The sequence below is a fragment of the Monodelphis domestica genome, chromosome 1 (genome assembly GCF_027887165.1).
Source record: "Monodelphis domestica isolate mMonDom1 chromosome 1, mMonDom1.pri, whole genome shotgun sequence".
NCBI classification, from domain to species: domain Eukaryota; kingdom Metazoa; phylum Chordata; class Mammalia; order Didelphimorphia; family Didelphidae; genus Monodelphis; species Monodelphis domestica.
The window spans coordinates 483570392-483642480 of NC_077227.1; the positions used below are offsets into that span (position 1 = coordinate 483570392).

Consider the following 72089-nt stretch of genomic DNA (forward strand, 5'->3'; position numbering starts at 1 on the left):
AATTTTGTGCCAGGAACTATGGCCATTGCTGCTCTTTAGTCATGTCTGATTCTCTGACTCCATTTGGGGTTTTCTTGGCAAAGATAGTTGAAGCTTTTCACTATTTCCTTCTCCAGCTCATTTTGCAATGAGGAAATTGAGGTAAACAAGGCAGTGATTTGCCCAGGGTTAGTGCTATTAAGTACTGGAGGCTGGATTTGAATTTAGGAAGTTTTCCTGCTTCTAAGCCCAGGGTTCTATCCATCCAGTAGGTGCTTAATAGGCATATATTATTACAATAATTACATAAACCCTTGCCTTCTGTCTTTGTAACAACTCTAAGAACAAGGGCTAGGCAAATGTGGTTAAGTGACTTGCCCAGGGTCACATAGGTAGGAAGTGTCTGAGACATTTGGTCCTCCTGACTCAAGAACTGGCACTTTATCCACTGTGCTAACTAGCTACCCAATATGCAAATATTATCATCATCTCTGCCTTTGACTACAGATATCCATCGTCTATTTCAAACACTGAAAGCTAGCATGGTACAGTGAGGGGGAAAAAAAAGTCCCAGATTGGAATAACATTAACTTTGAGTTCAACTTTCTTGTCTCACTTTGTATCTCTAGCACTTAGCTTAGCGCCTGGTCCAGTAAGTGCAGCGGACTAAGAGTTGTATTTTAGGTAGAACACAGAACATAGAACATTTCTGGCCAACAGTTTTCATAAATATTTTGGGACTGAATTAATAATAAGCCTCAAAAGAGATTGCAAGGATAAATGGAAGCAAAGGAATCTGAATTTTTAAAAGATAACAAGGAGCCAATGAAGCATCTTGTACAGTTCAATTTTGTGGGGAAATTGCTCAGGCCAGGAGGAAACTCCTTGAAACAACTATAGGAAGAGAAGAGCAAAAATATCTGGAAAGGATTGATGGGAGATAAAGCAAAGGAAGAACTAAGGAAGAATGGGAAAGCCAAATATGCCCATTGAGTGATGAGTTTCATGTTAGTTGAAGTCTTTGTTCCACTGGGGGAAGCACTGGAAAAGATGAAAAAGTTCCTTATTCCAGTAAGTGCTTGATATGATTTTACATGCATGTTCTTCCTCTTTTCCTACAATTGTATGTTATTTTGATCTTTCCCAGCATTTACAAAGCAACTACCATTGATCATTAGTCAGTGTAGTTAAAGGAAGCAATAACTAATAGTGAAGTAAAAGATTTGGGTTAAAATCCCAACCCAGTCATTATCTACGACCTTGGGCAAATATAATTTTTAAAGGCTTTCGTTTCTTAATCAGCAAAATTTAGAGGGTTTCAGCTCTCAAGTCAACTATTCCTTGGTTTATATTTAATTTTGATCTTCCTATGTCCTCAAAGATTCATGAATTTAGTACATTAAGTAGATAGTTTGTTGAGTAAAATTAATTTTAATACCTAGGATCATTAGAAAAAGAACCTCAGAGATAACTGAATTAAGCCTCATTTTACAAATGAGGAAACTGAGGCTTAGAGGTTAAGTGATTTGCCCAAGATTACAATTATTAAATGTCTGAGGCTGAATTTCAACCCTTTTCCCTGATTGCACACTAGACTGTGTCAGATGAATTTTATTATCTCAAATATGAAAATAAATGCATTTTTATTAAATGTGTTAATTCAGCAATAATAATTTATCAAGTAATTCATATTTATTAACACTATATTGGATGTTTCAAGAGATATACCAATACTTTCTGCCCTATAGGTCTCAGATTCCTTCTATAAAAAATGAAGTTTTATATCATCTTCACTGACCCGTCTCTTATATCTTTGTCATCTAATGTCTACATCTATTATAACAAATAAAAATTTTAAAAGTTTGCAAAGCACTTTCCAAAGATTACTGAATTTTGAAGCCAGGAGACATGGGTTCAAATCCCAGCTCTGCTACCTATTACACCTCTATGACCAGGGATGTCACTTGAATTTCTCTATATCTCAGATCCAACTGTAAAATTAGTTCTAAATATGTGATCTTATGACTCATGTGCTATTATAGGCCTACATGGAAGATTTCAAGGTTAATTACCTACAATTGGCCTTCTAAAATATCTCCCCCAACCCCCTGCCACAAACCAACAAGGCATCACTCACTGATAAGTGCAGAGATCTCAGGAAACATTGGCTGGCAGTCAACACATTTTTATTAAAACACAGTCCATTTTCACAGCCATTAACTTTTAGGAAGAAAAACATCATGAACAAGTTCCAAATATCCATGGGAAAATAATCTCAATTCTATTTTGATAGTCCCCTTTCAAAACAAACAAAACAACTCACAACACCCAGTTTCTGATTCACTGAAATTTCTTTTGTTCAACCAGTCACTGATCTAGGTGAGCAAGATCCCCTGGGGATACTCATCATAGCATCCCAGGTAAGCCCTGGGACAGAAGCAAGGGTCAGGGGCTTCTCTTTCTAGCTGTTATGGGAAATGCCCATTCTTGTTTCTGCAGGTGAGAGACAGAAAAGGAGAGGCCAAAACTTGAAATGAGAGAGTAGGGAGACATATCAAGAAAAAAGAACAGTTTTAGTCAGTTTGGGAAGCCAAAATCCAATGCGTATCAGCTCCCCAATACTGAAAGCCTCATTGCACCAAACAATTAGCAAGAAAGAGAAAATGTAAGTTACATCACAGGCTCTACAGTCCCTAGCCCAACAGCATGATGATGACACTCTTATAATTGCTGTTAGAGGCAAAGAACTCATTGTACCAATGAGCCCTGGGTTTGCATGGCTGGGATGATGAAGGCTCCCAAAGGACCATTCTTTCTTTCTCTTTTCTTCATGACAACCCTGTGAGGTAGGTGAAAAACTACATATAGTTCTAGAGCAACTTGTTGAGTACAGACCTGAGCAGAGACTCTAGCCCTTTGTATGAAATTGGAAGCAAAATCAAGCCAGGTCTCTCAAAATTCCAGATTGGGAAGTGACCACTCCACTCCTTTCCCTTCCCCATCCCATCAAGGAGAGATGTCTTGTTCATTAAAGTACAGGACAGAGAGGAGAAAAGGTATCATAAAGGCTCTCTTATCTATAATAAACCAGGAGAGAGGTGGGAAACCCCCCTGCTCTCTCCACTTCATTGGTTGAGTCCATACTGGTGAGAAGGCTCTACATAATTTACTGGAGGTTGGAGAAGGCAAAGCAATGGATGATGGCACTGATATAAATATTTTCATCTACAAATGGCAAAGGTGGATCTGTAAATGTATATACATGGACAGCTAGATATCAAAAAAAACATGCAGAGTGGTTCAAGTTGTGACAGAAAGTCAAGGGGGTATCCCAGAGTTCCTTAGTGATTTGTCTAAGTCTAAGAAACACAAGTACAAAAGCTAGACAAGGAATCATTGTTACCATGAAGAATTAATTGCAAGGTATAGATGATTCACTCAATCTCTTAATAATAAAATGAAACAAAAGAACCCAAGAAAGAATCCTGAGCCAGAGTGCAGAAATGGAAAAGTGGATGTCTCATAAAATTCCAAGGCCAATAGGGAAGAAATCAAAATGCCAAGTATCTGCATGGGATAGAGCTATAGCTGAAGTTTCACGACTTGCTCTTTTTCCCTTCTCCTCAGATTAAACAGAGTAAAGATTAGAATTCCACCTTGAGAAAGGCAAGTCACTGTGATGGGATGAAATTACTTTTAGTAGGTGAGGGGGGAAAAAAGTTCAATGAAAATCCTTTCATAAGGAGAGGTGCCAGCTATTTATCTAGCTAGGCCTTTTAATCCTCAACAAAAGCTCAAAGCAAGAGTGAATTTTCAGGAAAAAAAAATGTCTTGACATGGGCATTAGAAATTCAGACTTTCCAACCTCTGGATAAAAATGGGATGGGCACACTATTCTTGGATGTGAATTAAAGTGATATAAACACTTTTCCTCTTTTATCAAAATGATTACTTGGATTTCAAAGTCTTAAAGTAAATCTATCTTAGTATTCCTTCTCGAATGGTTCCCATTTTATTTTTCTCTCAGTTTCTCCACAGCTTATCACAAATGTAATCTATCAGGCAAAGAGAAGCAGCCAGTCTTACTCAGGGAAAGCTTAGATAGCAGAACGAACAAAGGAGGAGTTCCATGACATGTCTTCCTCCTACCTTGAACTTTAGACACCATTAAAGCTTAAAAACTTAAAAGTTAAAGAATCTCAACCAATTTGTTCCAAAGATATCTATGGAAAAGGTGCTGAGAACCCCAGAATCTTGCAGAATCCTGCCCCATAGGGTCAGGGTCCTGAATTCCTTCCTTGCCTATTTGTGGTTTGGTGGCTCATTGTTTTTACTCTGAATGAGGTCTTTCCACTGTGGTTTCATCTTCCGCCTTCTGTGGGACTTCTTTATCTGAACATTCAGCACCTGTTGACTCTAGGGGACAAGGTCTCTTGAGTTCAGGATTTATGTCAATATTTCCTTTTTCAATGTGCACATATTCTTGCACTTCTGATTGGTCAGGAGACATGCTGACACTGGCGGGGTCACCTGAGGAATTTCCAGATGAAGTTATAGCTATATCATCTTGTTTTACAATCCCTACTTGTAGGCTTTTGGTTTCCCAACCAATGCTGCTCTTGTCTTCTTTTTCCTTCGCTTTGTGGGAAATACCATTGGGTATTGGGAGGCACGTAGTGGTTTGTTCCCCATTCTCTGTTGTCTCTATATTGTTTTCTTGTGCTTTATTTTCAAGCTTCCTTCTCTTTATCTCATCAGACATTTTAGTGTCCATGGACTCAGGGCTGGATGGCCCCTTCTCCTTTGACAGGTCCAGGTTCCCCATTTCCTCAGATCCACTAGAGGTCCCCATATTGCTCTGGTTAAGGGCACATTCTTCTAGGTTAAGGGCAATCTTCTCCACATCAGAGGTGCCCTGGCTTTGTTCCTCTTCTTGGCTAGACTCAAGTCTTTTTACCTCATATTTCCTTTTCTTACTTTCCTTTGGACTCTGAGGCCTTGGCTCCTGGTCCCCAGCACTCTTGGTTGCAACCTTTTCTTCCTGCTCATCAGATGAATTTGACCTTTCTCCCTGTTTCATCTCACACATCTGCAGCATGGCACTGGGGTCTTTCTTGTCCATCTGATTGACTTCAGAAACCGTATCTTCCCTAACGATCTCTTCCCTCACCTGAGTCCTAACTTGGTCTTTCTCTATTCCAACCTCATTTTGGGATCCAGTTGAACCCTCTTCTTCAAGACAGTCCTGCCGTAGAGAAGAAGGTGGAATCCCACGTTCAAATTTCTGAAGTTTCTCTTGTGGCCCCCATACAAATTTATATTGGGGACTAAAGTTTTTCCAGGCATAATAGACAAGTTTTCTGCGCTCCTTCTTGTTCCGGACTGTGAACATGAAGTAATCCAAGGCACTCTGCTTAACGCTTGGCAAGTCCTGATGAACAAGGGTCTCTTCCAGGAAGAAATGGATCAGGGGTACCTGGTAATGTTCATAGCCCATCTCGCCCAGACACTTTAGGATGCGAGTGATTCGGAGGTTGTTGTGACTGTGCCTGGAAGAGAAGATAAAATTTCCAAAGATTAACAGAAAAGGACAATAGAAATTCTTCCCAAAGCACCAACCACAGCTGCAGACACTGATAGTAAGGTCCATGCTTGAGATGAGGCATGATTTAGGGGATTTGGAATACTCTACATACAACAAGTGTATAATAAATGTTAGCTAATTATTTCAGTTTTATTTCAGTGCTAATACTGCTATATATATCCTGTCCCTGCTGTGTGGCAAGTGTATGATGCTAACCACAAACAAGTCTCTATTCTATTGTCTACCTCTCCACTGTGGAGTCCCAGTTACAAACAGGGACAGTTGAATCAACACACAGAAAGACAAAGGTGGAATGTCTCTGTTTTAAGCCAGTGTCATAGAACCAACGGATTTAGAGCTAAAAGGTATATGAAAGATACATAGTCTAAACCCTTCATCTTGCAGGATACAGAGAAGTGAGTTCCCCAAATTTATACATCCTTAGTGATGAGATTTGAACCCAAAATCTAAGTCCAAATTTGGTGCTCCTTCCATATAACCTGCATGTGTAGCCTAAACACAAATCTATAAACTCGAGTATAGTATAAAGGAAAGAACTCAGGACCATGGAAGGAAAGAACTTGCCTCAAGTCCTAGCTTCACTACTTGGTTATGGAATCTTGGGTAATGCTCTTCCTCATATGTAAACTGAGATAAAAATAATTGTAGTACTCATGTTAGAAAGTTGTCATGCCACATTAGAATATTAGAAAATGTATATAGGGAATTTGTGAACTGCATTGCATTTAATGGCAAGGACAACTTAATTAGAATTAGAGCACACTGTACTGGGTAATTAGAAATTCTGCAGTATGAGAGCCCCACCTTGAGACTAAAAGGAGGAGAGGGATGAGGGACGAGATCTAAATTCCATCAGATCCAAATACTTACAAGTCAAGGTTCTTAAATCTCTCCTGGTAATTGTCAGTCTTTCTTACTTTCCCTGTTTCTCGATCCTCCAGTTCAATTCCATAGAAGTCTAGCATGAGTTCATATGCTTGGACAAATCTTTTCATGACTTCTGCAGATTTTTTAAATTCCTGCAACATATAAAATTCTTATCTTCATAAAGATGAATGGCAACAGCTCCCAGGGATGAACACCTCCATTTTCATTCCTATAATCAGACATTCTCCATTTTCCTTCTATCTTCCATCAAGAAAACATTATCACACATTCATAGATCTAGCTTGAGTTACAAAGGACACAAGCCATTCTCCCATACATAAACTTCCCTTCATTTCTTCCTCTTAGGACCCTAGTTTCCTCAAAGTTCAGCTCTAACACTGCTCTATACATGAGTCTTTTTTATCTCCCTAGCTGTTGGTGCCTCCCCACCAATTAATTACCTTGTATTTATTTTGTTTATACTTAAATGTTTTCCACTGTAAGATTTAAATCAATATCCAATAACTCCATGTATTATATCTTATAAGATTTATTCATAATCAGTTGAAGCAAAAGAAATAAAAGAACAAAAGTAAAAGCCTGAGTAAAAGAAGCTTTCCCAGCCATGTTCACGGGAGAAGAGCGTGAGAGGTGGGGCTTCATAAAAATACACCCTCCCTACGTTAGTACATAACGTGAGAAGGAACATAGGAAGCTGGGATTTAGAGTCCTGGGGAGCAAATCCTAATTACACACCATCTTCTAACCCATAGAATACAATCTCCCAAAGGTAAGAGATGTTTCATTTTTGACACTGTATCCCTAATGCCTGGTACATAGTAAGCACATAACTCCTTCTTGGTCGATTAGCCCAATTACTTATTTTAAATAGGAGGAACTGAGATGCAGAAAGAGAATGGTAATGGGCCCCAAATTACACAGTAGTAAGTGACAAAACCAGGATTTAAACCCAGACACTCAGATTCTAATCCCAGGACTCTTTGCAATAAAGATCAGGAAACACTGCCAAATATAAATCCTGAAGACATCTGTTTTGGAATTTTGATCAACGAGGGCAGCTCAGTTTATGACAAATGTAGTCAAATTTCTTAAATTGGATGATCTTCCTTACTGGTATGAATCAGACTGGATTACTGAAAAGCTGGGCTTGTATACTACTGTTAAATGCATTTTAAAAATTCTACTCAATAACTCAGCTCTGACAAAGTATATCTATTACAGTCTTTCTTTAAAGTAAATTTATGTGTAATTCATCTCCTGGCTATGAGACTAAATAAGTGGCATCATCATCAACAATAACAATGTCTAACATTTCTATAGTGGTCTACATTTACAAAGCAATTATATGTATTATCTCAGTTGATCCTCTTGACAATCTGGGGATACAGGGAACCATTTTATATAGAAAGTAGCTGAGGCCCAGCCAGGAAAAATACCTTGTGTCCTTCCCACAGCTAGTGAGTTGGAGCATCAGGCTCTCATCTTTTGAGTCCAGTACTCTTATTCTGGTGAATAAGGATCATTTATACACTATTTAGACTACCCAGGAGTGGAAGCTTCTAAAATGCTTTTAAAAACCCAACCCATACATTCTGATTTAGAGTCATACAAGTATTGGTTCTAAGGTAGAAGAACAGTAATGGCTAGGCAATGGGGGTTAAGTGACTTGCCCAGGGTCACACAGCTAGGAATGATCTGAGACTAGATCTGAATCGAGATCCTCCCAACTCCAGGCTTGGTGCTCTATGTGCTGTGTTACTTAGCTGCCCCCTAACATGAAATTTCCTCCCTGAAATCCTTAGCAAACCCTCTCCTCACAGGGAGTACATCCATGGGTAAGATTTCAATCTAACCCACCTGAATCCAATTGAGAACCCAGTGTTTCATAATATGCTATAAATCTTTCCTTCTTAGGGCCACAGGATAAGTTCCTAGATGTATTGGTTTGCTTTTCTGTTTAAGAACAATCTTTGATAAAGGTTGATTTCCATCATATCCCCCTGGCTTCACATGGGCTTTTTGGATCTAACTATGCCCAGGGAATTTTCCATACCTCTTTTGGGCAGAGAACTCTGAGTACTCTAAAAACTAGTCTTTTGTCAAATAAGATTATGTTGATTATCAATAGTGCCTCCTTGGCCAACACCTCTCTTACATGAAGTCAGCAAGAGACACTTGTACTGACCGGGGAGTTCTACTGCTCACACAGACACACAGCTTCTCCACCGACCTCTTCCAGAGCTACAGAAACATGAATCATCTCACAGAGATGCCCTACCTGGATTTCTCTGAGGGTCAGGGGCTTCGCGTGCCAATTCACTCCCCTCTCCCGCAAAGGGAACAACCTGAAGGGGAAACAGAACTGCAAAGTCATCCAAAGTCATAGGAGAAGGGGTCAGGGCAGGGAAGGGAGAATCCAAGAGGAGGAATCCCTGAACGGCTCAGCATAGACCACAGGTGAGGAGTGCACAAGAGAGGCCAAGTGGTGGCACAATACATCTGCAACCAGATGGGCACTGGCTTCCATGAGCAGGTTCACACACACTCTTGTCCTATATAGATACACAAACACACACATACTCACAAAACACACACAAATGTGCACACACATTTGACCCTCACAATAATCCTGGGAGGTGACACAGCTAGGAAGTGTCTAAGGCCAGATTTGAACTTAGGTGTTTGTGACCTGAAGCCCGATTTACCACCTAGCTGCCTACTATCATGCCCTGCTCATAAGTAGGTACTTAATAACTTTTAAATGGATTGGACAGATTCCTTACAACAAGATGGAGAGGCAGGTATTTGTTGTTATTCAGTTGGGTTCAATTCTTTGTAACCCCTCCATGGACCATAGCTACCCAGGGAATTCTCTTGGCAAGGATACTAGAGTGGTTTACCATTGTCTTCTCCAGTGGATCTTTTGTCAGGCAATCAGAGGTTAAGGGACTTGCACATGGTCACATAGCTAGGAAGTATCTGAAGCTGGATCTGATCTTAGGTCTTCCTGACTCTAGGCTCAGTGCTCTTAACCACTGAGCCACAGCTGCCCCTGCAGAGGTAGGCAGTCTTAGTGTTATTGTCCAGTCACCTGGACATCACATGGCATTTTTCCTACTATGCCCTTTAATGTATTCGTGTTCTATTTTGAATTATTTTGTGTACCTATTTTATCTTTTCCTCAATCTCCCTTTCTGGATCATCAGGTGTATCATTCCCCCAAACCACGGGTATACCTGAAGGCTTTGTCCTGGGTCTCCTCTCTATATTTTTTTCTCTTGTGAATCCCATCAGATCCCATGGGTTCTATACACCAATGCTCACCACACATAGAAATCTCTCCTGGATATACGGCACTGGGCAAGAAGGTAACTCATGGGTTCTACACACCAGAATTAAAAGCAATCTTGGTCTCTCCTCTGAGCACTGCTCCTACACAACCAGTTAGCTAATGGATTTCAAATCGGATATTCAGCAGACATTTCAAAAGCAACATGTCCTAACCCAATTACCCATACCCTTTTCTCAACCCTCTTTATTAACACCTCCCTATTTCTCTAACCATCCCTCTAGTCACCCAGGTTTGCTGCTCCCCCCTCCCACAGCCAAAGAATTGCTAAGCCTTGCTGTTTCTACCCCTGCAATGTCTCTTACCTTTGTCCCTTTCTCTCCTCTTTAGCTTCTACCCTAGTTCTGGTCCTCATTGCCTTGTTTGGACAATTGCAATCGTTTCTTAACTGATCTCCCTTACTTTGAGTCTCCCACATTTTTAGTCAATCCATATAGCTGCTAAAGGGATCCTTACCATTGATTTCTAATCCTATTATCACCCTGCTCAATGAAAGCCTCTTGACTCTAAGACCAATTACAAATACCTATTTGCATGCTCCAGCCTGCCTTTATTGACTTATTTCCAGTCATATACTCTATGGTTCAGTCAAACTGGGCTTCTTGATACTCCTCACCCAAGATATTTGATCTCCCATCTCTGGGCCACTATGTTATGCTGTCCCATACTGTGCTTACAGAGCTATCCCTTCTTACCTCTGCCTTGTAGACTCCCTCACCTACCTGAAGCTTAGATCCATGGCCACTACCTGAGACCTTTTCTGAGCTTCCTCCCTAGATGCTAGTTGCTCTCCCTGTACCCAAATTAGGTGGCATTTGCTTTGTATATATTTGCATTTACTAATGTGTCCATCTTGTCTTCCAGGCTGAATTAAGTTCCCAGAGGGCAAGGACAATTTTATTTTTGACTTTTGACTTAGCATGATACCTGGCACATAATAGGCACTTAATAAATACTTGCTCATTATACATTTTTGAACCATTCCCAATGCCTAGGAAAGATCTCTACAAATAGCGGCACTTAGTCACTATTTACTGAGTTAAGAGGGCAGAGCAGAGGAAGCACTGGTCTTAGAATAAGAAGATCTGGGTTCTAGGTCTAATTTTAGTATTAACTAGGTAGATGACAATAGGACAAATATTTATACTCTTTCTGAACCTCAGTTTTTTCTTATCTGTAAAATTGAGCTAGTAATACTCATTACTTATCTCACAGAATATAATGGGAAAACTAGAAAACATTTTAGAAATGAGAGATATTATTACTATTAAATAAATTAAAATAGCTATCATCTCCAAATCACCAGGCAAGTATCTGACTGGATGAAAGAAGTGAATAGGTCAGGTAACAATGATTTAACCGAGGGCCTTCATTGCATTGGACTGGTACCCAGGTAATGTCAAAAGACCTTCAGCCAGGTGTGGTGGTAATCTTTGCTACCAGAGGGACTGAAGTTATGGATTTCTTGAGATAAGGAGCTGAGCTGCAGTAATTAAGCCAGCAAGGCACATGCACTAAGTTTGGCATTATTATGGGGAGTTTCCAGGGGGTAGAGTGGGGTAGTTACTAGATTGTCTAATGAGGGATTAACTATCAAAGTCAGAAACAGAGCAGGAGTAGCCCCTGAACTTCTAGCCTAGATGAGATGGGGAGACCCAATCTTAACAAAACCAAACCACCTCCCTCTTCTACCACATGCATAGTGTTATCTCACTCACCACTGTATGTAAGAGTGGTTGTCCTCTAGTCTGTCATAGTCCTTTCTCCATTTCTTCAGGATGTCCTCAATAAAATGGCCTACAGTATACAAACAAATACTAGGAAGTTACATAGCAGAATCCATATCAGCTAGACTCCTAGTAACTTACCATGTTCAGCTATCATACTAGCTAGAGTCAGAAAACAAGTATAATGGCTGGGCTTTTTGGGGTACTTGTGAAAAAAGTTAAAAATTGGAAAAATAATCTTTCTGCTAAATTTTTCCAGGCTCTTATGATTCTTGGTATGTCCAGTTGAGAATTATGCCAGTTTAGTGACTCTGAGGGTAAAGTTCTAAATTGCTGAACCAATCTGTGGCTCCATCAAAAAGTCTGTCTTCCCTTTTTATTCATCTTTTCCAAACTGATTGGCGAGGTAAAGCCTCAGTTGTTTAATTTGTATTTCTCTCATCATTTTATTACACCCTTGATAAATATAATAGATATTGCAAAAACAAAACATATACATAGATATACAATAATCTTCTTTATCTATTGGAATGTTTTTATTTGATGATTAAGTACATAATTTTTAAAAAAGTTATTACTATTCTCTATTCTCATACTATTCTCCTTATGTGTAGAAAAATTTAACAGTAATGGTCACCTACAGTGAGACAGCTAACACAGGTTACTTAAAAAAAGAAAATAAAAAAAGGCAACTCCTATTGGCCTAGGACAAGAAGTAAAGAAATGTCAGCTAGAATAGGAATAGTGAATAAATAATGAATAGGCAAACAAATGTATTACTCTTATTTTTCAATTACTTTTTAGAACCCTTACCTTCTGTTTTAGAATCAATGCTGTGTATTGGTTCTAATAGGTTAGATAAGCGGTAAGGGGCTAGGAAACGAGGGTTAAGTGATTTGCCCAGGGTCACATAGCTAGAAATGTTGGAAACCACATTTGAACCCAGGACCTATAGTCTCTAAGCCTGGCTCTCAATCCACTGAGCCGCTGACCTGCCCCCAAACTTATTACTTTTAAAAACACACAGAATAGGGCAGCAGGTGGCTCAGTGGATTGAGTGCCAGGCCCAGAGATGGGAAGTCCTAGGTTCAAATCTGGCCTTAGACACTTCCTAGTTGGGTGACCCTGGGCAAGTCACTTAATTTGCACTGCCTAGCCTTTCCCACTCTTGGAATCAATACACAGTATTTGATTCTGCGTATTGATTCCAATACAGAAAGTAAGGGTTAAAAAAAACAACAACACACAAAATAAACACACAGTAGATATGTCAACAAAACCATAGCTGGTTGATCCAATGAGACAGGAATGTCAAGAAGGGGGCTCATGTCAATGTAGAGTCATAGGTTGTTGGGAGCTGAGTTAGATACAAACCATTGGGCAAGAAGGCAATTTCATTTTTATAAAACTTCAAATTCATCATTTCATCATTGGACTCTTCATCTGTCAAACCCTACAGAAACAAAAAGGTGTTAAGAGGCTGATGAATCACCACACATTATCCGCTATTCAAACGAGAGGGATCAATTCAACATGTATTTACTATGTCTGGGTGTCTATTTTGTTCTACTGAAGGGAATAGAACCTGTGTATGGAAATAGAATACAAGAACATCTGAGGAAGGAGGAAGTCCTAGCAACGATTTCCTGTCCAGATTGAGAAGGGAGACTCAGGGGGGAGCAAATAAGTCACAGGGACGCTTGGCTGCTTCTAGGGACAATGCCTCACTCTAGGCATCTTTGCTTGTGTTTTAACCTGCTTCTGCTTCCCACAATCTTGACAATCTTATTACAGGAGTTTACACCTCCAAAAGGAAGACACCCCTACTTAACCTTAAGTGGGGGAAAGTCTGCAACCCATGTGCTAAACTGGGTGATAACTTGGAAATATGTGAATCCAAACTGAGTGACAACTCAGAAATGTGTGAATCCTAGGAGGAGAGTTAACACCTTTATAGAGGTGAGAAGTTAATCCCACAGACACTGCAGTGCTGGACAATTTGGAAACTGTTATTGGCCCCTATGAAGAGGGGCAGGGACAGGAAACCACCATAAAAGTCACGAAATCCTTTGGCTGGGGCAGCCTCCTGCAGATGAGTCTCATGGACTGTCTCTTGGATATAGTCTTCTAGGGAGCTTCACTGGAGACTGCATTGAGGATTCTGACTTCAATTTAGACTCGACTCCTGGACTACTTGGTTGGGTGAGTGAAAAGGCTGACTCCCTTCCTAGTTTCTGAAGAGACTAGCTTCCATCTTGGAGAAGGCCATGTGGTTATTCACTACCAGCTCTCCTGTCTGAGAACTAGTATAGGTATTTTCTCTAACCTCTTTCACATTTCTCTGCTTTGTTTCCCCTCTATTTTGGTAAATAAACTTCTGACTTGAGATATAATAATTTTGGTGACCATGTTATTTCATATAATTTAAGTCCAACCATTCAATGTAATGTTTACACATGTGTGTACACACACACACACACACACACACACACACTAAATAGAAAGTACTCTGTGCCAAGATGGTATAAGGATTAGGTTGGATCAAGGGAGGCTTTAGGTAGAATGTGTCCCTTGAGCAGAGGTTTGAAGGAAACAAGGTATTCTATGACACAGAGGGGAGATGAGGACTGCACTCCAGGCATGAGTTGTTTCAGTTGTGTTTAATTCTCATGTCCACATTTGGGTTTTTCTTGGCAAAGATATTAAGAGTAGTTTGCCATTTCCTTCTCCGGCTCATTTTACAGATAAGAAAACAGAGGCAAAAGGGTTAAATGCCTTGCCCAAGATAATGCAGCTAGTGTCTGAGGCCAGACTTGATTTTAGAACTTTCTGCAATAAGCTAGATAACCAGATATGGACGATAGACAGTTAGAAGGCACACAGATAGGAAATGGAGTGTCATGTGTAAGGAAGAGCAAGGGCAGTCTGTAGAAAAAAGAGTAATGTGTGTTTAGAGCTCATAAAGGAGATTAGAGCTAGATACATAGGTGTAAAGGGTTATCTTCAGAGGGCGGGAGGAAGGCTTCCAAGACTTACTGGGTATTGACGTCTGTATCTCTGCATGTCCTGTACTGCTCTCCAGTTTCGGCATCCTATCATCCGATTCTATAAGGTGAAAAGAGAAAATGAAATTCAATAGGAGAAAATTCAGGATTGGTTATTATAACCAATATTTTGCCATCTAATGAGTGTTACTACCAAGAAAGAGCCCTCAGCAGAGGGCTTTTGGTTTAGGGTAAGAATCTATGGAGTGAAGACAGTCCAGTTGAAAGCAAACACTAGCTCGCTGCATAACTAGGCAAGTCACATAACTGCTAAGTTTCCTCATCTGTAAAATGGTAAGAATAACACTTACCTCCCAAAGTTGTTTTTAAGAATAAAATGAGATAATATCCACAAACTTGTTTTCCAAACCCAAAGCATGATATAAAACGCTAGCTATTTATCATTATGACCATAGATTTATGATTACTTCTCATTTCTCTTTATGTTTACATAGCATTTAATATTTCTACTACTACTACTCCTCCTCCTCCTCCTCCTCCTACTACTAGCTAGCTAATATCTATATAGTGCTTTTAAATATGCAAGGCACTTTACATATATTAATTCCTTTCATCATCAAAGCAACCCTATGAGATTTACAGGTGAAGAAATAGCAGCTAAAAAGGTGACTTGTTCAAGGTCACAAAACTTGTAAGTAAGTTTCTAGTATTAAGTATTTTTCAAGGGAGTAAGTACCTCAAAAAGGCCATCTATTAATAGGTGCCACTACTTTTCCTTCTCATTCTCCCTTTTGATTTGGTTTCTGACTTTATAATTCGATTAAAACTGCTCTTTCACAATAATCCCTTAGTTGTCAAAAACAATGGCTTTTTCTCAAACCTCATTTTCCCTGTCCTCTCCATTGATACCTTTAATCACCATCTCTCTTGATTTTCTTCCTACCTATCTGACCACTTTTTCTCAGTCTTCTTTGCAGGCTATTTTATCCAAAAGATACCTTCTAACTGTTTTGGTGTGTCCCTCAGGATTCTCTGCCGAGTCCTCTTCTCTTCAATCTCTCTCTCTCTCTAATACTTCACATGGTGATTTTAACATCTCCCATGGATTTAATTATCGTCTCTAGGCTGATGATTTTCAAATCTACCTACTCTGCCCCAGACTCTCTTCTGACTTCCAATCTCCTATCTTCAATTGCCTTTCAGATGTCTAGAACTGAGTGTCCAGTAAACATTAAACTAATGGAACAAAATGGAACTCTACCTTTCTTCTCCCTACTCTCTCGCTTCTACCTTCCATTACTACTGAGGGCAAAACCATCCTCCCTTTCCCTTGTACCTACCATGGTTCAAAACTTAAAGTCATCCTAGACTCCTTACTACCTCCCCCTCCCCACCCCTGCTTCCCAATATAAAATTGATGATCAAGGTCTGTTGACTTCAGATCTTTGCAACATCTCTCGAATATGCCCCACTTTCTCCTCTGACCTCTTAAATTTCAGGTCCAGACTACTGAAATAACCTGCTAGAGAGTTTGCTGGCCTCAACTCTTTCCCTACTCCAATTCATTCTCCATTCAGCTACCTGCCAAAAGATAGGTCTGACCATGTCATCTCTTTATTCAATAAACTACAGTGGCTCCCTACCATTCCCAAATCAAATACAAAATCATGTTTGGCATTCAAAGTCTTTCATAACCCAAATGCCCAATTATCTTTCCAATCTTCTTACACCTTATTTTGTATCACATACTCTTCAGTCCAGGGAACACTGGCCTCCTTGTGGCTTTCTCAGCATCGGGCATTTTCTCTGGCTGTAACACTGTTCTCTGTAACACTACCCTTCTTCACTTGGCTTCCTTTAAGTATTCACTAAAATGCCATCTTTTACAGGAAGTCTTTCCCGACCCATATTAACTGTAGTGCCTTCTGCCTGTTAATTATTTTCTGTTTAGCATGGTATCTGGCACAACAAAGTAGGTGCTTAAAAATGCTTACTGATTACATGAAGAATCTGAACTAAGGTCTTCCTGACTCCCAAGTCCAACATTTTATCCACTATGCCACAGTAACAACACATCCCAACTTCTGTTTAATTCTTGTTCAGTCATGCCAAGACTGAAGTACACCAAGAGTATCCATGGGGTTTTTCTTTAGCAAAGATATCGGAGTAGTTTGCCATTTGCTTTTCTAGTGGATTAAGGCAAACAGAGGTTAAGTGACTTTCTCAGGGTCACACAGCTAGTGTCTGAAGCCATATTTGAACTCTGGTCTTCCTGATTCCAGGCCTAGTGCCCTATCCACTGAGACACCTAGGTGCCCATGGTTATTATGTGCAAAGCATTGTGCCAAGCACTTGGCAATTATTATCTCATTTTGATTCTAAAAATAACTTTTAAAAAAATCTTACCCTTCTGTCTTAGAATCACTACTAAGTATCTGTTCCAAGGAGGAAGAGAGGTAAGGGCTAGGCAACTGGGGTTAAGTGACTTGTCCAGGGTCATGCAGCTAGGAAGTGTCTAAGGCCAGATTTGAACCGAGGACCTCATATCTAAGCCTAACTCTATCCACCTAACTGCCCCTAAAACAACTCTTGATGAGGAAACTGAGGCAAATGGAAGTCAATTGACTTGCCCAGAATCACAAAGCTAAGTCAGTGTTTGAGGCTGCATTTGAACTCAGGTCTTTCTTTCTTTCCTTAATTTTTAATTAAAAAAAAAAAAACAAACAAAAAACCAAAAAACCAAAACCCCTTACCTTCTGACTTAGAATCGATACTGTTCTAAGGCAGAAGAGCAGTAAGGGCTAGGCAATGAGGGTTAGGTGACTTGCCCAGAGTCCCACAGCTATGAAGTGTCTGAGGAATTTGGGTTTTTCTCACTCCAAGTCTGGAGCTGTATCCACGGTGCCACCCATCTGCATAAACATCAGCGCTTTTAAGGTCAAATCCTGGCCTCTGTTACTCTGGACCTCAATTTCTTTATCTACTAAAAAAAAATTTAAATTAAATTTAAAAAAAATACAGAGGTTGAACTGATTGGATAGATGCCCGAGAGCCGATTCTGGTTCTAAATATAGGATCCTATGAATCCTGTGAGGTCATCAAAGCAGGGATTCGTATCCCAGTTGAAGACACAGTAAACAGTCAGAGGGATCGATCTAATGACTTGTCCAATGTCACAACATATCAGTGTCTGAGTTAAGGATTCACGTCTCTTTACTGAAAGGTCCCACTGACTTTTCCAGAGCTCCCTGCAATGGTTTTTGAGGGTGCCAGAATCACCGTTCACTCCCTCCCTGTCCTGCTGAAGGAATCATCCCTCCGAGGCTCTCCTATGCAGAGGTGGTGCTAAGGATGAAATGCATTCTGTCAGTGTGCCTCCCCACTCTCCAAGCCCCCTGGCTCAGCAGGCTGCCTGAGAGTGGGCGAAAGCCAAGAATAGAGCTGAAAGCTGGGAGCAGCTGAAATGAACAAGCCATCAGAATAATGGCAACGCCTCAGACTTTTCCAACAAGGGATGATGCCTCATTTCTAGCCGCTGAGAGCAGAATGAGCCTCCCTTAAGGCTCTGAGCCCCTCAACCCAGGGTCTCAGTTCTTTCTGGCATCAAGAGGAGATGGCAAATTGAAAAGGCAGATCAAACGGCATTGCTACAAATCCCAGCATGTCTGGTGGTGTCATCAAAGCCAGATTCCTCTAATTCTTGATCTGGAAAGCCCCATAGAGGTTAGTTAGTCTCAGTCATTTTACAGATGAAGAAACTGAGGTCACAGGATGGAAAGTGACTTGCATGTAAGGAGTAAGGTAGAGTCAAAATCTGAACCCAGGTCCTGACTCCAAATTCAGTCCTCGTTCTCTTGTACCACACTGTCCCCTGAAAGATCAAAGATGGAACATAGGAACTCCTACAAGCAAAGCATGTCTTCTACCACTGAGCTACATCCTGAAACCTCAGTCAATGCTCTGGTCATTTCAATCAACTGTTACAAAAGTGCCTATCTAATCTAAGACTTGAGACCCTCTGTACCTTGCTCTGAGGGGATGTGACCCTGTAGTTTGATTGGCCCTAAATGGTTTTCAGCATTTGAAAAGAAAAAAAAATTGGAAGATGACCAACCTTTAGTTGATTAAAAGTCATTTGCAACTGTTGATTGAGATAACCCCAACTCAAGGACAAACTGAACCAAGAAGTCCAAAAGCTGCAGAATTGCCACACATATTGGCAGAATCTGAAAAGAAGAGAGCCCCATCTGGGCTGGAGACAGAGGACAACAGGTTCAGGTTTATGAACAGCAGAATTTGGCATGAGGGGATAAAAACGATGAAAAAATGATAGGAGCAGAGGGACAAGGAAGTGTGGATGAGGCCCAGAATGAGGACACCATGGAGTTAGAGAACCATTTCAATTTTGATTCTTAGACCCTTAGAACAGATTATAGTTTTACAACCTTAGAATCAGACTCATGGAACCTTGGAATCATAAAGGCATTCCAGTTGGAAGACTAGCAGCTAAAGCTGAGGTCTCACCTCAATCCTACTCCCTTCCCTCTGTGGATTGTGTTGTTTTTGCATGTTGTCTAGCTCCCTATCAAAGAGATAGACCTTGAGAGCAGATGTTCTTTTGCTTTCTTTGTTTACTAAATGCTAGGCAACTAACTGGATTGGAAGGAGTTTTGGAGATCATGGAGTTCAATCAATCCCCTCATTTGACGCTTGAGAGGGAATGATGCCCATAGAGGGGAAGTGATCAAAAGTGGCACAACCAGACAGTGGCTGAGCTGAAACTAGCATCTATATTTCCTGACTCTGATCCTGGATTTCCCTAACAATAAGAGGGCCTGAATTATATTAGTATAGTCCAGTTGGAAAAAGTATTCAAAGAGAGAGCAACTGGGTATGAATCTGAACAATTTACTTAATATTCAGGTGACTTTAGCAAGTCAGTCTCTCCAGGATTCAGTTCTACAGCTTTAAAAGAATGAGGTCAGCTGAGATGATCTCTAAGGTTATTTCATTTCTAAGAGATTGTGAGTCCATGTCTCCTGAAATCTAAGTTTTCTTATCCTTAAGGAGCTGATGCTTTTTTCAAAAGCATCTGTCACTTTGGAATGAAGGTCCTCAAGAGTGGAGTTATAGAATCATAAAGTTAGAGCTGGAATGTATCTTAGAAGCCATTGAACCCAATCCCTTCATTTTACAGAGGTGGAAACTGAGTCTGAGTAAGTTCAAATAAATAGCTATGGGGCCAACAGCTAGTTCCTGAAGCAGGATTTAAACACAGGTCTTCCTGATTTAGTCCACTGCTCTTTACATCACACCATGCTCCCTCTAAAAAAGGTATGTTCAAGGGACACTTGTGACAGAAATGGTTGTAGCTGTAGAATGTAGAGCTGGCTGGCAAGTACTTTCTTCTCCATCCTTCCTGTAGAGGGGATAGAGCTGAATCCTTTCCAGACTTTCCTATCACTTTTGGGGTAGGGCTGTCAGTTACCACCCTCTCCTTCCTGTACCCTTTTCTCCTTTAAATAAGGCACACATATGTGTACAATTATGTGTGAACTGAGTTTTACTGAATACCTACTATATGCATGTATTCTATACAAGCCTACGGTTTTAAATTTTATCAAGTGTGTGCATATACACATACGTCACAGTAAATATCTCCTAAATAAATGAATGAATGAGCCACCCTGGTATAATAGACAGTTTACTAACAAAAGTCCTAGTCTCTGCTTCAGTACTATAGCAAATTGGGGGATCTAGGGTAAATCATATCTCTCCTTTGGACCTTGATGTCCAGATCCATCAAATGAGGGGAATTCAGTTGATAAGGAGATTAGGTGATATGGAAAATTCTTTCAGTTCTATTCTTTAGTGCTTATTATTTTCCAGCCCTCAGGGAGAAAACTACATCACTGTCTTATGGGAGAATGGCAGAAGTGAGAAAGGGACATGAAGTGAATGAATAAAAAAAAGCATTCATTTAACACTTATTATGTGTTAAGTACTATGTAATGGGCTAGAGATATAAATACAAAAGAAGGTAAAGTCTCTGATCTCAAGGAGTTTATATTTTAACTGGAGAAATAACAACACATATCAAGAGGGGCAGCCCAAAAAAGGACATTTTGGACAGTAGGATCCAAGGGTGTGGAATGGAGCCCAGGAGGAGTATAGATCTTATCCTGAGGCAGTAACAGAATAGATTTAAACATGTCATTATTTCAAAATTGAAGTGGGTAGGGAGGAAAGCTGGGGAAAATGGACAAAAAGGAACAAAAAGGAGTTTTAAGTATGGCTAGGGTTTTCCTGAACTAATTAGTACTTTAAAGGCAGGACCTAAATCTAGGTATCCCCTAGAACAAGGACAAATTTGTGGACAAAATAGTTGTTTAACAAAGATTTGAAGGTCTGAGGTATTGAACTCTTCCAGCTCTGACATTTTGTGACTAGATCTGTATTTTCCTGTCTTTTAAAAACCAAGTTATTTTACTAACTAAAACAGTGGCTGTTTTTGGAAATAAGTTTTCTAACTCAACTTCTAGAACTGGACAACTGATAGCCAGAAGTGAAACTGGAGAAACCCAGAGGAAAGCTGGCTACTCCCTCCCCACTAAGTTTCCATTTCTTTTTCCCTTAGGCCTACAGATTTCTTTTCTTCAAAGTCTATGGAATTAGATCTATTCAATTCAAGTCCTTTATTGTGACAAGGAGAATGAGATATAAGATAGCTTGTGACAGAACGAATGATATAATAAAATAACCACTGACTTGATTTGTGCCTCAGTTTCTTAATTTGTAAGATGTGGATAATAACTTTACTTACCAATCAACTATAAAGACTGCTGTGAAGAAAGCACATACTTCAAGGTGCTTCAATTTCCAGGTTAAATCCTGGGGTCAATATAGCTTCTTCCTAATGCCCTCCCCAGCTTTCTGGAGTGATCACTGCTATTTAAAAAAGATGACCTTGAAGATACCAGCTTTTGGGACAAAAATCCACTATTCCATAAAAACTGTTGGGGAAATTGGAAGACAGTGTGGGAGAGACTAGGAATAGATCAACACCTCACACCCTACACCAAGATAAATTCAAAATGGGTGAGTGACTTAAACATAAAGAAGGAAACCATAAGTAAATTGGGTAAACACAGAATAGTATACATGTCAGACCTTTGGGAGGGGAAAGACTTTAAAACCAAGCAAGACATAGAAAGAATCACAAAGTGTAAAATAAATAATTTTGACTACATCAAATTAAAAAGCTTTTGCACAAACAAAACCAATGTAACTAAAATCAGAAGGGAAACAACAAACTGGGAAAAAATCATCATAGAAACCTCTGACAAAGGTTTAATTACTCAAATATATAAAGAGCTAAATCAACTGTACAAAAAATCAAGCCATTCTCCAATTGATAAATGGGCAAGGGACATGAATAGGCAGTTCTCAGATAAAGAAATCAAAACTATTAATAAGCACATGAAGAAGTGTTCTAAATCTCTTATAATCAGAGAGATGCAAATCAAAACAACTCTGATGTATCACCTCACACCTAGCAGATTGGCTAACATAACAGCAAAGGAAAGTAATGAATGCTGGAGGGGATGTGGCAAAGTAGGGACATTAATTCATTGCTGGTGGAGTTGTGAACTGATCCAACCATTCTGGAGGGCAATTTGGAACTATGCCCAAAGGGCGACAAAAGAATATCTACCCTTTGATCCAGCCATAGCACTGCTAGGTCTGTACCCCAAAGAGATAATGGACAAAAAGACTTGTACAAAAATATTCATAGCTGCGCTCTTTGTGGTGGCCAAAAACTAGAAAACGAGGGGATGCCCATCAATTGGGGAATGGCTGAACACATTGTGGTATATGTTGATGATGGAATACTATTGTGCTAAAAGGAATAATAAAGTGGAGAAGTTCCATGGAGACTGGAACAACCTCCAGGAAGTGATGCAGAGCGAGAGGAGCAGAACCAGGAGAACACTGTACACAGAGACTAATACACTGTGGTACAATCGAATGTAATGGACGTCTCCATTAATGGCGGTGTAATGTCCCTGAACAATTTGCAGGGATCCAGGAGAAAAAAAACACTATTCATAAGCAAAGGACAAACTATGGGAGTGGAAACACCGAGGAAAAGCAACTGCCTGAATACAGCGGTTGAGGGGACATGACAGAGGAGAGACTCTAAATGAACACTCTAATGCAAATATTATCAACATGGCAATGGGTTCAAATCAAGAAAACATGCAATGCCCAGTGGATTTGCGCGTCGGCTATGGGGGGTGGGGGGGGGGAAGAAAATGATCTATGTCTTTAATGAATAATGCTTGGAAATGATCAAATAAAATATAAAATATAAAATTAAAAAAAAAAAGATGACCCTGGCATCTCAAAATCATAAATACAGATTGTAAAAGGACCTTGAAGATGATCCAGTCCAAACTAATTTTAAATGGGAGATTAAGACACAAAGAGGTACAACATGGTAGAGTGGATATAGGGTCCAAAGGCCTGTATTTAGATCTCAGTACTACTTAACTCTACAATATCGGGCAAGTCATATTATCAAACTATAGTTTTATCTTTTAAAATGATGTTGGACTAGATGATCTCTCAGGTCCTTTGCAGCTTAAAATCTATTAAAGACAAATACGTAAGTGCCTACAGTGTGCAGATCACTGTGCTAAGCTCCATAGGATACAAAATTTATGCAAGACATTGTCCCCATCCTCATAGTTTAGGAGAATCAAATACCAATAAAGACAACTATAATACATAATAGTATTTGTTAAGTGTACTGGAAGAGTAAAAATTATTGGTGAGGCCCAAGAAGATGAGGGAAGATTTTTATGGGGTGAATGATAAATAATTTCTACTTCTAAGAATTGGTAGGAATTCAAAGAGCAGGGAAAGACATTTTAGGCATAGGTATCAGCACAAGCAAAAACATAGAAAAGGTAAAGTGCATTTTGTGTTTAAAGGAGAAAGGAGTTTGGCAGCCCAGCTTGGGTGACCAATGAGTGGAGGGCCATAATATGAAAAAGGGCAGCAAAGGTCAGGATGGCATTAGATCTTGAAGAACTTTGAATGACAGGCAAAGAATTCTGAATTTTACTTGATGGTCAAAAGTGAAATAGCAACTACTTTTTTGTGGGAAAGACATAAGTAGATTTGTACAGAAAAAGATTATCCAGGCATCATTATGAAAGATGGATTGGAGGATGAGATGGTCTAAGCTTATAGTAAGGGGATAATGAGGGAGATAGACTTCAGAACTGTCTGAAAATGAGTTAGTGTAAGAAAGAGAAGAAAATACTAGAGGTTTCAAACATGGAAGCCTGAATGAATGGCAGTACTGACAGAAATACTGATGCCTAGAAAAGAATAGGTTTGAGGGACAAAATGAGATGTTTGGGACATTTTGAGTGTGAGGATCCAGTAGGAATGGGTGAGGGTGTCTTTGTGGGAAGTGTGAGATTTGAATCTGTAGCTTAGAAAAGAAGTCAAAGCTGAAGACACACATTTGGATCATCTGAATAGAGATGGTATAGTTGAGCCTGTGGAAGTAAATGAGACTGCAAAAGAACAGAGGAGAGCCAGACCTTTGGGAAAAGACCCATATTCTACTGCTCAGGTTTATGGTTTCTGAAGTTAGTAGAAGATCTAAGAAAAGAGTGTTAGGTAGAATTGGAAGCCTATGATGTCTAGGATGCCAAGGGAGGGAAGGGCATTGAGGTCAACCGTGTCAAAAGGCTACAGAGGATGAGGACTTCAACAAAAAACCCACCTCCTGGATTTTCAGATTATGATCTGCCACATTCTCAAGGTCACAGATTTGGTGGCAAGGCAGAAGCCCTAAAACATCCACTCCCTTACTTAATTAGTTTCTATTTCTCCTAAGCATGTGAGTACTAACATACATGCAGACACGTATACATACACACAGTCCATTTCTGAAGCCGTTTCAGACCCCATCCTGGGACCCCTCAGTCCCCAAATTCCTTGAGGCAAGTCCACCACCAAAAAACCCAGAACTGCCCAGAAAAAGTTAACTTCACTAGAAAGACCAGAAAAGTCCAGGGCCAGGGCTTCCGCGGTGGGAGGAGCTGAATTGGAGGCGGTGCGTGGGTTTGAAGTAGCCCATGGCAGTTCCTGTAGCTCCAACCAGCACTCTGGGAAGGCTGGGGGGTGGGGGCAAGGGAAGCCGGGTCCAGGGGGGCAAGAGAACATTTTAAGAAGCTGTAGAACCTCGGCAGCAAGTGCCGCCTGACCGCGGGGAGTGAATTTGGTTAGTCGCCTAATAGAGCCCAACCTACTCCCGACTAAAAGATAAAGGCGGACTGGCGGCGGAAGCGGGGACGGGGACAGCGCGAGGGCTCGGGAAGGTTTGGGTCAAAGCTGGGGGTAGGGAACAGCAGGAATGGAAGAGATCTTTAGTTCGCTCGTCCACTCTCTAGACCCCTCTCGGCCCCATGCCCTCCGGACAAAGTGCAAGCTCCCGGAGACTCCCGCCCTCCGCAGGCCCTGGCCATCTCCTAGGACTTCACCTGGAAAGCCTGGTTCCCGCGTTGCTGCTGCCTCGGCTTCGCTTCCTCCCTGGTCTTCCTCTCTTCCTTCTCCTTTTCCTGCTCCTCTTCCTCTTCTTCCCAAGTCGAATCGCAGTCTTCGTCGTCCATGCTCTGTGCAGCAGAGGTTAAAAGCCTGGGTCACGGCCAGAACAGGGAGCAGGAGAAGACGCTGAGGTGCGGAGGTGTGTAGGGTTCAAGGGAGGTAGATTGAAGTGGCGAGGGGAGGAGAGAGGCCGGCAGGAAAGGAAAGAGAAGCAGCGGAAACGAAAGCGAAAGGAGGAGGGAGGACGCACTGGGGGAGGAGATTTAAAAGGAGAGCCGCGGGGGAGGCGCAGCCTGAGCCCGCCCCTGGGGTGGGGAGAACCGGCGGGGTTCATTGTATTCAAACCTCCTCTAGTGCTTCGGTCTTTTTACTCCGCCCCCTTCTCCTCCAGCCTCTTGTTTAACTCCTGGTTGTAAGAGACCGGTGGCACCTTTCCCCCGTTAGATTGCAGTTGTTAGCTATGATATTTGTTTGTCGATTAGTTATTACACTGCTTGAGGGAGGGGGTTGAGAATTTGACTCAGGTTTTTCCAGAATGTTTCAATCCATGATGGATTTAAGCATACAGCATGCTAGACCTGACTTGGGCGCTGAGAAGTGGCGTAAAAACGTCGTCAAGGACGTGGATTCGAGAAAAGGAGGTGGTTCAGTACCTCAGTCCGGTTGTGAGAGAGCCGTCCATAAAGATCCTGAATGTTACATCTGTATATAAGGAATATTAAAAGAACGAGGAGACGGCATCCGTGGATTCAGAAGAGGTCATGTTAGGGGAGAGGGGTCGTTTTGGGATGGGGAGGGAAGAGGTAGAAGAAAGGGAAGGAAGAGGAGAAAAAGGAGGTGGGGGCTGAATGACAGTACTATGGAGAGCATTCATCGAAGTAACAGAATGAAAGAAGTTTGAGCAAAATTTTTTTACTGTAAATTTGGGGGCTAGAGGGAATATCGCTCCTTTTCTTCTCATTTGCCTTGGAGTAGTTGTTGAATTTCCTTTTCTATGATACATATTCATCCCCACACCAGTTTTCTTTACTTAGAAGTTAATATTAGTGGCTTCTCCTGGAAAGAGATAGGTAGTCACAAAAAAACTTTAAAAATGATCTTCCTAATGAATCAACCAAACCTGAAAGATAAACAACACCAGTGGCTAGAACTTGGGAAAAATTTGTCTTCATTCTGCTCCCTGGTGGCATTTGTGATTCTTTAAAAGAAAAAGGAAGGGGGCAGCTCAGTGGACTGAGAGCCAGGCCTAGAGATGGGAGGTCATAGGTTCAAATATGGCCTCAGACACTTCCCAGCTGTGTGACCCTGGGCAAGTCACTTGACCCCCATTGCCTAGCCCTTACCACTCTTCTGCCTTGGAGCCAATACACAGTATTGATTCCAAGACGGAATGTAAGGATTTTAAATTAAAAAAATAAAAAAAAGGAAAAAGAAAAGAAAGAGAAAGGATATACAATCTAAATCTTTGGCTTTGTCAATCTGAAAAAACACAGAATTACCAAAGCATTTACAAAAGAACACTTTAATCAGTACAAGGACAGTGCTCTTATGGCCACCACAGTGAGCCATCCACACTCCTGATTCTGTGGCACATTGTGGTGGGGAGGAGGGGGAGACACACACTAAGAATGGGAATTTCTAGGGAACTAAAGAACTTGGGTTCAATTAATGCCTTAAGGAGTATAACAAGAGAAACTACTGAGAAACTAGGGTTTTGAAAAAGAGGTTATATAGCCTGAGTCTGGAATATTTGGGTGAGACCTAAATACAAAGGGAGAAACTAAGAAAATTTAAAAAGGGTACTTGATAGGGGCAGCTGGGTAACTGGGTAGCTCAGTGGACTGAGAGCCGCAGGCCTACAGCCTGGTGGTCCTGGGTTCAAATGTGGCCTCAGATACTTCTTAGCTGGGTGACCCTGGACAAGTCACTTGACCCCCATTGCCCAAACCTTACCACTCTTCTGCCTTGGAATACATAGTATTGATTTTAAGGCAGAAGGCAAGGGTTTAAAAAAAGGGGGGGGTACTTCATACTTGACTATCTCTACCACTCCTATCCTGGGTGGGTTGGGTGTCCTGTTGTTCAGTTTGGACATGGATCAGTCATGGAGTTTCTTGAAGGCAAGTTCCCGTGAGACAAAGAGTAAATTTGGGGATTCATAAAACTAGGTTGTTAAATTCTAATAAAAGGACATGAACATTGTGTAGAAAGTTACTAATGGAGCTAATGGAGTTACTTTTCTAGGACTAGGGCAGAACTCTGTGTGTGTGTGTGTGTGTGTGTGTGATTAACAGTTATGTGAAAACGTTTAATTCCTCTGTTCCCATTCTACTAAAGCTAATGAGTAGATGAAAAACCATTATTAAAAGCTTAGTATGTGCCAAGGACAGTGACACCTGGATACAAATATAAAAGGAAGATTGCCCTTGCTCTCAAATATCTTAAATTCTAATAAAGACAACACACATAGAAAGGTTTCTGTAACTCTAGTACCCAGTACAGTATCCTGTCTCAACATTTTGTCAATTTACTATTATTCTTATTTCAACCTGGAAAAAACACAGAACTACTAAAGTAGTTAAAAAACAAACAAACAAGTCTTTAATCAGGACAAAGGAGACAGAGTTCTTATGGCCACCACAAAGAGTCATGTGCGCACAAACCAATACCACTACATTGAGCTAGGCTCTGAGATTCTGGGAAATATGTCTCCAAGAAAACATATCAGAAATGGGAATTTCCATCATGGAAATTTTCATTGAACATGGGGGTCTCGTATACTCTTTAGGGAATATAACCAGAGAAATAACTGATTAGTTACATAGGGGATTGAGAAAAAGGCTGCCTGAGGCTATGGTATCTGGCAGAGGCCCAAATACATAAAGAGAATCTGAGAAACCCAAGAAACCAAAAAGGGCCCTTACGACTTGAGTATCTCTATCATTCCTATTCAAAGTGTTTAATAGGTGTTTGATGGCTTATTGTTCAGTTTTGGGATTAGGGTCAATTTTGGAGGTCCTTGAAGGCAAGTTCCTATGGGACAAAGGTAAATTTGGAGGTTTCATAAAACAACTTGTCATATAGTTTTAAACATCTGATGTTTAACTAGTCTATAAATTCTTAGGGAATGAATTGCTATTATGTCTTTCTTTATCCTCTACAATACCCAGGGGTACTCAATAGAGGCAACTGAGTGCCTCAGAATTGAAGCTTTTGAATTGTGGTGGGTTTGGGGAGTCCCTAGGATAGCAATTAGATCAAATCAATCAATACTTAAAGAAATTAATTCAGACTATGCATTAGAAGGTTAAATACTAAAGATGAAGCTTTAATACTTTGGCCACATAATGAAAAAATGGGATTCATTGGAAAAGAACCTGATGTTGGGGAAGATTGATGGCAAAAGGAGAAGCAAAAGACAGAGGCTGAGATGGATAGATAGTGTTATGGAAACATGAGCTTGGACAGATTTTGAGAGAGAGTAGAATATAGAAGAACTGAAGTGTTATGGTCTAATGAATCACTAAGTGTCAAGTGCTGGTTATGGAAGCCCTTGAGTGGGTTCTTAGAGAAAGCTACTGTTAGGATGTAGGTAAAGCCCAATCCCCTGCTGACTATGGTAAACTTGGCTGGGTAGGAGTCAAATATGTTTAGGCCAGCAGGCTAAGTTCTAAATCTGAGTGAGAGAGTGTGTGATTGTGAGCTAAAGAACAAAAGACAGAGGCAGGCAGAGAAAGACAGAAATGCGCTGAAATTAACTGAGTCATGGGAAACCTAGGGAAAACTGGTGAATGGATCACATAGCTCCATTTATTAGTGGATAAGAGGCAATATTTATACATTCCATGAACAAAGAAAGTATATCAGTAAAAGGACAACATGTAAAAAATATACTTTGCTAATTGCTAACATCACACATCAAGGAAAGGATAACATATCAGAATCACATATTTTCTATATGTCAATTAAGAGTATGTTGGAGTTATCAAAATATGCAAGCCAATTAAAGTACTCAGCTACATAAGGGAGTAAATACATTAATCAATCCTATCCTACAAGTCTTCTACTTTGGTGTTATCTCTAACATAAAGATGTCTTGAGGCACCAAGAATAGAGTAAGTAAAAGTCTTCTGTCTGGAGATAATGCTTTAAGGTTATGTTAATCTGGTCAATAATATTTTAGTCCATTAAGAATGTTTTAAGCCAATTAAGAAGAGTCAATAAGAAAGAGCCAGATGTCTTTGACATGATTTGTGGACCTCCAGGTTCATGACTTGGTCCTTGCCAGGAGTCTGGGACAGGTTTTACAGAACATGTCTGCCTTCTACTTCAATGGGCCTGGGGAATCCTCATGAACCTTATCAGCTAAGAGTTGGATCTGACTGTGTGACTGAACAAAAACAACAGATGGAATAGTGGATAGTGGGTTGGAATGGAATTAAAAAGAGAAGTTATATCCTGCCTCACTTCTCTGGGCCTTTGTTTCCTAAATAATGGAGTTATAGTCTGGTCTTTCTAGCTGTAAATCTTTGGTTCTTAATATCTGTTTCACTAGTGTTTTAGGTATGAGTCTATTAAATTTAACCAACATTTATTAAGTACCTGCCTTGTGTAGACTCAGACTGAGGATTTGAAGAGAAAAATGAAACAATCTTTGTCTTGAAGAATTTTATATTTTATTGGCAATACTTTTGCACCAGCTCTCAAAAAACTTCTGTCCTCTGATGTTCACACTTTGTGCTTAGAGTATTGCAATACCCTGCTGGTGATTCTGCCAGCCCCAATACTCTTCCCCACTCCAATCCATTCTTCATTCAGCCACCAAAGTGATTTTCCTAAGGGGAAGCTCTGACCATGTCACCTCCCAATTCAAGAAACTCAATCGACTTCCCTTTACCTCCAGGATCAAACACAAAATCCTCTGTTTGGCATTCAAAGTCCTTTATAGCCTAACCTCCTCTTAGCTTTCGAGTCTTTTTTATACCTTACTCTTTACCATGTACACTTAAATACAGTGACACTGGCCTCCTGCTTGTTCTCTGAAGAAGATCTCTGGCTCTTAGCTTCAATCATTTTCTCCGGCAGTCTCTTATGCCTGGAACATTCTCCCTCCTCAACTCAGCCTATTGATCTCCCTAGCTTCCTTTTAAGTCCCAACTAAAAATCCCATCTTTCATAGGAAGCCATTCCCAATCCTTAATTCTAATTCTGGTCCTTAATTATTCCTTATTTATTCTGCATATAGCTTATTTGTACATATTTGTTTGCTTGTGTTCACCCTCATTAAATTATAAATTTCTTGGGGGGGGGGTAGAGCCAAGATGGTAGCTTAGTAGCTAAAACTGAAACTACTCTGGCAGTCCTTCCAAACCAATCTTTAAAAAGTACTTTGAAATGACAGGATTCAAAAACCAACAGCAAGATGGAGTGAGGGGGCTCTCTTATTGAAAACAACTTAAAAGGTAGGCAGAGAGTGTTTATTTTTATGAGTTTTTCATGGGATAAGGGAGAACCAGAAGTAAAATTGAACATAGAAGTATGCTGGCCAATCCCTCACCCCCACCCCAACACCAGTTCCAAACCTGAGCATAGGCCAAATTCAGGATGCTGGGATTCTGCCTACACCAACACCAATAGAGCACTCCAGACCCCAGACCTACCCCCTTGAAATTCAGGTCCTGGCACCACCCCACATCGAGGCCCAGAAGTCCATAGCACTGGGCCCTTTTAAACTTGTACCGTGGTGATAGACCTAGCTCCAGGGCAAAACAACTCAACTTAAGCCCTTCAAGCCAGCACCAGAGGAGACAGAATCATGAGCTTTTAAAATTCCCAGCCCACAGGCAAAAGAGGCTGGGAAAATGAGAAAATAGTAAAAGGAATGTCTAACCCTAGAAAATATATGTGGACAAAGAGCAAAATACAACATCAACAGGAGATAGTAAGAACCAGGTAACTGCATGCAAAACTTCAAAGAAAAATGCAAATTGGTCTCAGGCTCTGGAAGAACTCAGAAAGAAATTAAAAAATCAAATAAGACAAGTCAAAGAAAAGTAGGAAGAAAATGGGGAAAAGAAATAAAGGAATGCAAAAAGAAAATAGCTTACAAAGAAATTGGTCAACTGGAAAAAGAAACACAAAAATCCAATGAAGAAAAGAGTTCCATCAAAACTAGAATGGACCAAATGGAGAAGGAGGATCAAAAGATCATGGAAGAAATTCTTTCTTTAAAAATTAGAATTAGGAAAATTGAAGCTAATGACTTCATAAGACAACAAGAAATAATAAAACAAAATCAAAAGAATGAAAAAATAGAAGAAAATATGAAGTATCTCATTGAAGAGACAACTGGCATGGAAAATAGATCCAAGAGAGACAATTTAAGAATTATTGGACTATTTTAAAGTCATGATAAAAAAAAAAAAGCCTAGACATTATATTATAAGAAATTAACTATGAAAACTGCCCCAATATTCTTGAAGAGGATAAAATAGAAATTAAAAGAATCCACCAACCACTTACTTGCAATAAGTCCCTAAATGATAGTTTTCAAGAAAGTTATAGCCAAATTCAAGAGCTCCCAGGTTAAGGATAAAATACTGCAAACAACCAGAAAAAAGAAATTCAAATATCATGGAGTCCCAGTTAGGATTACAGAAGATTTAGCAGCTTCCACACTGAAGGACCAGAAGGCTTATAATATGATATTCTGTAAGACAAGAGAACTGGATTTACAACTACAAATCACTTACCCATCAAAACTGACTATTCTTTCAGGGAAAAGTATGATCATTTAATAAAATAGGAGATTTCCAAGCATTTCTGAAAAAAAGATCAGACTTAAGTAGAAAATTTGATGTCTGAATACAAGATTCAAGAAAAACATGAAAAGTAAACAAAAAAAGAGAAAAAAATTAAGGGCTTAAAAAGTCAAATGGTTTATATTCCTGTATGGAAAGATGATATCTGTAGCTCTTTAAAATTGTTATTATTATCATAGTAGTTAGAAGAAGTATAATACATAGATAGAGGGTGTAAACTGTTTAGGATGATATATTAAAAAAATCTAGGGGTGAAACAGAGGATTGCACTTAAGAGAAATGGGAAGAGAGAACTAAAATGGGGTAAATCATATCACAAAAAAAAGGTGCAAGTGGAAAAAAAAACTATTACAGTGGAAAGGAAGATGAGGGTGGTGTGTGCTTAAACCTTACTCATATTGGAATTTGCTCAGAGATGGAAGAAGAGCCAGATTCAGTGGGGTATTGAATCCTATACTACCCTATAGAGAAGTAGAAGAGAAATAAGAAAGGGAGTGGTGGGGAGGGGAGTAATATAAGGGGGGAGAAGTTGGGGAGTGACTAAAAGACCATAAAGTGAAGCAGGAGGGGAAAAGGAAGGGTGGTGGTGGAAAGGGAAATAATATAAAAGAGGGGGAAAGGAGGAATGATTGTAAGCAAAACACTGGAGTGGAGGGAAAGAGTGAAAGGAGAAAGGGCAGGAAATCAAGGTGGATGGGAATACATAGATGGTAATTATAACTGTGAATGTAAATGGGATGAACTCACGCAGAAAATGGAAACAAATAGCAGAGTGGATTAAAAACCAGAATCCTGCCGTATGTTATTTACAAGAAACATATTTGAGGTAGGCAGACATACACAGAGCAAAGGTAAGAGGTTAGAGCAGAATCTGTTGGGCTTCAACTGAGACAAAAAAAAAACAAGAGTAGCAATCATGATTTCAGACAAAGCTAAAGCAAAAATAGATCTCATTAAAAGAGGGAAGAAATTACATCTTGATAAAAAGTAGTTTAGACAATGAAGTTACTTAACATATACACACCATTTGGCATAGTATCCAGATTTTTAAAGGAGAAACTAAAGGAACTTAAGGAGGAAATAGGCAATAAAACTATACTAATGTGGGACCTTAACCTTTCCCTATGAGAACTAGATAACTAATCAAAAATAAATAAAAAGTAAAGGAAGTGAATGAAATCTTGGGAAAGTTAGCTTTAATAGATATATGGATAAAATTCAATAGTTATAGAAAGTAATATAACTTCTTTTCAGAAGCACATGGTACATATACAAAAGTTTGCCATGAACCAGAGCATAAAAACTTTACAATCAAATGCAGAAAAGCAGAAATAATAAATGCAACTTTTTTAGATCATAATGCAATAAAAATTATACTCAATAAGAGTTCATGAAAAGGCAAATCAAAAATTAATTGGAAACTAAATAATCTAATTCTTCAAAACAGGTGGGTGAAAGAACAAATCATAGAAACAATCAGTGATTTCATTGAAGAGAATGACAATGAGGAGATGACATACCAAAATTAATGGGATACTAGACTAACAGAGGAAGAAATACATTACCTAAACAACCCCATATCAGAAAAAAAAAAATGAACAAGCCATCAAAGAGCTCCCTAAGAAAAAATCCCCAGGTCCTGATAGATTCACAAATGAATTCTATCAAACATTCAAAGAACAACTAATCCCAATATTATACAAATTATTTGACAGAATAAGCCAGAAGGAGTTCTACCAAATTCAGTTTACGACACAAATGTGGTACTGATCCCAAAGCCAGGCAGGTCAAAAACAGAGAAAGAAAACTATAGACCAATCTCCCTAATGAATATAGATGCAAAAATCTTAAATAGGATACTAGCAAAAAGACTCCAGCAAGTCATCACAAGGGTTATTCACTATGACCAGGTAGGATTCATACCAGGAATGCAAGGATGGTTCAATATTAGGAAAACCATCCACATAATTGACCATATTAACAAGCAAACCGACAAAAATTACGATTATCCCAATAGATGCAGAAAAAGCCTTTGACAAAATACAACACCCATTTCTATTGAAAACACTAGAAAGCATAGGAATAGAAGGGCCTTTCCTAAAAATAATAAACAGAATAGATTTAATTTTATATCAGCAAACATCATCTGCAATGGGGATAAACTAGAAGCCTTCCCAATAAGATCAGGAGTGAAACAAGGATGCCCATTATCACCTCTATTATTCAACATTGCACTAGAAACACTAGCAGTAGCAATTAGAGAAGAAAAAGAAATTGAAGGTATTAAAATTGGCAATGAGTAGACCAAGCTATCACTCTTTGCGGATGATATGATGGTCTACTTAAAGAATCCTAGAGAATCAACCAAAAAGCTAGTCGAAATAATCAACAACTTTAGCAAAATTGCAGGATACAAAATAAACCCACATAAGTCATCAGCATTTCTATATATTTCCAATCCATCTCGGCAGCAAGAATTAGAAAGAGAAATTCCATTTAAAATCGCCCTAGACAATATAAAATACTTAGGAACCTATCTGCCAAGACAAACACAGGAACTATATGAACACAACTACAAAACACTCTCCACACAATTAAAATTAGATCTAAACAATTGGAAAAACATCGATTGCTCATGGGTGGGACAAGCTAACATAATAAAAATGACAATCCTACCAAAATTAATTTACTTATTTAATGCCATGCCCATTGAACTACCAAAAAACTTCTTTACAGAATTAGAAAAAAACATAACAAAGTTCATTTGGAAGAACAAAAAATGCAGGGTATCCAGGGAAATCATGAAAAAAAAAATGCAAAGTAAGGAGGACTTACAGTCCCAGATCTCAAACTATACTATAAAGCAGTGGTTATCAAAACAATTTGGTACTGGCTAAGAGACAGAAAGGAGGATCAGTGGAATAGACTTGGAGTAAATGACCTCAGTAAGACAGTCTATGATAAGCCCAGTTTTGGGGACCAAAATCCACTATTTGATAAAAACTGCTGGGAAAATTGGAAGACAGTATGGGAGAGATTAGGTTTGGATCAATATCTCATACCCTACACCAAGATAAACTCAGAATGGGTGAATGACCTGAATATAAAGAAAGAAACTATAAGCAAATTAGGTGAACACAGAATAGTATACTTGTCATATCTTTGGGAAAGGAAAGACTTTAAAACCAAGCAAGAGCTAGAAAAAAATCACAAAATGTAAAATCAATAATTTTGATTACATCAAACTAAAAAGTTTTTGTACAAACAAAACTAATTCATCCAAAATTAGAAGGGAAGCATCAAATTGGGAAATAATCTTCATTACAAAAACCTCTGACAACGGTCTAATTACTCAAATTTTAAAGAGCTAAACCAATTGTACAAAAAATCAAGCCTTTCTCCAATTGATAAACGGGCAAGGGACATGAATAGGCAATTTTCAGTTAAACAAATCAAAACTACTAAAAAGCACATGAAAAAGTGTTCTAAATCTCTTATAATCAGAGAAATGCAAATCAGAACAACTCTGAGGTACCACCTCACACCTAGCAGATTGACTAACATGACAGCAAAGGAAAGTAATGAATGCTGGAGGGGATGTGGCAAAGTTGGGACATTAATTCATTGCTGGTGGAGTTGTGAATTGATCTAACCATTCTGGAGGGCAATTTGGAGCTATGTCCAAAGGGTGACAAAAGAATATCTACCATTTGATCCAGCCATAGCACTGCTGTGTTTGTACCCCAAAGAGATCATAAGGAAAAAGACATGTACAAAAATATCCATAGCTGCACTGTTTGTGGTGGACAAAAATTGGAAAATGAGGGGATGCCCTTCAAATGGGGAATGGCTGAACAAATTGTGATATATGTTGGTGATGGAATACTATTGTGCTCAAAGGAATAATAAAGTGGAGGAATTCCATGGGGACTGGAACAACCTCCAGGAATTGATGCAGTGAGAGGAGCAGAACCAGGAAAACATTATACACAGAGTCTGATACACTGTGGTACAATCGAATGTAATGGACTTCTCCATTAGTGGCAATGCAGTGATCCTGAATAACTTGGAGGAATCTATGAGAAAAACCACTATCCACATTCAGAGGAAACACTGTGGGAGTAAAAACACCAAAGGAAAACAACTGCTTGAATACATGGATTGAAGGGATATGGTTGGGGATGTATACTAAATGAACACCCTAGTGCAAATATCAACAAAATGGAAATAGGTTCTGATCAAGGACACAATTAATACCCACTGAAATTGCTGGTGGGCTGTGGGAAGGGTGTGTGGAGGGGAGGGAGGGAAATAATGTAACCAAGGAATAATGTTCTAAATTGACTAAATAAACTAATTCAAATAAAAAAAAAGAATCATCATAAAAAAAAAATTAATGAGATACAGCCAAAGCAGTACTTGGAGAAAAATTTATATCCCCGAGTGCTAATATCAAGAAAATAGAGAAAAAGCAGTTCAATGGATTGGGCATGCAACTAAAAACAAACAAAAAAAACAAAAAAACAAACCAAAAAACTAGAAAAAAGAACAAATTTAAAATCCACAATTAAGGATTAAATTGGAAATCCTAGAAATCAAAGGAGAAATTAATAAAATTGAAAGTAAAAGAAGTATTGAACTAATAAATAAGACAAAGAGCTGGTTCTATTAGAAAAAATGGTTAATTTGATTAAAAAGAAAGAAATCAAATTACCACTATCAAAAATAAAAAGTGTGATTTTCACCTCTGATGAAAAGGAAATTAAAGCAATCATTAAGATTTTTTTTTTGCCCAATTATATGACAATACATCTGATAATTTACAAAATAAAAGTTGCCTAGATTAACAAAAGAAGAACTAGAATACCTAAACGATCCCACCTCAGAAAAAGAAATTGAACAAGTCATCAGTGAACTCTCTAAGGAAAAAGCCCCAGGGCCAGACAGATTCAAGAAGTGAATTTTATCAAGCATTTCAACAACAATTAATGCCAATACAAACTTTCCAAAATAAGCAAAAAAAGACTCCTTTTTACCAGATTCTTTTTATGACATAAATATGGTGCAGATACCTAAAACAGGAAAACCAAAAACAGAAAAAGAAAATTACAGACCAATTTCCTTAATGAACATTTATGCAAAAATAGTAAATAAAGTACTAGCAAAGAAACTATAGCAATATGTCATGAGGATTATTCACTATGACCAGGAGGGATTTATATCAGGAATGTAAGGCCGGTTTAACATTACATTGTAAGTTTCTTGAAAATAGGGACAGTCGTCTTTGGTTTCTTTTTATATCCCCAATGCTTAGCATGGTGCTTGGCGTGTAGTAGGCACTTCTCATTTATAGCTTGATTGACAAGTTATGACATAGGAACTGTATTGAGTTGAGGTGACCACTACCATCATAAGGTAGAGTTGACCTTGTCCAATACTCCACTGGACCTGTCATCTCATCTATCAGAAGCTCCCACAAGTGACATATATTGCAGTCCATTTAGGTTTGTTTATTCTGTGCAACTCTTTTCTCCCAATGTTAGGAGGACATCAGTGGAACACTTTGGTTGTCTACCTGTCATCCCAAGATCTTGCTACTGGATCGGTCTGTTTTTCTCTTCCAGACATACATTTTCTTGATGCTCTTAATTCTCTCTTTTTATCCCTCCCTCCTTCCCTCTTTTCTTCCCTCCCTTCCTTCTTCCTTTCTTCACCTTCCCTCCATCCTTCCTTCCTTCTTTCCTTCTTATAGCTTCTGTCTTAGAACAATATTAAGTATTGGTTTCAAGGCAGAAGAGCAATGAGGACTACATAATTGGGGGTTACATAACTTGCCCAGGGTCACACAGCTAGGAAGTATCTGAGGCCAGATTTGAATCCAGGATATCCCATCTCCAGGCCTGGTCTATTGACTGAGTCACCTACCTACTTGCCCCACTTTACTCATTTTTTTCTTTGGCGTTCTTCATTAGTTATATGTTAGTATGTTGATACCATGCACTTGTCACCCTTGGCATGATGGCCATCTTTAGTTCTTTGAAGTCAGTCAATAAACACTGAGTGCCTACTATGTGCCAGGCACTGTGCAAAGCCACTGGAATACAAATACAAATAAATGCAACCCCTGCTCTTAAGGAACTAATGGAGAAGACAACACACAAAAGAAAGCTAAAAGGGAAGGAAAAGAGAAGGTACCCTGCTCAGTCATGATGGAGAAATCCAAAGCAGTTCAAAAGCAATGCAACTGGAAACTGTGCTGGGACTCCTTAAACTAAGGAGGTTCTGGAGCTCATGGTTTTACTCTCCAGTCAGAGGGTTCAGTCAGAGGTACAGAACAAAAGACTGATTCAGTCTTTCAGGATGAGATTTTTTAATAGTAAGTGGTATGCCACATCTCAGTGCCATGTAGCAAAGCTGGTATGATGTTCATATTTAAATATGGGCTCTTAACTTTTGTGGAAAGTTTTGGGGGAAAGAAGTGGTTTCTAGGATCTTTCTTTTTATTTTTATAACAAGGGTCCACCAGGTCCAAGTTTCTAAATAAGTTCATCAGAGTGGATAGAGTAAAGGAGAATGTGGGGGAACGGGGAGGGAAAAGGTCTTAGTGACTGGGGGAATGTGAGATCAAGGGAAAAAAGTGTCCCATAAAAGCTCTTTTACTGGTTCCTTCTTCCTTCAAGGGAGAAAAAATTCCTTAGCCCATTGGACTATGCCTTTCTTACAGGGTTGGAAAGGACTTAAGTCCATGAAGCTTCCTGCTGATCCATCTAGTCCCATATAGTTCAGCTCTAGTTGCAGACCTCACTCCCTACTTCAAATGTTCTTCTAGGGAATTGGGGATAGGAATGGAAATGGAGAGAAGGATGCTGAGTATGTCAACCAATTCAGGTGCTGGGTGTGGGTAGCTTCAGACTCCTCCCCTGCTTATTAAAGGACTGGTAACCAGGCTAACTTAGATGAACTATGTGAAGAGCTTTGCTGCCCAGGTGGGTGGAGTGTCTGGGTAATGCAACAGCCTTCTTACTCCTACCCAAATCTCCCCCAAGTTTGTGTATGCTTAGGCCCAATTTGAGTTACTGAAGAAATGCAGTACCATTGTACTTCTCCCAGTTTTTATAGCTGCTAGGTATGCTGGATGGATGGTGGATACAGGGATATTTGACAGCATGGACTGAGGGTGCCAATGTCATCCTCATTTTTTTTTTTGCATTTAGATGATAGTAAGGCCTGTTTTTTCCATTTTTATTATAAAAAATGGACTTTCTTTTTGTTACACCCCTACAAATAATTTTGTGTCTTTTTGGAGACCACTGGCCCATATAAAAAACTATACTCTTTAGCCTGGTATTGAGGTCTTCTATAAATCTGGCTCTCACCCTACCCTATTACCTTAAACAAAATTTTTTTTAACCCTTACTTTCCATCTTAGAATCAACACTGTGTATTGATTGGTTTTAAGGCAGAAGACTGGTAAGGGCTAGGCAATGGGGGTTAAATGACTTGCCCAGGGTCACACAGCTAGGAAGTGTCTGAGGCCAAATTTGAACCCAGAACTTCCCATCTCTAGGCCTCTTTGTCAATTCATTAAGCTACCCAACTTCCCCCTATCCTATTACCTTTTTTTAAAAAAAAAGTTTCATTGATGTTTTTGTTTTTGCTTTAACATTGAAATTATTTCCCACTTAACTCTACCTTTGCCACCATGGAGTCACCTTGTAACAAAAACATTTAAACAATGTCACAGTAGCTACATCTGACATTATATGTTATCGTATATACTTACAATCCACTACTCTACTGAGAGGAGGGATATGCATTCATTATTTATCCTCTGGAACCAATATTTCTTATTGTATTTTACAGACTAAAAAAGCTGGAAGGAAATTAAGAAATCATCTAGACCAAATTCCTAATTTTCATGATCTGCCTAAGTTTACACAGGAATTAAGTATAGTAGAGATAGGAATTGAACCTAGGTTTTCTAATTCCAGCATTCTTTCTTTTTTTTTAATTTAAAAAAAAAAGCCTTAATGTCTATTTTAGAATCAATACTAAGTATCAGTTTCAAGGCAGAAAAGCAGTAAGAGTTAAGCAACTGGGGTTAAGTGACTTACCCAGGGTCAGACAGCTAGGAAATGTCTCAGGCCATATTTGAACCCAGGACCTCCTGCCTCTAAACCTGGCTCTCTTTATCCACTGAGATACTCAGCTGCCCCTCTAGCATTCTTCCTAGTGTAAGATACTGCCTCTAAAATTAGTTCAGCTATCTTTAGGGGGTCTTTTCATTTATGTTTTAGTCATTGTGTATATTCTTCTCCTGGTTCTTCTTTCTACATATCAGTTCATGAAAGTCTTCCTGTTCCAACCTACCTACCTTTCACATGAGCCCCCTCCAAGAATTCTGGGATCAAGCCATCCTAGCTGTTTGCTGTTCTTTATACCAGGGCTTCTATTTCCTATCTTCGTGACTTTCCTCAGACTACATGCCTGAAATACTCTTCTTCTCAACCCTTCCTCTTAGAGTCTTGTTGAAGAGCCACCTTCTACATGCAGCCTTTCATGATCTCCCTCAAATGTCTCCCTCCACTTGAGCTACCTTGAATTTATTATATATATTTTATATGCCTCTGTTATGTTGAAAGTATGTCAGCTCCTTGAGGGTGGGGACTTTGATCTTTGTATCTCTACTGCCTAGCATAGTACCTGAAATGCTAGGTACTTCATAAATGCTTCTTAATTATTTCATATTATTCATCTTTATGAACCATGTTCCAGTTAGTCTGAGTTATTAGTCATTGGTTGAACTTGCTACTCCACCTCCTGTCTCATTCCATGCCTGGAATGTAGTCTCTTTTCATTTCTTCCTGGGAATTCTTTTTTTTTTTTATAAAAGCCCTTACCTTCCGTCTTGGAGTCAATACTGTGTATTGGCTCCAAGGCAGAAGAGTGGTAAGGGCTAGGCAATGGGGGTCAAGTGACTTGCCCAGGGTCACACAGCTGGGAAGTGGCTGAGGCCAGATTTGAACCTAAGACCTCCCATCTCTAGGCCTAGCTCTCAATCCACTGAGCTACCCAGCTGCCCCCTCTTCCTGGGAATTCTTGTCTTCTTTCCTGGTCCAATGACTCTGTTGTCACTTTTTTATGTAGCCAAGATTTAACTTGATATAGTTTTCACCCATTGCTCCTAGTTCTGGCTTCTGGAACCAAACAGAATGAGTCCAATTCATCTTTTTCATTACTTGAGGACAGCTAACATGCCCACCCCTCTTTTCCCCACCCCATCTTCTCTTCTAAAAGCTAAACATTGTCAGTTTCTTCATCTGTGCCTCATAAGATACAGCTTCAAACCCTTTTTTAACCCATTCTTCATTATTACATACCATACTTGCTTTCATTTTTTGCACATTTCTTTTTAGAATACAAATTAATTGGTGAGTTCTTTTTCTATACATATCAATGTCTTTTGACAATCCCTGTTTTTCTTCCTCATTGAAATAATTTCTCTTTGTATCTCCTGTTATTTCGTTCTTGACCATCTCCAATAGGTTTTCAACTAACTTCACCTTGTAGTGTTCATGGACTCCTTCCTAGTCTTCCTCTGAATGTATGGGAATATGATTTCCTAAAGTCTTAGGTTTATAACATACCCTGCTTGGATTTCTTATGCCTTTCTATCACACGTTTTGGAAGAGAATGTTCAACTTTCCCACACTGTCACGAAGAGTTCCTGTTATCTATCAATTCCTCTGTTATTGCAGTTTGTATCTAGGATATAATTTCCTCCTGTTTCCTAAACCTTTTAAAAGATGAAATTCATCATTCAGGAAAATCAAGAAGTTTTAGGGTTAGATTGATAAGTTATGAAATAGGAACAGCTAATGTTTGGTTTTCAACTGAAACAGATCCAGTAAATGGCCATATAACCAAAGTTTACCATTAGCATATTATGCGTCTGTATCATGCTTATTATGTTTCCCAAAATCCTCATCTTTGTGGGCAGCTGGGTGGCTTAGTGGATAGAGAGTCGGGCCTAAAGACAGGAAGTCCTGGGATCAAATCTGGTCTCAGATATGTCCTAATTGTGTGACCCTGGTCAAGTCACTTAATCCCCCATTACCTAGCCCTCACTGCTATTTATTTGAAGACAGAAGGTAAAGGTTTAAAAACAAAAAATAAGAGAACCATGGCCCTTACTCTGAAGGCATTCACATAGTAATATAGGAAAGAACATGCAAATAACTATGTACCTACAAGATATATGTGTGAAAATTGTCAATGGAAGGTAATCTCAGATAGAAGGCACTAGCAGCCTGGAGCAAGTGAATTGGCAGGGAAAGGCCAGCTGCAGATATAAAGATTTAAGCTGTAATGAAGGAAGCCAGAGACTCTAGGAAGCAGAAGTGAAGAGTATTCTATCTGTGGGGGACAATTAAAAGGGAAATGAGTTGTAGGGGAGGAACACAGGCCAGTGTAGCTGGATTATAAAGTATGCAAAGGGTAAGTGGGGAAAGGATAAAAAGACTAGAAAGAAAGGGGGGCAGCTAGGTGGTGAGTGGATAGAGAGCCAGGCCTAGAGACAGGAAGTTATGGGTTCAAATGTGACCCTAGACACTTCCTAGTTATGTTATCTGGGGGGAAGGCACTTAACCCCAATTGCATAGCCATTACTGCTCTTCTGCCTTGGAACCTATACTTAGTATTATCTATTCTAAGAGAGAAAGTAAGGATTTATTTGAATAAATAAATAAAAGATTGAAAGGGTCAAGTTATGAAGAGTTTTAAAAGGCAAGAGTCTTTTATATTTGATGTTGGAGGTAACAGAGAGCCAATGGATTTTATTGAGTGTGTGTGGGCTGGAAGCAATAACATCCATAGACAGACCTCTCTTTGGCAGCTGAGTGAAAGATATATTGGAATGGGAGGACAGACACCTGAGGCAGAGAGACTGATTAGAAAGCTATTGCAACAGTCTAGGCATGAGGTTAGATTGTTTGGTGGAAAGAAAAGGGCACATGCAAGAGATGTGATGGCAAAAATGACAAGACTTAACTAGATATGGATATATGGATAAGACTAAGTAAGAAGTTGAGGTGATCCTGGGTGACCGGGAAGATGGTGGTACCCGTAAGACACTTGGGAAGAGGGGAGAGTTTGAAGGGAAAGATGAGTTCTGTTTTGGACACATTGAGTTTGAAATATTTGTGAGACATTCAACTCAAAATGTCCAAAAGGCAGTTAGTGATTAGACTGGAGCTCAGGAGAGAGTTAGGGCTAGATGTGCATATCTGGGAATCATCAATTTAGATGGTTCTAATCTAAGCCATGGAAGGGGAAGAGAGCTCAGGATAAAAGAGCTTTGGGGGAATAACTACAATTAGTGGATATGACCTGGATGAAGATCCAACAATAGAGACTAAGAAATAAGACAGACAGGAGTGTGAAGTGACAGAAAACCTAAAAATAAGCCAGGATCCAGGAGAAAAGGGTAATCAAAGGTCTAGAGAGGCTAAAAAAAGATTGAGGATTTAGAAAAAGCCACTAGATTTGGCAATTAAGAGACTACTGCTAATTTTGGAGAGAGCAGTTTTAGCCAAATAATAAGGTTAGAAGGCAGACTACAGGGTATAGGGGGAAATGAGAGAAGAATAAGTGGAGGCACCTACTCTGCATAACTTTTTAAAGAAGTTTAGCTGAGAAGGGGAGCAGAGATATAAGATGATGATGGGGAGGGAGTTGTAGGATCAAATGTGGGTTTTTTTTTTTTTTTAAGGAGAAAGGAGATATGGATGTATTTGGAGGCAACGGGGAAGGATAGGTATCACTAGATTGTGGAAGATTGAAGTCAAGAAGGAATGGGAATAACAGGAGGGGCAACCTGTTGGAGAAATCGAATGGGTTCAAAAATACATGTAGAAAGCAAGAGAAAGACCATTTCTATTGAGAAAGGGGCTGAAGGAAAACAAAGTGGGGAAAGATATTTGAGAAAGGTGTTCTGTAGTATACTCCAGAACCAAAATTCTTCTTTGTCCCTTCATTCCATTTAAATGCTCTGCACTGCACTTCACAAAAATATTCCTTCTTAATATATGCTATTTATGCCTCACCCCCAGCCCCCCATTTTATTTCTTTTGAATTAAGTACAACCAATTCTGCTATAATTTGATATATTCATTCCTAAAAATCAACAAGTCATGAAAAATGTCACAATAAAAACCAGTTTATGGGAGAAAATGTGATTGAGGCACAACACTTAAAAACCTCATCAGTCACATAGACACACACACACACACACACACACACACACACACACACACGCACAAAGATAGAAACAAAATTAGAATGGTAGTATAGTTTTATACATATCACATGGTTACAAAATACATAAATATAGTTGAGTCTGAAACTCTTGGATTCTCTCCCCCTCCTGCTCCATCCCCCCTTATTCCCAGTCCCTGGCTGTTCTTGTAGGACTCAAGTAAATCTTAGTATATCTCTGTCATTGAGGGCAAGAGGGCAGCCTTGGTGGGTCTAAATTCCAGGACTAGGGTGGGGTAGGAAGTAGATTACTTTGTTGGAAGGTGGGGGAGAAGAAGATGTGTTAGATGGGCTTATAGCTCTTATTGCACCAGAAGACACACAATAAATGTTGCATGTTACCTCAAAAAAGAATGGAAGTTTGTATAGGTGGCATCAGGAAGGGTTGCAGCTTGTTCAATATTGTGAGTGGTGCAATTTTCTGCTTTCTAGCTGTTTCTCAAGGATGGAACATAAATATAATGCAAGTTATACCTAAATTCCTAAATTGTTCTACCAGAGTAGAATAAATTCATTTTTTTAAAACAAGCATTATAGCAAAAATGACTGTTATGTTGATCCAGAGCTATAGATACTAAATCTTAGTGATACCTGAGGTCAAATTTGCCTGCTTATATTAGGGTCTCTTTTCATTTCTTAAACTCTGGTATCTGTGAAAAGACATTTGAGTCAAAGGGGTTTTTTATTACTAGTTCCTTTTTTGGATTTTCCCTCCAGTGTATCAAAGGGTGTTTGAACAGAAATTCTTTACTACAGTTACCTTTTGGGGTATCTAATTTGGATGCACATATGCAGTCTTCTTTATTCTTTTCATTTTAATCCCTTTTAGTTTGATTTGCAAGATACCTGTCAAGTACATCCTTAACAGACTTGTTAGATCCTACTTCATCCCTGGCCAAGAATCTGTCATACCCCGCTCTTTTAAGCTGTGATCCAGTAACAACAAATCCTATGTTTAGGTATCACTTTCTTAGCTATTATTTTCCAAATAAATTTCTCTCATATGCATCCCTTGCCTTCAATAGATAAGTGAAGAAAACACAATCTATGTACCACTTTGGCATTCTATTTCTTGTCTAGAACTTCCTAATCTTTGGTAATCATTTGTAACCAAATTTATTATTAGAAATGAGTAGCAGCCATCTATTTGGATAAGTCTTGATGGGTTCTCTATTATGTTTTGAATAGATATTTCCTCCCAAGGAAGATAACAAAATTTATTGTTAGGATTATAAGCTTTTCAGTTCTTCCTTTGATCCTTATCAAATGTTCTCTCAGCTAAGAGCTTTAATCTAAAGGCGTGGCAAATATGACATGTTTGTGTGTATATGTATGCTTCATATGTACACACAGATATATGTATATATGTGTGTGAGTGAGCATGTGTGTGCGTGTGTGTGCGTAAGTAAAATGTCAAACAGATGTGTTTTAAGATATGTTTTCAATTTCTTTAGCCTGGGTTATTTTGTTTGTTTTTTTGTTTTGTTTTTGACTTTAATGGTTCTACTATATTATTGATGGCGAACCTTTTAGAGAAGGAGTGCCAGGCTTCACCCCCAATCCACACCCCCAGAGTTGCCCCTCCCCCACAATGAGTGCTGGGCATGCCCTGCCCCCTCCCCCCTTACCCCACACAGAAGAAAGCACTCCCATTGAGCTGCTAGGCAGAGAAGTAGGTAAAGTGAGGAATGTCTTCAGTGAGTATAGAGAGGGAGACAGGAATGGCCCAAGTACTCCACTTCACTCCAGCTCTGCCTATGAGCCACCCGCCTTACCCTGCCGTCCCCCCCAGGCCCATTGGGCTGCTGGGCAGAGGGATGGGGATTGTGAAAAAAATGTCATCAGACCTGGTGGAGAGGGGGAGGGGAGCCTCTTTGACGGAGTCCCTCCACCTTTCTAGTAATAAACTCTGGGGATGGAGAGGGCAGTTGAGTGCCCACAGAGAACACTCAGTGCTATAGGTTCATTGTTACTGTACTATATATAATTTTTTGGAAGGCAATTGTTTTCTTTTTGGAGCACCCAGTTCCCTCAGCTTCTGGAAGAGCTTCAAATGTATGCATATTTTAGTTCTAAATATATCTGAATATTATAATATTCAGGTACATTCATTTCCCCTTCCCCATCTCTAGATGGAAGCGGGCAGCATATTTTTCTTAATCAATCCTCTATAGCCATGGTTGTCACTCCATTCAGAATTGTATTTGTTTTAGACTATATAAACAGTTCTGATGCTGCTTATTTCTTGGCATAATCTGTTAATGCTTTTTTATAGTTCTCTAAATCTATTCCTGTGTATTCATATAGCCATTTCTCAATTGATGAAAACCCCTGTATTTTGCAATTTATATTTCTGTACACATGGGTCCTTTGTTTTTGAGCCCTTTAAGGGCATAAGTTTAGTACTGGTATCAAGTTCAAGGGAATAGTTGAATGATTAGTTCCAAATGCTGTCCAGACTAGCTGGACCATTTCAAAGCTCCACCAAACGATGCCTGTCCTCCCACATCCTCTCCAATAATGATTTTCCTTTTGTGTCATCTTCACCAGTCTGATGGGTGTGAGGTGGAACCCTTAACAGTGCTTGGAAGCATTATGTTCATCATATGGTTTATACCTACAGAATAACATGCCAACAAATAATAATCTTTCATTTTGCTTTACAAGTCTTTTACTTTACTTCTCTTACTTATATTCTTTGCCTTCTTTCCTCTTTAGGTCCTTTATTTGTATGCTTCCTTCAACCTTCTCACATAGACTAGCATCTGAACTGCATTTGTTCTCCAAACTTTCCTAATTTCTCCTCTCTAAATTCAATCTGGCTTTATTTGATTGACCTCTTCTCTTCCATAATTTCTCCTCATTCAATTTATCCTCTCTCTTGCGAGTCAAAGGTAGCATTCTCAGCCTTTTCTCCTTAAGCTAATGTTCCTATGCTTTTGACCAGAGAGTGATGGCCAAATATGCAAATATGCACAATGCAGAACAATTTGAGTTATTCAGGTTTCTTTCAAAGGCTCTCTGCATGTAATTCTGAGTTCTTCTTAGTTATGCCCACTGAATGCAAGCTCTGACAGTTGCTGCTTAAGCTGAAGGTTCACCTATCCACCTTTGGAGAAACTCCTCAACAAAGGGTTTTGGCCATCGGATGAGAAATTATTTTAATGAAGAGTAATTTGTGAATCATTTATCTTCTTAAATTTAGAGTAGTACAGGTCAGTGGAACAGGCATTGAAGAATTCATACACTTTTAAAATATAAATTTAACCCACTCTAATAGTAACACAACAAGATATTTGAAGGAGTTTTTGTACTTTTTATTCAGCAGTCAAACGAGGATGTATTTCAAATAAGCATTTTGTGCCATACCCAACACCAGTTCAACAGACTAATATTCTCTCCCACAAAATTGTCATTTTTTTGGTCTGTCTGCAACCGTCTGAGTAATAAATAGAACTGCTACAAATGTTCAATAGTCCAGCATATAAAACCGAGCAACAAGTATCTCAAAATAGTCATGACCTTAAAACAAATTTCTCAGAAAAAATACAACACAAGATTAAACTTCTGCAATATTCTTTCCATATAAAACACTAGTAAAATATTTTTCTTAAAAATTAAATAATGAAATACCAAAACAATTATATACAGTACACACAAATGAGGCAAAACATCCAGTTCTTGGTCTCTCTGGTGGCAAAAAGAGAAAATCCATCATATTTTATGGCACTAGAAAACAATTCAGTCAAGACCCCCAACTCATGAAACAGTGAGTAAATGTTTATAGCTTCACACTTGACATTTAAGGGACAGGTTTGACTGAAGTCTCTAAGGAGAGATCTTTTGTTTACTTTTAATGGGTAGAAAATGAAAAAGGGTATTTTTTTCCCTGATCAGGCTTATAGGTTTACTGTTACTAGCTCAGAGCTATGTATTTGAGAATAACACTTTGCTCAGTTATATAGTGATTTACCCATTTGAAAGAGGTCTCCTTTGAATTGTCTCCTAGTTTACTCTGGCATTTGCTTTACTATGGTAAAAAAAACTCTGACCCTACAACTAGCTTCAGATATCAAATCAAGGAAAACTGATAAGAATCTAAAGGATCAGCACATCTCTAAGAAATGAGTTTTGACTTCAAAAACACAAAGAATACATAAATAATCTTTCTATATATATATCATCACAAAATTCCTTAAGTACACACTTGCAAAACTACCATTTTACCTTGGGAAATCTGAGAACTCAGCTAGAATGCTCACAAATATCCTAATGCCACCAAGATAAGCTAGTCTTTTCTGTATTCAAACCATATTCCTAGGAAGTATAGGATACATTTCTCAGCCTCTTCCCTCATGCTAATCTTTTCATGCTCCCTTTCCAATGATTAGCAAAAATGACAATATGTACCATCTGAACAATTGGGGTAATTTAATAAAAACTTTTCAAAAATTCCTTCCACTAAAGTAAACATCATCATTTTTTGTTTCCTTCTTATTTTCTCTAAGTTATTAATAATGGCCTGTCTATGTTCTCCGACGTTTGGCTGCACTTGGGCTAGAGGGGTTGCTGTTTGCATTTAAGACCTTTTCCGTGACACGGTTGCGTTTCCTCTTGTCTGCACCTTCTTTAGACCCAGAATCTGATGAGCTCTTTTCTTTTTCTTTGCCACTGGACTTTTCAGCTCCTTTACCCAAATTTCCTGAAGAGGTAAAAACTGAAAAACAGAATTGTTTTTGCTATTTCATTAACAATGAAATATAATTTTGGGGAAAATATTTAGTATTAAAAATTCTTCCATATTTCAAGCAACCTTAATCATAGTTGACATAATCATACTTATAATATTCAGAAAATCTTTTAACATTCCCTGATCCTTTTACCATTTCCCACCTCCCTGCTAAGCCATGTTCATATATTTCTCTAAAGAATATGCCTGTCACTTTTGGTCTGGGAAAAAAAAATCTTAAGCTTATCCAACTTTTTGGTATGGATCACATTCTAAGTTATCAACTGACTACACAGATTTTGTTTTATTGGTATTTTGCTGTATTGAATATTGCTGCACTAAGTAAGCCATTATCTGGGACCTATAAATATCTCTCATACAGGGAATTTCATTTCAAAGGTTAAGTGCAATAGAATTTGACTGGAGGTAGATTTTAAACTAATTGACTCATGGCTAGTTGTATCTAAGAGTCATTCTTTAGATTTAGATCTCCTTCCCCAATCCATTTTCTTCAGCATCATTCCTGAACCTGGACAGTATAACACTAGTGCAGAACTATGAGAAAACTGTTAGCACTATTAAGAAATTGTTCCCTTCAAGTCCTCTTTTGAGGCCTCATTCACAGCCTGAAAGTGATACTAGTTTCACTGTGCTATTTCAAAAGAGTACAAGCTCTGGAAACTTTAGCTGACAGCCTGAACAGATTCAACTAGGAGACTGGTAATAATGCATTTATCATCTCAGGGCCAGCCTACCTAAGCATGGAGGGATTCATCAATAAGTTGGCTATACCACTAAAAATCAATTTTCATAAAGAGGTGTCTTTTTAAAAGTAAAAATAGATTCATTAAAAGTTGGAACTTATTCTTTAGATGATAATTTAAGACGGACCAAAAAAAAATATAAAAAGACCTGCAGTTCAAATACTGATGCTAAATTGCTAAGCTGAATCTATCTTAAACGATACAGCCTCCTGGATAAGCCAGGTGAATTTGGTATGGCAGTTTACATAATTACCATCTTCAGTACCAGTGTGTGAATCCATTTCTTCTTTTATTTCTTCCTTCACCTCATCTTCAATCATCACCTTTCCTGTAAAAAAAGAATAAGTAAAAAATATGCTGAGAATCTGACATGTACATCACTAAAAATAGATGATATGGAACTCATCTCTATTCCTAGAGTATCTTACAAGCTAATGGAGAAGACAAATAAAAATGAAGGTATAACAAACAATAACTATTTAAAACTGTACTTGAATTCTAAAGGGATTCCCTTATTTAAGGAGGTCCTGTTCTTTTAAAGAAATAAAAATGAGGTCATTCTTGAGTAATAACAGAATTTTCTGAAAGAAAACTAAAATGAATGAAAGCTGTTTTATCTATGATACTAAAAGATCTCTCTTTAGAAGTGACAACAAATCATGGCAACTCAGTCACTTTATTTAGTTGCCTTTCCATTAGGCACCAAAAAATTCGTCTGGGCAAGTGATAAGGATCAATGGCCTTAGGCTAGCCCTTGTTATTCTTGGTCATGGGCTTACCAATATATTGATAGAGACTTCAAACCTGGAATTGATTCTCACCTTCTTTGACCTCTTGAATAATTTCTTCAGGAAGGATGAAGTTCTTCTCTGAATTAGGGAATGGAAGAATCTCAGACTCATGCTGAACATCAAATAAAGTACAGTTTTGTTTTTTAAAGAAACAAAGAAAAAAGCTGTCAATTTGGACATATAATTCAAAATCTTTAAGAAAATGCCACCACTAATTAGCATAAACACAACTGAAAGCCATTCACTGCTGACTAGTATGAGTTGTTGTAGAGTCATATTTTAAAATACTTATTGCTTATCCATTTTAAAAAGTCATGGATTAAAAAAAAATGCAAGGTATCCAAAGGAAAAAAAAACTGAAAATCAAATCTAAAAACACCCCTTCCCCCCAATTTCAGCTATCTTCAAATATGTTAAAAGTTATAAGGACACCACCCAGTTTTCTTCTGTAACTCTGAAGGCAAAATTATGGCTTTAATTGCAGCAAGAGTTTGTATCAGAATAAAAGTTTGTCTACAAATTCTAGCGTGTCAAGAGAAACTGTTCAAAACCAAAAAAGTTCAGAGAAATGAGAGAAAATATTAATAGGGAGGAAGGGTTGCACCTATTCTCCAAGCGCAATAACCAAAAAACATTTGAGGAGCTGTTGGTAGAGAATATGATTAAAAATTTGGGGAAAAACTATACAACAGACCTTACTTAAAAGGGAGATAAGAGAAGAGATCATAAAAATTATGGGACAAAGAACAAGAATAAATTCAACTATGTATACATTCAACTATGTATACATGCAAAGAAACATGAACAAGTGATCTAGTCAGAAGATTGTAGCACATAGTGTATAAGTAAAGGAGAAAACAAAAATAGGGTTTGCAAAGAGATTTATATGGTAAAGGAATTAATTTGAGAAAAGTATTTTCAATGCTGCTTTCTACTCCTCTCCCATTTTGGTGAGCTAGGGTCTAGTGAGGAGCTGGGATTAGAACCCAGGAAAACTGAACTTGTCTAGTCAAGGCACCTGGATTCAAATCCTGACTTGACATTTACTGCTATGTGAGCATGGAGAATGATCTCTTCTCTGAGCTTCATTTTCTTCACTATTTTTCCTCAAGAGGGGATAATATTTGCACTATCTACCTCACAGGACCACATTGGGAAAGATTAACATACCTATTAGTGATTTATTTTTTGTTCTCCTGATTTTCTAAAAGATAGTTTTTCTACTTCAGCTTACCTGTTATTTTCCTCTTTCATAAATGTTCTAGAAAAAAGTAAAGTTACCTCCCTCTAGAAATTCCATTCAGCAAGTATTTATGCTCCTACTCTAGCTAGGGACTAGGGATACAAAACAAACAAGAAAGTCCCTGCCATCAAGGAACTTATGTTCTACTGCTAAGAGTACATTTAAACCATGAATAAGCCAGGCTAGCCTTATGAAAAAGCTGAACAATAGCACTTCATACCACATTGTGACTTACACATCAAATCAGGTAAACAAAAAAGTCTTCATAATATTCAATGCTGATCACAGATTCTGTAGTTACTGTGCTCAGAATGTTCAAACATTCATTTTGGCCTGTGGGCAAATGGCCTCCAATTTTCCCCCTTTATTGACCTTGGCCTATTACTGGTGCATTCAGCTGAATGGATAAAATTGACTTAATATTTTGCACAAACATGGTATGAACCAGGTCAAGAAAAGGGTAGAACACAATGATTAAAGAGACTACCAGTCAGGTATTGCCATGGCTTCCAGAAATAAAGAACCTAGCACATAATGGCAGGCTGAAGCAGGTCAGCAAAGGGTTACTGTCCTGTAGGATGCTAGGGTCTGGGAATCAACCAAAATTGTAGGAATCCCAGCTGAAGGAGAGACAAGAGGTATCCTTGTAACATCATGTGACAAGTCATTGGCCTTTCAAACTCCTATTATTTTTAGGATCTAAAAAACACTTTTGGAATTCTAAGGTTAGGTTGTGCCTCAATTTTTGAGGTCAGCAACTTAAGTGCTCAACTGAAACACGAAGCATTTCATACAAATATTCACATTTTATCTTCACATAACCTCTGAGGCAGGAGTGCAAGTATTCTCTCTCTTTTGCAGATGAAGAAAAGGAAGCTCAATAAATGTCAGAGTCTAGACTCAAACCATTATCTTTTCATTCAACCCATGTTCTTTTCACTGCCTCATACCTGAATATCTTGGGATTCCATCTGGACTGGGTCAGCCTGTTTGGCTCATTACAATAGACTGTTCCATTGCAGTCCATATTCATCTGAGAGAGGAAAGGGGAGTACTGAGACAATTCTCTGGAAACTTCAAAGTTTCGATTTCCTTCTAGTTAACTGAATTTCTGCAGATTCTTAGAAATTATGGACCAATGGCTTAGTATAGTGGAAAAAGGGTTCAGAAACACTGGGTTTTTAGTCTTGTTTTTGCCACAAACTAGCCGTACAACTTTCAGCAAATTCCTTTTCCTTTGTGGGTCTCAGTTCTCTCATCTATAAAATAAAGATGCAAAATGATCTCTAAAGCCCCTTGTAATTCTAAAACTCTATTAATGGATTCCAGTTAGTTGAGTTCAACTTCAGTATAATTTTACTGTTCTAAAGCAACTACTCCCTTAATTGTCTTAGGCAAGATTCTCACATACCCTATTTTTATAGCCAGGCACACCTGTTTCAAGATTTCTTAGTTTGTAGGAACTTATTGGAAAATGGAATAAAAACATCTAACTTTTACTTATAGCACAACATGGTGCTGGAACTCACTCTTACCAATGCTTGCATATCGTACATAGTACTTAAATGGTCCCAGATGACTTTGGAGGAGATCTGCCTCCCTATGTTCTGACTGAACTTGTCCCTGATGCAGATCATGTGGAAGTGCCGATTCACACCTGTAAGAGGGGGGGGAAAAACTGTTCAGGAAACTCCATCTGTGGCTGGCCAGAATTTTCTTTGCTTGGGGGTGGGGTGGGGGCGGTGTCCTTCATTACACAAGGAAAATGGCAGAGCCCAAACTTATTAAAATATCATCTGGTTTACCCTGTTTCCAGGAACACTTGTTTCCTTTACTATAATTATGCTCTAGAACAAGGGTATTCTTATTCTCTCTCAAAAACTCTTAGCTTTCGACCGCAGCACCCAGTACACAGTAGGTGCTCAATAAATCCAGGCTGAATCCGAGTGTAAATTCAGACAGGAAAAGAATTCTAAATATTTAAAAACAAAGACACCTTTCCAAGGAGGCTGATCTGGGCTCAGGTTTTCCTATAAGGATCTACCGAAAGAGGCAATCTGCATTTGTGATCCTCCCCAAAACTGCCAAAAAAGGTTCAGCCACTTAGATCCTCCTCCCCCAGTGGGAAAAAGGGAAAAGGGGGGGAGGAGGTGGGGATGGAGGTTCCCAAGTCGGGGATGGGTGGGGAAAAGGGGAGGAGCCCTGGAGTCCGGGATGGGAGGGGGGAAAGCCCCGAGGTCTGGGATGGAAGGGGGAGGGGAAGAAACCCCCAGGCCTGGGTTGGGAATGGGGGTAGGTGGGGGAAGATTGAGATCCGGAGTGGGGCGGGGATGAGAAGTTCGGGCCTCCGGGGAATGGGAGGAGGGAGAAGCTAGGACGATGAGGATGGGGGATGGGAAAGAAACGGGAGGAAAGGGTGAAGATCGGGGGAAGGAAAAGAGGAGAAGCTCGGGGGCAGGGCACGGGGAGTGGAAAAGAAGCTGCGGGATGCAGGGTTGAGGTGGGAGGGGGGAGCTGGAGGGGGGAGCTGGAGGAGGGCGGGAGGAACTCTGGGGCCGGGGAAGGGAGAGAAGCTGGAGGGGATTGGAGGGGGGAGCTGTTCTGGGGGCTGGAGAAAAGCGAAGCCCCGGGTAGCGGATGGTGGGGGGAGGGGGAAGAGAAGCCAGGGAGGTGGAGGGAGGAGAGCCCTGCTCAGAGATCGGGCTCCACGGGCAGCTTCTTAGGGGCGGGCTAAGTGCGAGGCCCGCCCCTCCCCCCGGCCGCAGCCCTGGCCCGCAGCCTGGCCGCAGCTGGTACTCGAGGCCGAGGCTCCGGCGGGGCCTGCGTTGCGCTGCGCTGCGGTCCTCCCCTCCCTGCTAGCCTTTCCTCACCGACAGGCTTGTGCCCCAGCATGGCATGGAAGAGGCACACTTCCACCTCGGGACTCCACACTACGACTTCCTCGGGCGGGCCTGGCGCCGACTCGACGGGGCCTTTCTCACCGCTACCGCCAGGGCCCGGGCCAGAACCGGGGCCGCCGCCGCCTCCGCCGCCTGCTCCCGATCCTGGGCCGCTGCCGCCGCCGCTTCCGCCGGTGGCAACCTCAGCTTCCCCCATAGTTCGGTCCCGGCTAAGAGAGCGGCGCAGCTGCTGAGCGCTGCGCGCGCGGCCCCGGCGCCCCCTGGCGGCCGCTCTGCGCCGCGCGCGCCCCCGCGCCTGCGCGCTCGGGGCCGCGCCTTCCTGCCCCTGGCCCCTGGAGATAGCCGAGTCCGAGGGCTCCTGGCCGCTCTCGCCGTCTCCCCCAGGCCCGGTCGTGCCCGTACTCGTGCCTGCGCCCGTGTCCGTGCCCGTGTACTGGGGCGCGAGCTCCTCTAGTCCAGACATATTTCCTTTCCTGGAGTAGATTTTGCTGTGCTGTAGTTTTACACAATAGGAAATTCCCATTTTAAAACCTAGGTTTAAGAGAAGCAAATCTTTTTGTAAGCATTTATAAGGCCCTGCGGAAGTGGTGGTGGGTGGTGTGGGCGTGCCAATTCTATCATTACCTTCGATGAGAGTCAGGCCTTTATTAAAAAAAAAACCCTGCAATTTTTTTTTTCTGCAGCATTATTCCTAGGGGGAGTCATTAATGGAAATGACCACCTGGGGAGAGTAGTGGATAGGATTTAAAGCTGTTAAGAATCAGAGCGATTAACTATTCCAATCTCCTCACCTTGTAAATGGGAAAATAGGGTCAGAGGAGTTTAAGCAACTTGTCCAAGGTCGAACAAACTGCTCTCGGAGGCCAGGTCTTCTGTTTCCCAACCCAGTTCTTTCTTGACCTTATTATTTCCAAATATTAATACTAACTCCTTCCTCACTTAGTAACCCAGACAGGGTTTAATTGGATTGGGAAGAGAAGAAAACATTGTCCTTTTTAGCCTTTGGTGTATGATCTTCAATGGTTTATTCATAGAGATTTTAATTTTTTTCCCCTCTCCCCCCAAATTTCGATCACGAAGGCCTGGGAGCTGTGAGATATAGAAATCCACTGTGAAAACTAAATGAATAATGGATGTGAGAGTCCTTTAGAAAGGAAAATGTTATGTCTTGGGGAAGGGGGCAGCTGGGTGGCTCAGTTGATAAGAGAGCCAGGTCTGGAGATTGGAGATCCTGAAATTCAACTCTAAACTCAGACATATCCTAGCTGTGGGATCCTGGGCAAGTTACCCAGTTGCTCTTACTTATCTTCTGCCTTGGAAGTGATACTTAGTATTGATTCTAAGGGGGAGGAAGGTAAGGGTTTAAAAAATAATTACTTTGTCTTTGACTGGGGGAGACAGTGCTTAAATGAAGATTATTTTAATTAAGTAGCTTTCATAGCATTGGTTTACCCTGCCCCACCTAGGCTAGTGTATATCTAGTAATAACCTAAGCCCACAAAAATCTCTTGTAAAATAGTTAATTATTATAGCTTGGATTTGATTTCACATGTGTCTCCTATCAGAAAATGCCAATTTATAAAACAAGTAAATTGGGATTACAATTAGGTTCATTGAAGGGGTTTCTTAATTAGTTGCTAACTAATGTTGGAGTATACTGTCAGCCAGGGTGATAGAGTAAATCTACAGATCTATACTTGTGTGTATGAGACCTGGACGCCTTTGGCAGTCTGTGCCATAGATCTCATATCAGGATTATGTTTTTTAAAATAAAATAAGAGATAGAGGATTATGACATGTTTAGAGACCCCAAATTAATGGAGTTGAATCAATGAATTGGCTGAATCAGAAATAAAGACTTTTGTCTTCTGAAATGAAATTTGTTCCAGTTGTAAAACAAAACAAAACAAGACATTAAGGCTTTGCTAAAACATAGAAGAATACTCAAAATTGAAATGAGCAGAGGTTAATTCTCCCATGAAGTTTAAAGTCTAACAGTATATATGTAAATAGGGCCAGCAATACAACAAATAATGAATGAATGAATTAATCAAAAGCATTTATTAACTACTTAGTATGTGCCAAACAACTTTGAGATCCTTGGGATACAATTACAAAAGGAAGACAATCCCTATCTTTGGGAAGCTTTTTTTCTATAAACATTTACTATGTGTCAGGCATTGTTTGGGTTGTGAGGATACAAAGATAAAAATGAAACAGTGCCTACCCTCAAGGAGCTTCTTTTCTGTCAGAAGAGATGTTTACATATATGTGACAAATAAAAACAAAACAATGTAACCTTAAAAGGGAAGACACTAGCAATTGAAACATCAGGTAAAGATTACTGCAGAAAATAGCATTTAAGCTGAATCAGAAAAAAAATGTATGAAGAAAAATCCAGTAAGGTCGAGCTATACTGTTCATGGAGAGGAGGAATATCTAAAGAGACTATAGAGATAGGAAAGTATCAGGGGTTTCTATTTGGTCCTAGAGGTGATAGGAACCACTGAAGTTTACTGAATAGTGTGACAAGGTTGGAAATAATGCTTAAGGAAAATCACTTTTGTAGTCATGTAGAATATGGATTATTGTGGAAAGAGGTTTAGGGAAGTTTGGAGGCTGTCACAATAGTTCAGATGATGAGGACCTGAATTAGGATGCTGGCTGAGTGAATGGAAAGTGGAGATGTTTGTAAGAATAATATTGTGGAGACAGATGGTGTGGATATATGGTCCAAATGAGAATGAAGAGTAAAGGATAGGGGAGGTAGGTAGCTTAGTAGATAAAGAGCCAGTCCTGGTGGGTTCAACTCAGGTCTCAATATATTTCCTAGCTGTGTGACCCGGGACAAGTCACAGCCCCAGTTGCTTAGCCCTTACCATTCTTCTGCCTCAGAACCAATTTTCAGTATTGATTCTAAGACAGAAGATAAAGGTTAAAAAAAAAAAGAGGGATGATATTAATGTTGGGAAGTTGGATAAGAAAGATGGTGGTACCCATGTGAACAGTAGAGAACTTCAAAGAGAAATATCTTTGGGGAGAAATAAGATAAGGAGTTCTGTTTGGGATGTATTGTACTGAAATGCCAACTAGAGCTCAGGAGAGAGAATAGAGCTGGATCTATTGCTTTGGGAGCCATCTGTATAGAGATAATATATGAACTCCAGGAAGCTTATGAAGCTACCAAGAAGGACTGAGAGAAAATGCCATTAGATTTGGCTATTAGATGGAAAAAGACTTGTACAAGAATATTCATAGCTATGCTCTTTGTGGTGGCAAAAAATTGGAAAATGAGGGAATATCTCTTGATTGGGGAATGACTGAACAAATTGTGGTTTCTATTGGTGATGGAATACTATTGGGCTGAAAGGAATAATGAACATGGAAGAATTCCATGTGAACTGGAAAGACCTCCAGGAATTGTTGCAGAGCAAAAGGAGCAGAACCAGGAGAATGTTATACATAGAGGCTGATAGATTATGGCACAATCAAATGTAATGGACTTTTCTACCAGAAGCAAGGCAAAGATCCAGGACAATCCAAAGGAACATAGGAGGAAGAACACTATCCACATCCAGAGAAAGAACTGTGGAACCAGAAATGCATTAGAAAATATATGATCCACCAGGTAATACGATAGGGATGTGATTAGGGTTTTGATTTTAAGAATGGCTCTACTCCAAGTATGAAAAACATGGAAATAGGTGTTGAACAACGATACACGTATAACCCAGTGGAACTGCTTGTTGACTTTGGAAGAGGGAGAGGAAAGTGGAATAGGGATCATGAATCATGTAGCCATGGAAAAATATTCTAAATAAAAATTTAAAAAAGATTTGGCTATTAGGAAACAAATAGTAACTTTGGAAAGAACAGTTTTAGTTGGGTGATGAGGTCAGAAATCAGATTGCAGAAGATCAAGAAGAAAATGAGTAGAGGGAAAGGAGCAGCTTCAAGTCTATAACCTTTTTAGGTGAAGAGAGGGGAGTTAGAAGGTGATGGCTTGCCAGGGACATCTACTGAGTTGCAATAGGGGACAGTTTAGAACTGTCAGGGGACAGCTTAGAGCTATCAGAGAACAGCTATGGAGTTGCAAGAAAGAAAGACTGGAACATTATCAAAATGGGAGAATGAATGTTTATTGTAAGTAGCACACAAGATTTTAAGCTCTTCTTGAGAGAAACAATCTATCCTCCCCAATCCTCCCCAGAATGTGAACAGGGGAGTTAACCCGTTCTCAGGAGATCTTGGAACTGTTCATGCAGCCTTGAACTGAGATTACTAATGTTTTGGCATACTCAGCAGGAATGGTATGTCACAAACACCTGGGAAGAGGAACTCTATTCCATGAGGTCATGAAAGGTTCACTGCAATGGCTAAGTTGTATGGTAGGATGTAGGTGTCTAAGAGACGAAAAGGAGGAGCAGTGGAATAGACTTGAGGTAAGTGACCTCAGCAAGATAGTCTATGATAAGCCCAAGGATCCCAACTTTTGGGACCAAAATCCACTATTTGATAAAAACAGCTGGGAAAACTGAAAGACAATATGGGAGAGATTAGGTTTGGATCAACATCTCACACCTTACACCAAGATAAACTCAGAATGGGTGAATGACTTGAACATAAAGAAGGAAACTATAAGTAAATTAGGTGAACACAGAATGGTATACATGTCAGATCTTTGGGAAAGGAAAGATTTTAAAACCAAGCAAAAGTTGGGAAAAAAATCACAAAATGTAAAATCAATAATTTTGATTATATCAAATTAAAAAAAAAGATTTTTTTTTTAAAACCCTTACCTTCCGTCTTGGAGTCAATACTGTGTATTGGCTCCAAGGCAGAAGAGTGGTAAGGGCTAGGCAATGGGGGTCAAGTGACTTGCCCAGGGTCACACAGCTAGGAAGTGGCTGAGGTCAGATTTGAACCTAGGACCTCCCGTCTCTAGGCCTGGTTCTCAATCCACTGAGCTACCCAGCTGCCCCCCCAAAAAAAGATTTTGTACAAACAAAACCAATGCAACCAAAATTAGAAGGGAAGTAACAAATTGGGAAACAATTTTCATAACAAAAACATCTGACAAAGGTCTAATTACTCAAATTTATAAAGAGCTAAACCAATTGAACAAAAAAATCAAGCCATTCTCCAATTGATAAATGGGCAAGGGACATGAATAGGCAATTTTCAGTTAAAGAAATCAAGACTATTAATAAGCACATGAAAAAGTGTTCTAAATCTCTTATAATCAGAGAAATGCAAATAAAAACAACTCTGAGGTACCACCTCACACCTAGCAAATTGGCTAACATGACAGCAAAGGAAAGTAATGAATGCTGGAGGGAATATGGCAAAGTTGGGACATTAAAGCATTGGTGGTAGAGTTGTGAATTGATCCAACCATTCTGGAGGGCAATTTGGAACTATGCCCAAAGGGCACTAAAAGACTGTCTGCCCTTTGATCCAGCCATAGCACTGCTGGGCTTGTACCCTAAAGAGATAAGAAGGAAAAATACATGTACAAGAATATTCATAACTGTGCTCTTTGTGGTGGCAAAAAATTGGAAAATGAGGGGATGCCCTTCAATTGGGGAATGACTGAAGAAATTGTGATATAAGTTGATGATGGAATACTATTGTGCTCAAAGGAATAATAAAGTGGAGGAATTCCATGTGAACTGGAATGACCTCCAGGAATTGATGCAGAGTGAGAGGAGCAGAAGAACGAGGAGAACATTATACACAGAGACTGACACACTGTGGTAGAATCGTAGATGTTTTTAAAGATGAATGAGACTAATACATTTAGTAGAAGTATAAATTGATACAAACAGTCTGGAAAGCAATTTGGAATTATGTTAAAAAGAGACTAAAACATTCATATTCTTTGATCCAGGGAACTCCTTGTTAGGCATAAGTGTTGTTTATAATAGACAAGGCATATATATGTGTAAACTTATACACATTTGCATATACAAATATGTATATATGTGTCTATATACTATGCCCCTGGGTTCTCTTTATTATTGCTTGCTAATAAAGCTTAAATTTGCACTTAGACTTTTGGGACAACTCTGTGTTTATATATATATATATATGTACATATAATATGCACATGTACCTAAGAGTAGTGCCAGGATAAAGGGGCAAGGGACTTGAGAGAATTGAGGTAGTATAAATTAACATGGTTCACCAAGGGTCAAGATGCAGAAAGGGGAGTATAGAGATAGTTCAGAGGTGAAGGTCTAGAAAAAAAAAAGTGAAGGGGGTGATGAATGGAGGTTATGGTAATGATGAAGAATAGGGTTTGGGATCATAAGGCAAAGTGAAAGGTGGAATCATAAAAGATTATGACCAGGTAAAGAAATTTCAGAGTTTAGGAATAAGGAAGTGGAACCTTTGTGGGTTATGGCTAGATTCAGAGAATGATATTCATATGTGCATAGCGGAGTAGAAGAATAGTAGAAGCGCATAGCGGAGTAGAAGAAGTAAATAGGTAATGGGAAATTTATAAGTTAAAGAACTGAGAGATTAGGGTGTTTGAGGTGTATCTATATATATTAGTATGAAGATAGGAATTGGGAGAGGATAGAATAACTAGAAAATTGATTGGATGGCAAATATGAATCTTGAAGGAGGAAATGGTATAATGACTGTAGAGAGAGAATCTGGAAGTAGAAATGGGAGCAAGGAGTGTTCCAACTCTTCCAAAATGACAAGTGTAAGGAATGGAGGTGGATGATGAAAAATGCAAATAGCACTGAAAAGGGAAGCCAATCAGTTGTATTATCAGGAGAGAGTAGGGTTCAATGAGTATAAGAAATGTGAGAGGCAAAAAGTTAAACATATAGCAAGTTTGTTGGCTTTGGAGTATATATTCCAGGGAACTCAGTGGAAGGGGTGGGAAGATCTTGAATGGAATATTAGAGGACTTAGAAATGGAATGGCAACAAAGGAGAAGGTAGTTGGGGATGGAGAATAGGTTCAGATAATCTTAGTAATATCTCAGAGTCACTGGAATGGGGATGAAATGATGAAATGGAAGTAGGAGGAATGATTTTAGGAAGGTTATCCTTTCCCCAGAAAGCCATTGTATCAGGGATCCCAACGTGTCCTTTCACAATTTCTGTACAGGGCTCTGAATGAATAAGTAGACTTCATTTTTTTTTTGTTATTTATCTTACAGAACTGGCTCCAATCAAATATTCCATACTCTTATCTCTTAGACTGTCCTCAACTTGGTTCTTTTCCTGCTACTGCTCTGAATCTGTTGAAATCTGCTTTTCTTTATTTAATTGGTATTAGAAGAGATGGATTGTGAGCTCCTTCAGGACAGAGACCTCCAAAGTTTCTCCCAACTTTTCCCAAGATTTCCAGTGATCCTTCAGTTTTGAAGGAGATGATTTTAGTGTTTGGCTGCTGCCTGCTTTGCCCTAAAATTAAGATGCACTGAGGCTTAAAAAGAGATTGCTTTCTTAATTTCATTCTCAGTCAAGTTGGTTATACATGAAATGCCATGTATGGCAGACAGTGGAGTGGAATGGAAAAAGTACTAGACTGGAAGTCAGGAAAACTCATATTCTAGTTCTCATTCTGCCATTGACTTTCTGTATGACCTTGGACAAGTGCCTTTCTCTGAGCCTCAGTTCCCGCACCTATAAAATGAGGGAATTGAATAAGTTTTAGAGGCAAAACCCTATGGTTTAAAGTTCTGAAAATACTTAAAATATTAATTACTACATGAAGACAAGGTCTACTAGTTAGTTAATTATGACATATTATCATGAACAAGACATGCCAATAAGAACAATATGAATACATGTGATTCTTCATTCCTGAAAATCCATTTAGAGTCTAAGAGGTATTGAGAGAATTCACAGAATCACTGATGCTTCACAGAATATTACAAAAACTCCATGATGAAACATTTATACTAATATATGTTCTTTTTCTCTCTCCCTCTCTCCCTCCCCTCCTTTTTTATCTTCATAACTTAGAGCACTTAAATGAAATAGGAGATGTGTTGCTTAGAGGACTATGTGCTTCCTGCTGCTTCCCTTTCTTGATGACTGATTTCCTTTCTTATGGCTCTACTGACCATGTTCTCTGAAACAAAAATTAGGACTCTTAAACAGGCAGAGGATAGTCACTTTGCAAAACTTGTTGAAAATATCCGACTGTAGGTCACCAAACTTATCACTGTAATGACAAATCTTGATGTTTTGATGACAAACATGAAACACATATTTGTCAAATTGGTGCTATGCTTATTCATTTATTCTTCATCCATTTGATAGATACTATGTATTCTCAGCTCTGGGGGAAAATATAAAAATAATTCAGATATGAGTTCTGTTCTCATAAACTTAGTGACTTGAATTAGTACTGTATCAAATTCTAGTGCTGGAATATAATATAAGAAGTGAATAAGAAAAGTACAGAAAGCCTCTCCAAAGGAAAAATACAAATGATAATAGCAACATAATAAGTATTCAAATTCTTTAAGTAATCTGATAAATGATGCATATTAAATCTCTGATATATTAAACCATTGCGTTTTTTAAAAAGTAATAAAATTCAGTGCTGATGGGGCTATGGAATAATAGGCATCTGGTTGGAGATGTGAGGTGGTGTAATTATTTTGGGAAAGGAAAATAAAATTATACAATGAGTTATAGAACTGTGTCAATTATACATTGTATTGACATAAGGATCCCTCTGGTAGGTCATACCATCAAGTTGTTATTAAGAGAAAAGAAAAAAACTATATAAAAATAACAGCATTGTTTATAATAGCACAAAATTATAAATAACCCATATTTCCAATTACTTGAGAACAGCTGCACATGTATTTCACAATTATGTATTATAATTAATTGTACTCTGCTTCTCTTAGCACTATGAAATCATTTACACTTTCTAGAATGATACTTGGTGATAATTATACAACAGGAATGAGGAATATGATTAAGAACTACCTTATTACATACAGAAGATAAACCATATTTAGTTCATGGGACATATATTGGATATCGATGGCCTGCAAGATAAAATACCAATTCTTTACCCTGGTATTCAAGGTCCTTTAAGAGTGGTTTCCAGCCTGTTCTTTCAGTCTTATTTCACATTATTCTCCTTTACACTCTGTGCTATCTAAACTAGATTACTAGCAGGTACATTAATATACTATTGCTGAAAATATGAATTGGTTTTGGAAAAAATACCTGACACATATTCATAAAAAGTTACTGAATTAGTCTTACTGTTTGACTCAGAGAGCCCACTACTAAGCCTGTACTCCAAGGAGGTCACAGACAGAGAAAAGAACTCCAAAATATTCATAGTAGCATTTTTTAATAGCAAAATACTGAAAAAAGTGGCTATCCATCAGTCAGAGAATGGCTAAACAAATTGTGGTATATGAATATAATGGAATATTATTCCATCATAATAAATACTTTATAGAGGAGTTAATGGAAACTTGGGAAGACTTATATGAAGTGATACAGAATAAAGAGACCAGAACCAAGAGAACAACAACTACAATGGCCACAATAATATAAAGGAAAACAATGCTAAAAAATCATTAGATTCATATTTATCAGACTGGCTAAAATGATAGAAAGAAAAAAATGACAACTGCTAGAGTTGGGGATATGGAAAAATTAGGGCACTAATGTACTGTTAGTGAAATTGTGAAGTGATCCAACCATTTTGGTGAGCAATTTGTAATTGTGTCTAAAGAATTATAAAACCAAATATGTCTTCTGGGCCAGCAATACCTACCACTCTTAGATCTGTTTTCCAAGGGGACTAAAGAAAAGAGCAAAGAATCTTTATGCTCTAAAACATATATAAAACATTTATATGCCTCTCTTTGTGACAGCAAAAACTGGAAATGGAGGGAATGCCCATCAATTGGGAAATGGCTGAATGAATTGTAGGATATGATTGTGATGGAATACTTTCTTTAGTCATTTCAATTGTGTCTAACTCTTTGTAATGTCATTTGTGGTTTTCTTGGTAAAGATACTGTAGTGGTTTGCCATTTTCTTTTCCAGTTTATTTTCCAGATGAAGAAACTGAGGCAAACAGGATTACGTGACTTGCCCAGAGTCACATGTCTGTAAGTGTCATTTGAGGTCAAATTTGAATTCAGGAAGATGTCTTCCTAATTCTAGGCCTGGCATTCTATCCTCTGTGCCACCAAGCTGCCCTTGTTGAGAGAACTATCATGCTGAAAGAAATGATGAGCAGGTTGGTTTTGGAAAAACATGAAAAGACTTGCATTAAATATGCAGAGTGAAATGAGCAGAACCAAGAAAATATTGTATACAGTAATAGCAATATTATTCTAATATTCAAATCACCTATGAAGGAAAATACTAACCACCTTCAGAGAAAGGATTGGTAAATGGAAGTACATATTTTGTTCAACATTTTTATATAAAATATTGGCCTTCTCTAATGTGGAGTGGAGAGAGACAACTAAGAACTTAAAATGTAACAAAATTTTTTTTAAAAAGCTTTAGAATTCAAGTTAATGCAATGACCCATTGAAAGGTACAAGATAATGAATATAGTGTTGGATTTTGAGTCAGGAAAACAAGTTCAAATTCTATTTCAGACAGTAATTGTATTTGGCAAGTCATTTACTGCATAGTGGGGAGGAGTGATGGGATGTTCAGGGAGAACACTAGCACCTCTGGTATGAGGGCTTGCTGAAAGCCTTTTCAGGGCTGCTCATCTACCTTCAGTGTCTACCTTTCACCCAACTCTCAACCTGTAGCTCTAAAAAGCTATAGCATGCCCAGCTACCACACCCTGGTACAACCTTCTTGGCAGATGAGCTAAACCAGGTTAGAGTTAATCAACAAGCCTCGAACCTGTTGGTGAGTTAGAATTAATATCTATTCCATGCATGTGAAGACTTATGGGCCAATGAGAACAATTTGTTCCAGTGGTCTTGAAGGCAGCTGAAGCAGGCTCTGTGGAGCTCTTAGAGGTTGGTTAGACATCTAAGATGCCAAGTTCATCCACAGCATCTCAGGCCAATAACAGTTTTTCTCACTTTTGTCCTGCCACTTTGATCACTCTGTAAGAGAGTGAGGCTGATGACTGTGCAACTCTGCCTCATTCAAATCCAATTCATGCACAAGTCAAGATATCAACCTATGATGTCACTAGTCCTTTTTGAAAATGAATAACTGGCTTTGAGACTTGGTTTCCTTATCTGTAAAATGCATAGTCATTAAAGTCCCCTCCAACCCTAAATCTATGATTCAAGATGACTGTTAAAACATATTTCTGCCCTCTTGAATAGAGAAGGGCTGGACTCTGGATATGGAACATTTTATACATTATCAGACATAGTTGATGTGTCTTTTGCTTAACCAGGTTCCTTTGTTATAAAAGAAGGTTCTCTTCAGGGAATGGTATTAGAAAGTAACAGTGATGTGACTCTTTCCCTCATATATAAAATACCATTAAAAACCAAAACCTTGGATTTCCAGCCATTCTTTGATCTTCTGTGTTTTCTTTGTGTTGTACCTTTGTTCATATTATATACTGTGCTTTTTGTTCATCCTATGTGCCATGCTTGAAACAGATTCCTTCTATACTTTAAAAAAATACCCTTGAGGGGGGCAGCTGGGTGGCTAAGTGGATTGAGAGTCAGGCCTAGAGACGGGAAGTCCTAGTTTCAAATCTGGCCTCAGACACTTCCCAGCTGGGCAAGTCACTTAACCCTCATTGCCTAGCCCTTACCGCTCTTCTGCCTTGGAACCAATACACAGTATTGACTCCAAGATGGAAGATAAGGGTTTAAAAAAAACATCAACAACAAACCCTTACCCTCTGACTTAGAGTCAATGCTGTGTATTGATTCCAAGACAAAAGAACTAGGCAATGGGGGTTAAGTAATTTGCCCAAAGTCACACACTTATGCCATATTTGAACCCAGGACCTCTTTTCTCTAGGCTTGACTCTCAACCCACTGAACCACCTAACTGCCTTTCCCTTCTGCACTTAAAAAACAAACCCACAAACCCTTATCTCTTGATTTAGATTCAATACTACATATTGCTTCTAAGGCAGAAGAGTGGTAAGGGCTACGTAATAGGGGTTATGTGAGTTTCCCAGAGTCATATGGCTAGGAAGTGTCTGAGACCAGATTTGAATTTAGGATTTTCCATCTCCAGGCCTGACTCTATCCACTGAGTTATCCCTTCTATACTTTTGCTTGCTGACATCCTTTCTCTCTTTCAAAATCCAGCTCAGAGGCTATGAAGCCTTTGTTCTTCCCTTTTCCCCTATGCAGAAATGAACCCTACCTTCCTGAATTAACTTATGAAGTATTTATTAAGTACTTACTATAAATCAGCCACAATGCTAGGCATTGGGAATACAAAGAAAAAGAAGTATTCCTGCTTTCAAAAAACTCAAGTTCTTAGCTTACAAACAACAACAACTTGTGGTCTATTGGGGAAGGGGCCATGTTTTACTAGAGATGCTTCTCTATGCCCCATTCTGGGAACATTTTATTTCCCTTGAAGTCCTACCCTTTTAGCCTTCTCAGACTTTCTAATTGGTGAAAACCTGGGAGTGAGTGGGTTTGGGAACAGAGTGCAGATAGAAGGACCAAGAGAACATATTTTCTGTTTAATTCCTGAATCCTAAATCCAGGTAATGTTCTGGAAGAGTTGATGCTCAAAAAACTTCCACATTTCAAAACCTGGCTGAAAAAGATGCCGGACTGGGAATCAATGGACCTAGATTCTAGTCCATGACATGACTTTTAATTCTGAGCCTGTTTCTCTTCTATAAAAACGAGTGTTAAACAAAGTGATTCTCTAATGTTTATCCTATTGCTAACAGTCTTTGTATCTTTCAGGGTTCATATTTGGGGCCCAGTGACCAAAGAGCAAAAAAGTGTGTGTACCATTTGAACAAGCAATAATACTACTAGGTTTGTATCTCAAAGAGATAAAAGAAATGGGAAAAGGACCTATTTGTACAAAAATATTATAGCAACTTTTTGTGGTGACAAATAATTAGAAACTGAGGGGACAGCCATCAGTTGAGGGATGGCTGAACAAGTTGTGCTATATGATTGTAATGGAATACAATTGTGCTATAAGAAATGATGATCAAGATGATTTAATAAAACATCCTAGAAAGACTTATATGAACTGACATAAAATGAAGTGAGCAGAACCAGGAGAACATTTTATGCAGCAATAAAATATCATGATCAACTGTGAATGACAGGTACTATCAGCAAAGCAAAGATCCAAGATAATGCCTAGGGACTCATGATAAAAAATGCCTTAAAAGGAACAGATGGAGTCTGAATGCAGATTGAAGCATACCTTTTCCACTTTATTTCTTTCATGAGTTTTTTCTTCTATGTATGATACATGTCTTCTTTCACAAGATGAATATGTAAATATGTATTGCATGATAGCCCATGTATAACCTATCTCAAATTATTTGTCATCTTGGGAAGGGGTGGGAAATGGGGGAAGGAGAGAATTTAGATTGCAAAATGCCAGAAAACACATAATAAAAATCATTTCTACATGTAGTTGGGGAAAATACAATAAAATATTACTGGGAAAAATATTTAGGGTCCATTTGATTCCACTTTACCTAAGCTTTAGTTTCTGAGTCAGATGAGTTTTCCTCTGTTACCTTAGATAAGGCACTTTTCCTTTCTGGGATCTGTTTTCTTCTCTATAAAATGAAAGATTTGGAGTAGAAGGCCTCTAAGTTCCCTTCTAGTTTTAGGATTCTAATAGAGGGGAATAGGCCACATATTCCAGGTATGAGTGACTACTTGAACAAAGAGATGGAGATGGGAGATGAAATGCTGGGTATGAGGGTCAATAAGTAGGCCAGTTTGGCTAGACCACATGTTGTGGGAAGAAGTGTATGTGTAAGAAATTTGGAAAGACCAAAGGGGAGAGAAGGATCAAATCTTCTTGTAGCACCGAAAAAAATTAATTAAAAAATTAAAAAACAAATAATGCATGTGATTGAGGTACAGACATTCCCTGGGTGGTTAGGGAGAGACCAGTCTGTCTTTGGATAATCAGAAGACAACTATTACAAATGAATGTGGAGCTGGAGAAGAAAATAGAAAACCACTCCAAAACAGAACCAAATGGAGTCACAGAGTCAGATACAATTGAAAAATGACTGAACAATTATGGAATCCCCTAGTCTTCTCTTCTCTAGGCTAAACAAATAGTCCTAATTCCTAAATACCACCATCATTTCCAGGGCCATCTAAAACCTAGTCACCATTCTCTAGATGCCCTCTAGCTCTCTACCTAATATCTTTCCTGAAATGTGGTACCCAGAAGGGAAAACAGCACTCCAACTTGTGGTCTGACTAGTACAGCAATTTCCATTTGTGATCACGTTATCCTAAAAATTAATACAGTGAAATCTTCTATAGAACAGCTGCTTTCAATAACCCTTTTCCTTTCTGCTTTCCCTTTCCTTGTATGAAACAAAGTATGAAGTAAAGGGGAATCTTCAGGGAAAACCAGGTCTGACTTGCAGTTCAATGTGCCACAGTTTCAGAAGGACATTGACAAACTGAAGCTCATCCAGAGGAGAGTGACCAGGATGGTGAGAAAACTAGAGACTATGTTTATGGGCCAGTGATAGTAGTATGAGATAGAGGACTGGACTAGGAGTCTGAAAGCCCTAGATGTAAATCCTGTCTTGTGACATTGGCTAGTTGGGTTAAACCCTCTGTGATTTATTTCCACATTCATAAATGGTTGATAATAATACTAGAGTTCCCATTTCAGAGGACTGATATGAGGTCCAAATAATATAATGTATGTAAAGCTTTTTGTGAACTTTAAAAGTCCTATATAGGGGACAGCTAGGTGTCCTAGTGGAAGAGAGCCAGAACTGGAGACAGGAGGTCTTAGGTTCAAATCTAGCCTCAAACACTTCCTAGCTGTGAGACCCTGGACAAGTCACTTAATCCCAAATTGCCTAGCACTTACTGTTCTTTTGCCTTGGAATAGATACTTAGTATCAATTCTTTTTTTTTTTAAACCCTTACTTTCCATCTTGGAATTAATACTGTGTATTGGTTCCAAGGCAGAAGAGTAGTAAGGGCTAGGTAATGGGGGTTAAGTGACTTGCCCAGGGTCACACAGCTGGGAAGTGTCTGAGGTCAGATGAGCTACTCAGCTGCCCTCCCTTAGTATCAATTCTAAGACAGAGGGAAAGAATTAAAAAAAAAAAACAACATCATCTATACAAGGAATTTAATTTAATCTAGAGATGAGAAGCTTTAAGGGGGGGCATGATAGTCATTGTATAAGGAATTAAATTTAGGAGTTTGACTAAATGAGACTTCTAAAGTAATATTGTGGTCACCAATTAAAAATAAGTCAAAATTACTTTTAATAGCTTTTATTTACAAAGAGGTGGAAAGAATAAAAGTAAAGAAATTTAAAAAGAGGGTAGAGAAAAATGTCTAGCCTATCACACTAAATGTTGCTCTGGTGTCTGGTTCAGTCCTGACAGGGCTTGTTAACCCTCAGCCAGAGGACCCGGTAGTGTCTTATGCAAAGGTTCCAGCAATGCAGCCTCCTCCAGGAGAAGAGGCTTCTCTGGAACTAATCTCTCTAGAAGTCAGGAAGGGAAGGCCAGCTACTCACCCATCCAAAAATGAAGTTCAAAGGAGAAGATCCAGGAGCAGTCCTTCAAGAAACAGTTCAAGAGCCAAGGTCCCAAGTCGAAGCCAAGGTCCAAGTCTAAAGCTACCGCTAAGAGGCAAGTCACCAGCCAAAGCTCCAAGATAAAGATTCAAGCTCAAGACTCCTTCAGGACTTTTTATAGTCCTTTCCCAACTGTCACTTCCTGTCCCTTCCTCCACTTTAGGGGAACAAATTACAGCCTTTAAATTTGTCTAGAGCTGCCCAGGGGCAGATCAGTTGCCTCTGGAGCTGTCATCCACTTTTAGAAAGTGACTTGGGAATTCCCTTACTTAGTTTTAAGTAGGAGTGCTTCAGCTTTTGGTTGATTAATTTAAAAGCTGCTTATTGATAGACAAAGATTAATTCACTCTTCACAATTGTCAAGTAATTTAAGTGTGGAAGAGAATTTGTTCTGTTTAGATTCAGAGTGTGGCACTCTAAGCAACTATAGAAAATAATAAATAAAGAAAATAAAATAAAAATGCAGCTTACTATGTGCTAGTACACAATTATATCTCATTTGATCCTCACCACAATCCTGGGAGGTAAATATTAATAACATCCCCATTTTACAAATGAGGAAACTGAGTTAAATGACTTGCCCAGGGTCACACAACTAGTAAGTGTTTAAGACTGGATTTGAACTCAGTTCTTTCTCATTCCAACTCTGGCATTCTATCTATGGAACCACCTACCTGAGAAGATTTTGGTTCCACTTAAGGGAAAACTTCTTAACAATTAGAGCCATCCAAAAATGGAAAGGGCTGCCTAAGGAGGATGTGCATTTCTTATCTTGGAAATATGTAAGTGGAAGCTAGATAACTACTTGTTGGCAGTATTGTAAAGGAGATTTCTATTTAGGAATGGGTTGAACTCGATGCCTTTCAAGTTCCCTTCTAAATCTGAAATTCTGTTTTGTCAACTAGAAAAAATGCAGAACTATTAAATAGTCAAAATCACTCTTTAATCAAGGGAAAAGGGGTTAGTGCTACTAAGTTGTGACAACAGAGCTGCTCCAAAAGACTGCACAGAATCTGGATGCCTTGGTCACTGACCCCTGGGAGTGCCACTGTCTCAGGATGGACTATGAGGAACAAAATAATTTGGGGAACCTATATACCACTCTAGATGACCTGGGGGCTTGGAGTGAGAGGGACGGTTGACTGACTTTACAATGGTAAGAAAGGAAAATGAGGAGTCCCAGATAGGAATAACAGTGAAGGGTTGATGCCCCACAATGGACACAAAAGGGAAAGACTCAGCCCATGGCTGGGCCACCTTGGTAATGGACCTTAGCCTAGGGGGAAAAACCATAGGGACAAAAGGGATTAGCTGCTCCCACCCAAACTACCAGGATGTTCATTGTCTGGTGAAGTGGGACCTTCCCTCAGGGGGAAACCTCTCTTGTGAAAGGTCAAAACCTGGGGTTTATACCTATAAACTAAGTAAACTGGGGATTTCTATATTTCCATGTTGACAGTTTCTATGCCCCTCTGTTCCCTTTAATATAGGGGAGAAATAACCTCACTGATCTGATCAAAACCAATCTTATAATACAATGATGGAGCTTTTTGAAAGCCGTCTACTGAAGCCTGGCTATATTTCTCACACTGACTCAGTGAGCA

At 39.1% G+C, this 72089-nt stretch overlaps 2 protein-coding genes across 7 annotated transcripts; both read right to left on the reverse strand.

The window, feature by feature from the left end:
- Positions 1–2148: 2148 nt before the first annotated feature.
- Positions 2149–25526, reverse strand: OGFR (opioid growth factor receptor). 2 transcript variants are annotated; one of them, XM_007475598.3, is made up of 8 exons: positions 25116–25437; positions 18668–18805; positions 14585–14653; positions 12923–13001; positions 11540–11618; positions 8751–8817; positions 6455–6603; positions 2149–5528 (listed from the first exon to the last, which is right to left on the reverse strand). In XM_007475598.3, exons 1-8 carry the CDS (start codon positions 25242–25244, stop codon positions 4310–4312), a joined length of 1929 nt encoding a protein of 642 aa, XP_007475660.2. In that variant the 5' UTR covers positions 25245–25437; the 3' UTR covers positions 2149–4309. The 2 variants fall into 2 exon arrangements, with proteins under 2 accessions (XP_007475660.2, XP_007475661.2); XM_007475599.3 differs by lacking the exon at positions 18668–18805 and having other exon boundaries at positions 25116–25526.
- A 22084-nt stretch (positions 25527–47610) lies between these two features.
- Positions 47611–55281, reverse strand: MRGBP (MRG domain binding protein). 5 transcript variants are annotated; one of them, XR_008915419.1, is made up of 6 exons: positions 54713–55278; positions 53378–53499; positions 52793–52875; positions 50630–50711; positions 50074–50136; positions 48969–49032 (listed from the first exon to the last, which is right to left on the reverse strand). XR_008915419.1 is itself a non-coding variant. In XM_056812867.1 (5 exons), exons 1-5 carry the CDS (start codon positions 55203–55205, stop codon positions 48842–48844), a joined length of 951 nt encoding a protein of 316 aa, XP_056668845.1. In that variant the 5' UTR covers positions 55206–55226; the 3' UTR covers positions 47611–48841. The 5 variants fall into 5 exon arrangements, 3 of the variants coding, with proteins under 3 accessions (XP_056668845.1, XP_001376590.3, XP_056668846.1); XR_008915418.1 differs by having other exon boundaries at positions 50062–50136; positions 54713–55276; XM_056812867.1 differs by lacking the exon at positions 52793–52875 and having other exon boundaries at positions 47611–49032; positions 54713–55226.
- Between the last annotated feature and the right edge of the window lie 16808 nt (positions 55282–72089).

Coding starts and splice junctions, on each gene's coding strand:
- OGFR (XM_007475598.3), bottom strand. CDS start 25,244: ATGGACGACGAAGACTGCGATTCGACTTGGGAAGAAGAGGAAGAGGAG. Junction 13,002..14,584: donor GATACAGACGTCAATACCCA/GTAAGTCTTGGA, acceptor TTGTTTCTGTAG/GGTTTGACAGATGAAGAGTC. Junction 11,619..12,922: donor AATTGCCTTCTTGCCCAATG/GTTTGTATCTAA, acceptor TGTATACTGTAG/GCCATTTTATTGAGGACATC.
- MRGBP (XM_001376553.4), bottom strand. CDS start 55,205: ATGTCTGGACTAGAGGAGCTCGCGCCCCAGTACACGGGCACGGACACG. Junction 53,500..54,712: donor GCTGGGGCACAAGCCTGTCG/GTGAGGAAAGGC, acceptor CCCCTCTTACAG/GTGTGAATCGGCACTTCCAC. Junction 50,712..53,377: donor TGTACGATATGCAAGCATTG/GTAAGAGTGAGT, acceptor TTTGATGTTCAG/CATGAGTCTGAGATTCTTCC.